The sequence below is a fragment of the Podarcis gaigeae genome, assembly GCF_964106915.1.
Source record: "Podarcis gaigeae genome assembly, chromosome: 1".
Lineage (NCBI taxonomy): Eukaryota > Metazoa > Chordata > Lepidosauria > Squamata > Lacertidae > Podarcis > Podarcis gaigeae.
Genome location: NC_139678.1, coordinates 43,558,279 through 43,619,434, shown reverse-complemented (window position 1 = coordinate 43,619,434; position 61,156 = coordinate 43,558,279). Strand labels below are relative to the sequence as shown.

General features: G+C 43.3%; 1 protein-coding gene across 1 annotated transcript; it reads right to left on the bottom strand.

The window, feature by feature from the left end:
- Positions 1-2,036: 2,036 nt before the first annotated feature.
- ITPKA (inositol-trisphosphate 3-kinase A) lies at positions 2,037-55,376 on the bottom strand. Its single transcript, XM_083744986.1, has 7 exons — positions 54,394-55,376; positions 12,627-12,723; positions 10,202-10,415; positions 9,181-9,385; positions 7,294-7,395; positions 6,178-6,249; positions 2,037-4,993 (listed from the first exon to the last, which is right to left on the bottom strand). Exons 1-7 carry the CDS (start codon positions 54,835-54,837, stop codon positions 4,790-4,792), a joined length of 1,338 nt encoding a protein of 445 aa, XP_083601112.1. The 5' UTR covers positions 54,838-55,376; the 3' UTR covers positions 2,037-4,789.
- Positions 55,377-61,156: the final 5,780 nt, after the last annotated feature.

Here is a 61,156-nt window from a genome sequence, read left to right as displayed (position 1 = left end):
TTAACCTTTACCTTCCCTGCTGTGTAGAGGAAAATCCCTCCTTTGAAGTTGTTATTTGATAGGAAGGATCAGACCTCTCTCCACAGACGCTATTTTTTATTTTATTTTTAACATCATGACAAGTTTGGCCCTTAGCTACCACCATTTAAGAAAGAACAGAAAAGATTAAATGAGTGGGCACCTGTTTTCAGTTAAATTTATTTGTTATAGCACATTTTGGAAGTATTAAAATCAACCTATACACAGTTAGGATTTCAGAATATTTTTTGCACTGTAGTGTTCAAAGCAACATCCTCTGTAGATGAGACAAGCTTATTTTTATTTTTTTTGTCTGGTTTGTAGTAGAAATGTAGCCCAAGTCAACCATTTAAAAACAAGATTCCCCATCGCTGTAGTCTATTCACAGAATCTAGGAGGAGGAAATTTCCTCATCAATGATGCTTCCAGGCAAGTGTTTATTGTAGGACTGGTGGTCCTCATGCAAGCTTTTCCCCAGCTTCCACACGGCATTTTGGCATAAAAATACCAACCTACGTCCTGCCGTAGGTTCTGGATTTATCATCCTTCCATGGAAAATTCGGTAACTTTTATTTAAACAAAAAAACCCCTATTGAAAACAACCCATTTGCCAATATTAAGCCTCCTTGTAGAAGCAGCTTTCCTGCAGAAATACCCACAGTATATAAAAGGTATACAGTGGTACCTCGCAAGACGAAATTAATTCGTTCTGCAAGTTTTTTCGTCTTGCGAAGCACGGATTTTGGAAAAGCTTCAAAAATCACCAAAGTCTTCAAAAACCTCTAAAAAGGCTACCACACCGCGTGCTATGAGTTGCTCCTCGAAGTCAAGTCGGAACTGCACCCCCTGAATGCACGGTTTTAAGAAACAGGAAACAAACTTGCAAGACAAAGGAAACAAACTTGCAGGACGTTTTCGTCTTGCAAAGCAAGCCCATAGGGAAATTTGTCTTGCAAAGCAACTCAAAAAACGAAAAACTCTTTCGTCTTGCGAGATTTTCGTCTTACGAGGCATTCGTCTTGCAAGGTACCACTGTACCTGCCTTTTCTGGACTGAAGTTTCCACAAATTTATATCCTCCAAGGGACTATGACAGTCCTTTCCATACCTATTCAAATTCCTTGCAGTTTTTTTATATTGCACTTTTCTTCCACAAATCAATATAAACGTATTAAAACAATTTACGGATCCTCACAACAACCCTGTGAGGTAGGCAAACTCCAGTTTGCATTTTAAAGAGGTGGGAGAAAACAGATCAGCAGACCTGGAGAAAAAGTTCACATCCTCCAGTGCAAAGTGCTACTTTATAGCACCTCCTCCTCTTCCTCCTCCTCCTCAAAACCAACCACATTTTTAAATAAGGAAAAAGCAATTGGAGTCCACAAGCTCTCTTGATCAGGGTGTTTTCACCCAAGCTGCAGCAGACTGAAGCAAGCATTTGCTGCTGCAACAGACGGAACTTTTCCGGTGTTCCTGCTGTGAGAACAGTTGGAGCAAAGGATGGAGAGTTTGATGCTACCAAGAGTGGGCAATGGGGCAGACAAAATAACCAGTGTGACCCTGTTTTGTGTATGTGCGTGTGCCTAAGCAGCAGCAGCTGGCTGGTTGGGTTGGTTGGTATGGACCAGGCGGTTACTATAAGGGTGAGAATGAGTAAAGGGAAGAACCACTGAAGTCCAATCAGCCATAGAGTTGGCAAAGATGGGTGGAGAGAGGCTGTGAGATATCCAATAGTGTCAAGTCCACATGCCCAATGGGACCTCCCCTCCCTCACATCCACCAGGCCACTGTGGAATATTGCCTTGACTATGCTGGATATTGACTGTATTTACAATACTGGGAAAGACAGTGCCCACATGCATTCTAAGGCCAGACGCCTCCAAATCTACATGAGAGCATCATCATAAATGTTTGCTGGCCCAGGGTAGAGTAGAATGGGTAGCAACCTGTTGGGACGTCTTCACCTTGCTGTGTTGCACTTCCAGTATTTTAAACATTGGTTTTTATACTGTGACCCACAAATAGAGCTACGTAAAAACTGACAAGCAGCAATATGCAAGCTTACCTCTAAATCCCCTCCCCTTTGAACCTCTTGTGCTACACAGAAACCCTTTTCAACCCACTACTCTAAAAGGCTAGCAGATCATGGAAGCCATTTGAAAACCACTTCTGCTACCCATGCTTCCTTCCCAACACACACCCCATCACCACCAGCAACATATAAAGGAGTAGTTTTCCATTATTAACACAAAAGGACTTTTAGAACACAAATTTCAAAGAACAATAACTGGTATTATTTTACAAATTGCTATTTTCAATTTTGATTTTCAGAACTGTGCACCCAACTAAATCCTTTATCGGCTCTGCTAGATGGACTTTCCAGCTAATCCTATATTTAAAACACTGTCCTGGGGATAATTAATTACAAGCTTAAGCCGAAGGAGCTTGTTTCGGAGTATCATCAGTACATCTCTCTTGGGTTGCTGGTTCCGAATTCCATAATGAATGTTAATGTGGGGTTTCCCCTCCACCACCTGTTGGGCAAGAATTTTCAATGATTTAATAAGCTTTTCTCGGCAGAAGCATGGAGCTTGATAGCTGAAGCAGCCCGTTTCTGCTGCGTGTTACAGACTCCTAAGGTTTTACTGTCCACCCATTTGCCTGGCCTCAGCAGGCCCTTCCACGGCCAGTGCAGATTAGGCTGTGGGGAGCAAAAGACCTGCTGTTGCTCCTCCTAAAATTAGCCTCATGCCAAAGTCTGGCAAAACTGACACCAAGCCAAGTGGCAGAGGGAAGGAAGCCCAAATATGTTACCTACTAAGAATGGTTGAGCAAAGGGTATTGTTAAAAAATTAACTTCACGGTAAATATTTGAAAAGCTGAAAGATATCTACTAGCTGCTCTGACTGCTAGTTTCATGTCTGGCTAAGTCATGACCATGCTGCCAGACTAGGGATCCCTTATACCTTTAGCTATGGAGCATGCCATGGGTGAATTCTGCATGATTTAGCCTAAGGCAGACTGCATGAGATAAGACCATGGGGCCATGACTACCCAGTCATCACACAATGGCCACTGGCTGCTTTCCTGTGCTTTCCTCTACAACTTAAGAGTGCCATGTCTGCCTGCATGGAGCTCTGGATCACAGCCAATAATCATGTGAATATATAACCAAGTATGGCATGATTATTGGAATTGTGTGGCTGGAATGTTGAACAGTGGAGATGCTTTCTGCAATACCGGTCCATGATGATGGGGGCAATCCATGTGACTTCAAGCGTCTCTCGAGGGAAAGGAGTTTTTATCACAGTATTTCCCTGTTATGCAGACTATCACCTTCACAGCAGTCCTAAAACAACCCTTTGCATGAGAGATACCACATTCACCTGACACACCAAGTGGATATACTTTGCCCAAATGAAGTGCTTAGCACCTAATGTTTCAAGTGCCCAGTACATCTCTATGGGGAGAATTGTTCTTTTTTAATTCTTGCAAAAATCTGCTGATCTCTGATTTCTGGATGTGAAACATTTCAATGTCACCTAAATTAGTTACGTTTTTGCTTTGTTTACTAAATAAACCAAGTCACTAAGATGTGATCCCACACATAGTCATATGCATTTCAGCTCACAAGTGGTCACTTCTGGGCCACCACCAACCTCGATGAAATTCAGTTGCCCTGAAATTGACTGCTTGCTCCCTGGAAGGCAAAGTCTCTTTAAAACCTGGACAGCTTTATGCACAGTCTCAGGTGAAGAAAAGGAGAGGCTAGCAATCATGAAGAAGCACTAACACAAAGCCTGGTGCAAATTGGAATTGTCTGGTTTCGACCTCTGCTTCCCTATTACCATGGCAGCTCCTCTAACAGGTAGATCCAGGTTCCTCTATAGCAGTGGGGAGTGGGCACATGGGCTCCAATCAAAGCATTAGACTGCAGTTCTGCCCATGATGAGTTTTGGATGGTTGATTAAAAATCAGTAGGACTTACCTGTTGCAGAGTTGTGGTCAGGGTTGCAGGGCAGATGTGTGCAAGATATATGGGGGAGGGGATTACTGGCAAGCTGCACATGTTTTGGCACAGATAAACTAATTTGTGGAAAGCAGTTGGCGACAAAATGGAATGGTAGAAAACGAGAAGGAACAGAGGGGTATGGAGAGTTGTGTAGGGCACAGAAACTCTTGCACTGGCTCCTGGAGCCCAAGGTGCCCTTTGGTTTCTGAAGCTTCAACAGCACTTTGTGCGCATCTTTAAACTTTTCTGCACCACCATTAAAACTAATATATATATGAGAATGAGAGTTTGTAAATTCTTCGCCAAGTTCCAAGCTGCCTGGCACACAAGTGAATGCATGGAATGGGAACATTCCTATCTAACAGTGTGAGCAGCAGCAGCAGCAGCAGCAGCAGCAGCATGAAGGTTAGGAAGTCTGCTTATTACTTTTGAAGACATTTCAGACGAGAATTCCAATATTTTCCGTCCCGTGTGCTCCAAGCAACTTTTCCTGCAAGAAGTAGTTGTCCTGATCAAACGTCCAAATGTTCAGAAATTATTCTGTGTTAGTTCAATAAAACTGAAGTTAGCCCTTTGCATTCATGGCTAACCCTGGATTTCCCAGGCTCCCAGAGTTTCCACCTCGTTTTTGCAGCAGGGTAATTCCCCCAGTCTGGCAAAAGTTTTAAAAGCTTTCCCTCTGACTGGAGAGGGGGGGTGTTGATTCTGGAAAAATTAAAAGCAACTGAGCAGTCCTATAGTGACTTTGTGCCAGTCTCTCTCATCTCTCAAATATATTTTCTAAGATGTCGATCAAATTGTCCAGTCCAAGTAAGTAGCCATCCTCTCGGTTCCCTTCCTGCCAAGGGATCCTATGATCCAAGATCTGCTCATCTGGAAGAAGGGTGGTCTTTCCAAAATCAATGAGCCATACATTGGCATGCCCACTATCATCATGCACAAACAGCAGTGAACTTCCAATTACCTGCAGAGGAGAGGGAGAGAGAGGCTACTAGATATTTTGTGGAAAACTGGTGTCTTGCTGCTCCTGGCTCCACCCACCATAAACTTAGGGCCAACGCATGCCTGTAGTTGAGGATTAAACAAATTCACTGAGGAATCCACTGGCCTGATCCAGCAGGCTCATTTAATGTTCTTAAGTTTTTATTTATTTACCAGGAGCATTTTAATACTGCTTTATATTTAAAATACCTCAAAGCAGTGCACAGATAATAAAATATACCACGAACAATAAAAGTCAGAACATTAAAAAAATCCAAATAGTGTTTAAAAAATAGTTAAAAATAGTGCTAATAAATCCAAATCCAGAGTTACCAGGCTGCCCCCACCCTGTTTAATGGTCAGTAAACCATTAAGATGTTTCTTAAGCGTCCACTGAAAGTCTCCTCCCCCATTATTCAGTCCAGACACTGAAGGCTCTGAGGGCCTTCTGGCGGTTCCCTCACTGCGAGAAATGAGGTTACAGGGAACCAGGCAGAGGGCCTTCACGGTAGTGGCGCCCGCCCTATGGAACGCCCTCCCATCGGATGTCAAGGAAATAAACAATTATCTGACTTTCAGAAGACAGCTGAAGGCAGCCCTGTATAAGGAAGTTTTTAATGTTTGGGTTTTTTTACTGTGGTTTTATAATTTTGTAGAAGCCTACCAGAGTGGCTGGGGCAACCCAGTCATATGGGCGGCATATAAATAAAAGAAGAATACTAATGATCATTGTCACCATCTAGCTGGCTGCCTTATTTCTGAGGGGAAAACTCTCCTTCAGTTGACTAAATGATGGATCTCTTGCAAAGAGCATTATCTGATGACCTCAGGGAGTGGGTAGGTTTCTATAGGAGGTGGTGGCATTCTCTCATTCTCTCCCAACTTGCTTAGGGCCTTCTAAACGAACAGCAGAACCTTAAACTCAGCTCAGTAGCTGAAGTGGCAAGCTAGTGCAGCTCCTTTCACGGGAGTGTTATGTGCTCATGGTAGGTTACCTCTCTGTGCAACCTAGTTCCTGCATTCTGCAACAGCTTCCAAACCAATCCCAAGGGCAGCTTCCCCCACTCCACACACACAGAGACAGAAGGCACTGGAGTAATCCAGTCTTGATGCTACACTGTTTTCTTCACATGCTGCCTCCTTGGCCTTCTCTCACCCACTGCTCACCTCATGCCGTTTAAAGAAATTAGAAGACTCAAGAACACCACGAATTTCATACAGACGCCTCAAGTATTTTTTCTGTGAAAAGAAGGGGTGGAGGGTTGAATTATGTAACATTTTACTGTCATACAAAATTTTTTAAAACCTGGTAAATGGAGGAAATTGCTTCAGAGACTGCTTTACCACAGAGTAATTTGAGATACTACCCACCAGAAACATAAACACAAATCTTCTGAGAATGGGAGTTTCGTGAGCCAATTTTTGGGGCACATTATGCTCTTTTGGTGTTTTAAGTTGCAATTCACCCATTGCACAAGTGTGTGGGTCCCAGAGCCGGCAATTAGTGACAGCTAAACATCTGTAATATTCTCTCTGAAGGCTTTCAGCTCATCTGTTCAGAGTGTGGGAAACGCAGCATGGAAAAATGAAACGGAGTTCCCCACGACCCATGATGCAATCTGAACAATGTTACTCTGTCAATGAAAAGAAACAGCATCCCACATCTGCTAATGAGGTCAGAGGTTTAAAGCCTACAAAGCAAAGGGGTTTTGTGCCTGATAGGAACCCATGTTCAGAGCTGATCTGTGTTCTTGGTACACAAAGGGCCTCACTGCAGAGATGCAGAATACAATGTGTTACCTTCCTTTCATATGCTTAAACTATGACCAACTATAATACCACAAAACCACAGGAAAAGTACTACTTATAGTGTGTTATTAATATTTATTGGCCACTGTTCAGCCAGATAAGCCTCCAAAATAGCATACAGCAATTATAAAATACAATAATTTTAAAACAAGAGAGGGAGATGAAGCAGCTAGCATCAATGATAGCAGATCTATTTCTAAGAAAACTGGGAGTTGGTCTACTATCACACATCCAACCTCTCCCCACCCAAGATGATGCATTGGGTCAACCTTTACCCAGGTTAAAGAAATCTGGCGAGAGCTTCTTAAAATAATGGGTCTTATTACCAGCTGCTCTGGAGGAAGTGGTGGCACCTTGGCCTCCTGTAAGGAAATGTCCACAGCTCCCTCTCCCTATTTGTCTACCACCAGCCCTCACAGATTTAATGAGCCAGGCCAGCAAAGGGCCAGTCTCAAACTTCCAAGTATAGCTTACCAATATACTTGTATCTCCCTTAATGAATTCCGCAAAAACCTGGAAGACTTGGTCCCGTGTCTTCGTTGTCTTGAAGTTGGTGTTACAAGTCCCATCAGCCTTCTGTAAGGAATAAAAAGAAGGGAGATGGAAGACGTCCTTCTGCACACAGAAGAAAGAAGAAAGGGAAGACACCAGCATGGAGACAAAGAGGAGAGGAATCCCCAAAAGGTGAAATTGGCTGGCTTCTCCTCAGAGGCAGCTGAACTAACTCCACCGGGATGGTTACCCCTACCCTGAATATTAGCTGAATTTACAGCAGTGTGGTCAGAGCAGGGGAGGGCAGAAGGTAGATCTTTGGGTGATTTGCAGTAGAACGGCAAGGATTTCCGGCTACCAATTGTATCAATAGCAGCAGCTATAAAATGAACCCGCTTCATCCCAAGTTATATAGCTGAAAGTTGTTCCTCTGAAAACCTAGGGTGACCAGGAATGGATTTTTGTGTGGAAGGAAGGAACTCCATTCAGTTCTGGTATTTAAAGCAAATTCATTGGGATTACAGTGGTACCTCGGGTTAAGTACTTAATTCGTTCTGGGGGTCCCTATTTAACCTGAAACTGTTCTTAATCTGAAGCACCACTTTAGCTAATGGGGCCTCCTGCTGCTGCTGCACCGCCAGAGCACGATTTCTGTTCTCATCCTGAAGCAAAGTTCTTAACCCAAGGTAATATTTCTGGGTTAGCGGAGTCTGTAACCTGAAGCGTATGTAACCCAAGGTACCACTGTATTTAATTCTAAATGGCTAGCTCTGGTCAGTGGATCTCAGGGTTCTAGGTTAGGCATAAAGTAGATCCCTTGAGCTTGAAGTCTGACAGCCCTGATACACAGTGCCAGATTACGACTGGAAAGACCCAGGTTCAAATTCCCACTCAGCCATGAAAGCTCATTAGGTAACCTGAGCTAGTCACTCTCAGTCTAACCACAAGCTCCTCAGGTGGCAAACAGGATAGAACTGTATTAAATACATTACATAAATAAATAAAGTATCACTGAGACTCTAATACAAACATGTATTTTAGGATATGGTGTACATTATAAACAAGGTGGGCAGGATAAAAGGAACGACTACTGACACTTAATGGAAAAAAAGCTATGCTATTAAGTCATGCTTCTGGATGCAATGCAAAAGAGCCCTAGAAAACTCATATAATTCTGCTCTGGGTTGTAGTACAAAACCTATCTGAGTCAGATTTGGCCTTGTGCATGTAACATTTGGCTGCAAAAGTGTGGGCCAGCCTAACACAACAAATGTATGTGTCTTGACAAGAGAAAGTTGTGAAACTGCAGTGCACATCGTGGGCAGAGATATCCAGCAGCACTCTGGAGTGATGTGCTACAGCAGGCCTGTGAGGGCAGCGAAAATATCCTTTCCGTCTGTTGCCAGATGGTACACTAGAAGCACCGCACATTCTGCAATGCCAGCATTGCACTCATTGATGGAGAAAATCTGACAGCATCCTCCACATTTCTCAACGGACACCAAAGCACGGCCTTCTTTCCAAAAGGTTACTTTATTTGCGTACCACACAAACACACATCATCCCGACCTCACAATGGCCAACCAGATGCCTATGGAAAACCCACAAGCAGGATTTGAGAACAAAACCACTCTCCCCTCCTGTGGTTTCAGCAACTGGTATTCAGGTGTGTTACATCAAGCACCAGCCATTAGTGTGAATGGGAAATACCAAGATAAAGTTCAGCTGAAGTGCTTGTGTGTGGATGACCCATGCACACAGGAAAAAAATGGATCTGTGCAGCTCATGTGAACATTAACTTTCTGGTGTATATACAGTCTAGGATGCTGCAGCTAGGGAAAGCTAGTTTAGGAATGGAAGATGTCCCACCTTAATCCCTTCGATCCTGAAACCCAAGTTAGCGCTGGAGCTAATTGTCTCCCTCCACTGCATATAGCGTGGTTTGGTCACTGCATGCTGTGAGTTCTCCTCCTCTGTGGGTGCCAGAGGATCTACATCGATCATTTTCTTATACATGTCCTTACGCAGCTTTGGTTTCTCTCGCGCTTTAGTCAATTCCTCCTCCAAATACGTCCTGCAAAAAGAATAGGAAACCGAGCACTTATTTGATACGCCCAATAATATTTCCATGCCATTTCCATTTACCGTATACGGAGCTCAGTGTTCGTTACATAGAGAAATAATTACCCTCTTCAAGATAGCATCACATTTCCAAGAAAACTCTGACCAATCAATATCAGGACTTTGAACCCCCAGCCACAATCCATTGCAAGGGTAAAGGAGAAGCACTGGTGTAGCTAAATGTGTGTGGTTTTTAAAAAACAAACAAACCACAATCTGTAGCCAAGGTTTGTTATTCGCTTACTGACTACAGTTTGTTAGCAGCAAAACAAAGTATTGTCACTAGTTCAAATGTAACACTAAGCCAGGAACCATGGTTTGTTTCCTTCAGGAGCAAGCAAATTTGGTTTTGCTCATGGGTGGTAAGTCATTGTTTAATGCTCACCATGACATTTAAATACAGTGGTACCTCGGGTTAAGAACTTAATTCATTCTGGAGGTCCGTTCTTAACCTGAAACTGTTCTTAACCTGAGGTACCACTTTGGCTAATGGGGCCTGCCACTGTGCCACCGCCACGCAATTTCTGTTCTCATCCTGAAGCAAAGTTCTTAACCCGAGGTACTATTTCTGGGTTAGCGGAGTCTGTTACCTGAAGCGTCTGTAACCCAAGGTACCATCTGTTCATCAGAAGGCAGAAGGGGCTCACAATCCACATGAAGTTGAGGGATGGATCGACCCAACATCAGACTGCCATCCCCTCAAAATCACAGCTATCAATAAGCCGCTCACAATGAGACAGCAGAGATATTGTTGTTTAATGCCTCCCACCTGATTCCCATCTTGCAGTCCATCACACAAGGCCCTTCAAAATTAGCTAGAAGGTCATCTAGTTGCATGTAGGACTCGCCATCTCTCTCCACCACGCCATGGAAGACAGGGACACAGGAGCGCAGTGGGTCATTCATCAGCAGCTCAAAGCACTTCTCCTCATTCTCAGAGTAGCGCTTCAGGATCGTTCCACCGTCAGCTGCCTTGAAACTCCCTGCAGTAAACAGAATCATGATAACTTGCAACTTTCAGTCTGGTAGGAGGGAAAGGTCTCTTCGCCTAGTTTGACTGCCGCACCTCTTTCTTCCAGCTGAAATACTTTCCTGGAACAGTAACATACGTGCCTTGTAAAAAGAACACCCAACGCAAACAGTGCCTGTCAAAACACACACACACACATACACACACACACACACACACACACACACACACACAGAGCCAGCATTCAGATGGAATCACAGAAAAAGTTGTCTCCACTAATCATATAAACATGTCCAAGTCTAAATGCACTAGACTACACAGGAGGTTAACAGGGCAAACCACATTATTACTTTGGTAGCCAGATTCAGTGATAAAATCTATGCAATGCTACCACTATGTCCTGAACTGAGCTTCATCCTGTACCTGCTCTTAGCACACAAGAGAGAAGCTATCAGTCACTGATCATTAACCAACAAGCCATGTCTAGAAGCCAAGTTGTGCACTTCAAGCACGCACACGCTCTTCCTCCAGCCCCCTCGGAATCCTGCAGCTCCAAAATCTCACTACTCTGAGGCTCCAAAGGAATCTAGTCTCAGCCACACAGCCAACAAAATGAAGCTGGCTGCGACAAGAGGTACAGAAAAAGCAGCTTCCACAACTGTCGAGGCGAGTGTAATGTCAGGATCTGTTTTTGTTTCACTCAAATATCTATCAATCCATAAATCTATTAATCCATTGCCTTCTGAAACGAATTTATACCCTAAAACACAGCCAACAAGATTGAACCTGAATCTTACATTGTCTTCCTGCACTGTAAGCTAGTTCACGTTAGCTCCTGCAACTGCAGAATTCTCTGTAGCCGGCATCAGAATTCACAGGGTTCTCTTGGAATCAGTGCAAAATGAGCTGTAATCAATTAATCCTATTCATTTTTATACAAGGAAATGCCTCCTGCTCCAGAGAACTCTGCACATAGCTTTGTTGACTTATGTTTTCCTTTAACCTCAGGCAGTTACTATAGGAGCACTAAAGCAACCATGCATAAATTACATCAAGTCAATTTTTAAAAAGAAAAAGAAAGAAAAAGCTTGGCCCAAGATATTCCAGCCATTTCTACAAACACTACATTAAACATAATCTGCTTAAGCAGCTCCTTACTGGCCACCTTGCCAAACTTTCCTTTCTGTTCTCCGTGACGTACACTTTCAGCACATTACAGAGGTGGCCTTGACAGTGTTTGCTTCTTCTTGAGAGTTTAGGCTCCAGAAACTTTCCTGTGTAAGGTTGGACCACAGACTTAGGTGTAGAAGCCTACATAGGTCTATGGACAGACACAGACAGACAGACAGACACACACACACACACACACACACACACACACCCCAAGCTGCACAGTCAAGACATGATTACTCTTTTTAAAATCACAAAACAGACTAGGTTCATATCTATTAGAAACTCTGTGCTAGCATTTCTTATCAATCTTCTGGTTACTGTCCTTGTCTGAAAAACTGACCCTGTGTATTATACATTTTTCTTCGCATTAGTGAAGTTAAGAAGATACCGGGCTATAGCCAACCATGTTGCTGAACAGTAAGGTTTCTCACAGGACAACAGGTGGGGAAACAATTGTTTAAAATGTCTCTCCTCCCCCTGCCCCACAGTGTCTCTGTGCCCCTCTAAATCTACTTTGGAGGGTTCCCCAAGGCTCTGGAGCAGATCTCGGGGGGGGGGGCATGGAAGAACTTCTGCGGATAACCCCCCCCCCCAAAAAAAAATGGCTATCCAACCCATTCTGCTGGGCAGCACAACTGGAGAAAACCCACTGTTTTATATCAAATGTGATTATTTTAACAAGATTTCTACAAGCTCAGAGGGCACACTGGAATGGCTCCAGAACCACAAACAGCTCATAATCTGTCTGCTAGACAAACAAGCAGACTTAGTCAATTAATATACTTCCTTTTCCCATCAATTTACTTATTTGAAAGTGCTTGTTGCTCATCCCCAAAGGTCCAGAGTGCATAGCATATTGACAATCAGATAGAAAAAGCAGTTCTCTTGCCAGAGATAATCTAGGCATATAGGGCTGATTGATTTTTGCAGTGTCCAGGTAAAGAAGGGGGGGGCATACTTCCCTCAAAATCCTTTCAATCCTTCCATTTTCATCAACCATTTTATTATAAGCTTCCTATTTGTACAGAGTCAAGCCAAGAAAAGTTTTCACCTGTGTGGCCAGCCAGCTGCACCCAGGAGTATCGCTTCTTGAAGGGACTGATGACTGGCAAATTGACAATTGTTTTTAACGTCTGCCATGCTTTTTTCTGAAACAAAGAAAGGAAAAATCATTAGTATCGTCACAAACCACATAATCGGGCATTTATGCACGGAGATGCAAGGTCTCCTGCTTGCACTTATGGCTCCCCACTGACCTCCAAGGCCAACCTGATGTGACATGAAAGTGGATTCCCATTAAAGACAGTCTCAGAAACTCACCTAATTGAACAGAGTGTTGATCAAAGGCTAACACAGGCATAGCTAATTCGTAATGCTCAAACTCAAGGAGAGGAACAGATTTTTAAAGAAATGCACAGGTCCAAAATAACAGCATGCTATCTAATCCTGGAGTTGGGTAACTTATTTTAAAAACCAAGTCAAAAAGCTGTATCTGCATTCTCTCTCTCTCTCTCTCTCTCTCTCTCTCCCCCCCCCCCCCCAAATTTGCCAAAAGTTATTTGAGCTTCTTGATAACTAAACATTATTCTTAAGTAAAGAGAGGTTTGGGGCAGGTGACCCAATCCAAACAACATGGAGTTACTGTCAGTTGATGCTTCAACCTAAGATGCCTGTGAAACACTTTCATTGGCTACCAGTCCAAAGTATAGGTGGTGCTCACCTTTAAAGCTCTTTAAAGACCTGGACACCCTAGGGACTGCATGACTGCCCACTGCCACATAATCAGTGTTAGAAGCCCCTCTCTGGTTGCCTTGAGGTGGGTTGCAGCAACTGAGAGTGCCATTTCGGCTGTGGTACCTCGCTTCTACAATGCTCTCTTCAGGGAGGCTCACTTGACATATACACTATAGTCCTGTTGGCACCAAGCAAATATCTTCTTCTTCTTTCCCCAATTCTTTTCAGATGCCAACTGAATGTGGTTTTAATCCGCTTGTCTTTTGCTGACTCTTGCCATTTTTAGCTCAGTTTTGATCAGTTTTATTGGGTGGCCCACCCTTGAAAGACCTACATTGGCTCCCAGTACGTTTCCAAGCAAAATTGAAAGTGTTGGTGCTGACCTTTAAAGCCCTAAACGGCCTCGGTCCAGTATATCTGAAGGAGCATCTCCATCCCCATCGTTCTGCCCGGACACTGAGGTCCAGTGCCAAGGGCCTTCTGGCGGTTCCCTCACTGCGAGATGCCAAGATACAGGGAACCAGGCAGAGGGCCTTCTCAGTAGTGGCACCCACCCTGTGGAATGTCCTCCCACCAGATGTCAAAGAGAAAAACAACTACCAGACTTTTAGAAGACATCTGAAGGCAGCCCTGTTTAGGGAAGCTTTTAATGTTTAATAGACTATTGTATTTTAATATTCTGTTGGAAGCCGCCCAGAGTGTCTGGGGAAACCCAGCCAGATAGGTGGGGTATAAATAATAAATTATTATTGTTAGCCAACCTAAAAAGCATTCATACTTCAGAGTGGGATATAACATTTCAAATAAATACATTCCTTTTCTACCTCCCCTCCCTGCTCTAGCATTTTAACAAGGCCAGAAAACGCTGCCACGCAGTGTCACCTTGCTAACACCTTTCTGTTTTAGTTGTGACATCTTTGGACATACTTCTGTTGGCCGAAGGGGAAAGTGAACAGCTGCCATATCAACAGAAGAAAATGACCTTGAATGCCACCACATGCAGAAACATACACGGAAAGACAAAATACCCTGCTCTCCGGAACTGAAACTGGGATTAGTTTAACTGTATTTTTTTTATATATAAAAGATTCCCAAAGCCCTTTTCCCCTCCCCAACTGATCAACTCCAAGGTTCCCTGAACAATTAATGTGCAAAAGCATTGTTTTGCAGTCAGGAAGGGCCAGGGAAGCAATTTGGCAAGCCTAGCAATTACTATACAAACATTTCACTAAGATAAGGAGCACTCCACACTGATTCTCTCTCTCACTCACACATAGCACCATATCCTCCAGCTACCTTAAAGAACAGGATAAGGGTCTTGGTGGAAGAAAACGACTAGTGTCTTAGTCCAGGGCTGCAGCATTTTGTTCCACAAATAAGACTGCTGCCATAGGAACATGAATCGGGGAATATATAAGTTTTCTGCACGGATTGCTCCATTGCTAAGCAGAGTGTTTCCACTCCACCCCCTGCAGAAGCCTATGAAACTCCCATCACAGCACTTGCAAGTGCTATATACTCTGTTTCTGTCCTGGGCTTTCTTCTTCCTCGTGCCCCTTTCTCATTCCACAAGCTAAAACATACTGTACAGCTCTTTAATCCCGTCTAGAAGGTCAAGCTAATAGTAAATATATTTGGGGGTGCAGAGGGATGGGGGGGAAAGACACGTGTTTTCCTGCCAAGATCTCACAGTTCTACTAATCACACATTTCACTTAAATGCAATTATAGGTTAAAAATGTGTAAGGAAATGTGGCGTGTATAGCTGATGGACTAGTTTCAAAAGGCTGGGGTTTTTTTTGTTTAATTAATTACCATTAGGAAAGGGGGAGGAATCCTACTGACGAGCCTGCCTACGCTGTTTTAATTTTCATGACCCCTGGATCCTTCTCAAAGAAAATCTCTGCTGGTGCTCGGAGCAAAAATGATGTTGGAATTTCCCCCCCCTTCCCTGAGCTCTCATGCTCAACGGTACAAGCCCACACAAGCCCACACAGTGCTATTATGATAGCAAGAAACAAAAGGGGAAAAGACTTTTTCTTTATAGACTGAATTAATTGCCAGTCATCCTCCTCTATTATTTCTTTTACTTTTATATGTCCTTTGAGCTGAGTTGATAATTCTAAGGCTCAATATATTACACCAAAATCTCTGCAGGCTAGAATGTCTCACGTTGTCTTAGGACAGCACTTTAGAATACTGTAATTGTGTTTGTTGGATCATCTTATCAAGCACTTCAACAGTGGCCACCCAGATTCCTCTGGGAAGTTCAAAGGAAGTCAGGATGGTGACAATTGTCTTCTGCTACTTTACTGGATACAAGCTCTGAAGGTAGAGATCCTATTTCTTGCCTATTATCTGGTAACAGCCAGACTTTTCCTTCACCTCTCAGTACAGTTCTAGGTGTGCAATGATCTGAATGTGCCAAAAACAACTGCATGCAAAATAACCATGCCAGGCATCTCCATTCAACAAGTTGGCATTATTTATTGATTTATTAAATTTGTATACTGCCCTTCATCCGAAGACCACACAGCGGTTCGCAACATAAATACAAACTGAAAACACAAAAAACAAATAAAGCAGAAACAAAAGCAAAACAAACGAATAATTCCCCCTCCCACAGATGCATTTAAAAGGCCATAGAATGTTAATTCGCCAAAGGCCTGATTGAAGAGAAGCATTTTCACCTGGTGCCTAAAGATATGCAATGAGGGGCCAGGCAAACCTCCTTGGGGAGAGCATTCCACAAACAGGGAGCCACCACAGAAAAGGCCCATTTCCATGTTGCCACCTTCTGGACCTCTCACAGGGGAGGCACACAATAAAGGGCCTCAGATAATGAGCGCAGGGTCCGAATCGGTTCATATGAGGAGAGGCAGTCCTTGAGGTATTGCAGTCCTGAGATGTTTAAGGCTTTATAGGTCAAAACAAGCACTTTGAATTGGACCCGGAAACTAATCGGCAGCCAATGCAGTTGCGCCAGGATCGGTGTAATATGCTCAGACCATCTTGCCCCTGTGAGCAACCTGGCCACTAACTTCTGTACCAGCTGAAGCTTCCAAACCATCTTCAGAAGCAGCCCTGCATTTAACCTGAACTGCTGTTTGTTGCGCTTGAACTGTAAAGAGCAGGTTTTCACAGAGAAAGCTCCGGGGCAAAAGAGAGAGACAGAGAGGCCTTGGACACAGGGCATTAAATCACGATGTGCCTGGAAAGAGCGGTGGAGAAAGCTAAGTGTGGATAAGCCCTTGATCCGCCATCCTAGACTGCTGCCCACAGCCCTCCCGATATTCCAACAACTCTCTCTCAGAAAGAGAGGGAGCTGGAAGTCATGTCTCCACACTGGAAACAGAAGGGATGGAGGGAGGAGAACGGTTTCCAACTGTTCCAGCCCCCTTTGTCCTCCTGGGACAAGGGACAAAGCCCAAAGGTGCCAAGTCATGACAGGATACAGAACACTGATGTACTTAACACTTTTACAGCTTTCGGATGCCACGGCAGAAATTAAGAACAGCTCCATTGGCATTGGAAAGAGGAACAGTATAGGTTCAGATGAGTAACTACAGCTACTTAGCAACAAAGTGGACATTGACTTGCTGCAAGGAAAGAGTAGAAACCCACAGGCTCCATTACTTTCATTACTTTTCTTTTTTTAAAAAAACACCACCACCTTGCATGCAATATGCTGTGTGATCGCTGCAGGAGGACCTTGTCGATTAGTGGAAAGCGTGTTTGAACTATGCTGCTGAATGGCTGGCTTGAGTGCGCCTTGGCTTCATCATGCTACATGAGTAGAGGGATGTGCTTTGTTTGCCTCAAGACAGGTACTGGCAGAAATGAAGAGGCATGTCAGATGCTGAGCTACTGCAAGGAATTTTCACAGCAGGGACAGATGGATCCACCCTTTCCCATCTAATGCTGGTTTAGCCCTTTCAGAAAACTGGCTCAGTTTCATCCCGTTTATCGGCAAATTATTTTTTTTTAAAGAAAATACTGGAAAAAACAAAAAAGCTGGCCCATTTTACAAACAAACAAAAAGGCACTTCTTTCTGTTTAGAGCAGCTAATAACTATGGTTTTTTGTTTTCTAAAAAACTGTTTTGAAATAGTCCCAGGAAGTGATTGCATGTCATAATGTGCGGTCCCTTCCTTGGGAATTGTACATATATAATGGCCTTGTAAAGCTACCAGGACATTGTACAGAAAAGAAATAAAAAATGGCTAGCATGATAAGTACATGAGGGCAGCCATATTTTTCTCTAGGGGGAATTTGCTGTTGGATGAGTTCCACCATTTTACAGCAGAGCTAATGTGATCATGTCATCTGTTTATTGCTCTTTTCTCCTCCCAGCCCTCATGTAGTCACCACAACACAGACACTGAAAATGTAGGTTCTTAACCATTGGCACGAACTTTCTGGTAATTTATCCTTAAGAAACCCAAACTGAATGAAATAATGTTTGGCTTTGGAGACCCCACTGCATTCAGTTTGGCTGAAAGATATAGGAAGCCTCTTAGTTGCTGCAGTACACATACATCTAAGGGTCAAACTAGGCATGAAGTTAATTGTGTGACTACTTACAGTAGTAGTTTTCAACCAGTGTGCCGTGGAACCCTGGGGTGCCTTGTATGATGGCCAGGGGTGCCGTGCGCAGCACTGGCCTCTGTCCCTCTTTCCTTGCCTCCCTCTTCTGATGCCCTCTCACATCTCTGCCTCCCCAAGGCTTGCACAGTTATTTGTTGCAGCAGCCCTGGCTACAAGCTCCACAGGAGAGTGGTGCCTCTGGGGATGGCCAGGGGGTTGCCAGAAGCTGAGGTGGCCTCAGAGTAAGCAAGCAAGTGGGGGAGGGAGCCCAGCCAGCCAGTTCACCAGTCCTTGCTTCTAGGAATGGACAACTCCCAGGCCCCTTTGGAGCAATGTGAGGAGACACCTATCTTTGGGGCTGGGGGTGTGTGTGTGGCAGCTCAGAGACCAGGGGTGGCAGCATCAGCTGCTTAAAGGACTCCCAAAAAGAGGGGAGAAGAGAGGAGACTGAGGGAACACTCCACAAAGGAGGGTGTTTGAAAAGAGGTGAGGGGCTGCTAGCTCTGCAGGCAAGGGGTGACATAAATGGGTTCCTGAGCCCCACAGGGGTGCCACAGAAAGAAGGTAGTTGGTCAACGGAGCTGTGGACTCAAAAAGGTTGAAAAGCTTACAGGCTCAAGGATCCCTCCTGCCCACTTAGGTAGACCTGAATATTGTGCTCACAGTATGTGTGGCATTTCAATCACACTTGCAATGAAGTCCACGCTCCCTGCCGATTGTCCAGCCACACATCTCACATGCAGTGCACGGATGAATTTAACAATACCAGGATGTTTTCCCATCAAAACATTTAAGACCAGCCTTTGTCTACTAGTACATCCCCCATTGTGTCGTGTTATTTGCCCTTCCTCCAATTCCTCTTCGGTGGGAAGTGCTGTGTCCTCCAGATGTTATTGTGACATGTTCTAATATGTGTGGGATTCCTTCCTCAACAAAGGAACCAGTGACCAGTCATGAGTAAACCAGGGGTGGAGGAAGCTCAGGTCAAAGGCAGGCCTCGTTATCTAACTCTCGAGAATTTCCTAAGGCCGCAACACGCCTCACCAGCTCCGTGCTCTCCTGAAGTGCTTTTGCCTAGCTGGGGTGTGTTCTTGAACTGTAAGGCAATCTCTCTTGCTTGTCTCGACGGAGAGCTGTGTCAGTGTGTGCATAGAAACCTCTGGTCTTTGCATGGCTGGAATGCAAAGGAAAGTGTCGCTTCTGCTGCTCTGGCCATTTTTGCCTCTGACCCTAGGCGGCAGCAGCAGCAGCACGTGTCCCACGCCCTCGGAGGTTGCTTCTGAGGAAATGCAGCCCTGGGCTTGAAAAAAGCTCCCCACCACTTAAACAAATAAATATTTCTGTGTCATTGCTCACTGCTGTTGGGATGAAGGCTGACTAGCGAGCGATAGGCATTCAGCCAATGGTGCACTACAGCATTCAACACAATCCAGACCTTTTCAATACCAAAAAATATGAGGCTGTGGCATTAGCCGGGTCTTTTCCACTATGACAATAATGGACAGCAGCAAGAGGTGTGGAACTCTGCTTTATATTTGCAGACAAGAACACAGTCACAGGTCAGAAAAAAACACTGTACCACTAAACTAAATATCTATCTTCATTTGCCTCTCAGGTTTGTGTACATTCTGGACACCTGTATGTTCACAGTACAAGGGAGGGATGTGCTAAGTTGGGACGGAAATTGCATCTGGGAAGTCTCAAATGTCTGGATTTTTAAGCCATTCTACATCTGCATTGTACAGGAGTATTGGACACATGCTTCATATTTCCTCTCTCCACTTTCACACCTTAAAATATCCTCATCCTATGTCTCCAAATCCTGGTTCTATACTATCACTATTCTTGCAAAACAGATTCATTTTTGAATCAGATTATGAAAACATATGGGCATTTCCTTAACATGCATGATAGATGCCAAGCACATAATCCAAGTTTCCTTTTCACAGAATTAGCATTTTGTTTTTGAACACACAGTCCCTGACAACCTCGCCATTAAAATGTTGCTTTTAAAACACGTGACTAGAATTTCAGAAATTATCCTCTAACGGTTCCATAAGGAGATTTCTCAGAGTGAAAAGCAGCATTTTAATGCAGAAAAAAGATGAGAATGGGTAATTCTCACATTCCTACCTTATAAAACTCTATCCGAAATTGAATTTACAAACAGTTTCTGAGAACAAAAACTCTCTATCCTGTCTAACCACAAGGAAAGCTAAATTCAAACTGACAATTTTCCATTTTCACCCCTGTGCAAAGTGGAAGAATGAACCAAGCCCTGTATAACCAACTCCCAACCACTATATTAAAGAATAGGACACAATTAGTGGCAAGGGGGCTTTAAAAATGGGATGTCATGATTGAGTGAAGGTGGCTCTGGAAGGAAATGCAGTCCAAATATGACATCATTCCTACCATCACCACCAAGCTAAAGCATCCATGACAGAAGTTTTTCCTGATGTTTCCTGATGTTGCTGGATTACGACTCCCATCATTTCTGAACACTGGCCATGCTGGCTGGAGCTGAGAACCAACATTATCTAAAGGACACCCACCCTGGCTACCCCTGACATAGACCATATGTGGGCTTCTCCCTGGCTTAAACTGGGAGGCATCTCTATGCTGCTGACTCTAACAGAGATCTGTGAACCCACAACACTTTGTCACATGAAGACTGCTGCTTGGGGGAAGAGCGAAGAAAGAAGCAGCTAGCAAAGCCAAAAGAGATTTGGCCCTCGCTGCTTCTCTTAAGCTAGGGGTGCCTCTGATTGGAAATATGTGAGCAGCTGTTCTTGAAGTCCATAAAACATCTACATGCACAAATCAGACACACATTTTGGTCTGAGACTCAGTCTATGCAAAACAGGTATTTCTGGTTCCAAGGTGGCAGAAGCAGTTTACAGCGGAGAAAAGATCCCTCGGGTTTTAGCCTATCTCATTCAGGAACCACTGGTAAACATTCTTCTTATGTAGATCAGGCATTAATTATAGGCTTGTCAAAAAGATTTACCCGGGTGAGATATGATAGAAGTAGGAAGGCTTTCAGGGCAAGCCGTGACAGGAGAACAATCACACATACTCGCTGAGATTTAGACCGTGAGCAAAGTGCCTGAGGCAAAATTAGAGCATGGCCCTTCCATCAGACCACTTGACACTGGTCAAGTGTCTATACCAGGCACTTCAGGACTGATGCTACTGATGGTAACCAACTCCCTCCTTATTGCTGGGAGAGTGAAAAGAACATTGCTAGTAGAGAAAATGTTAATGCCCCTCACTCCAAATAAGGTAACAGGACACTCCAAAATCAACTAGGAAGGACCATGAAAATAATAGGCCAGCAAGTTAAATATTTATTTATTAAATTGTTTATTAAGTTTATATCCAGCCCTTCCTCCTAGAGGAGCCCAAGGCAACCGTTATCAGCAAAACAAGCTTGCTAAGGACCTATTTGGGTAGCTGAGGCCTGCTAATAAAGCAAGAACGATCAAGCTGTGGTGCTTAGGAAAATAAAAATATGGAAGGTATGTAGCTGTTCTACAGAACTGAAACCATAACACACGTTAAAAATTCTTTTGAGCTTCTGTGCCTGCTATTATCCACCCACCTGCCATCTATATTGGCTTATGTTAAGGATGCACATCAACTGAACGAGGACATGGTTGTCTGGGTGTCTATCTGAACAATTTAAGAAGGATGTTGACAAGCTGGAACATGTTCAGAGGAGGGCAACCAAGATGATAAAGGGTATGGAAACTAAACCTTAGGAAGAGCGCTTGAAGGAGCTGGGTAAAAAAGGAGACTGAGAGGAGATATGATAGCCATCTTCAAATATCTTAACCACTGTCACATGGAAGAGAGAACATGTTTGTTTTCTCCTGCTCTGGAGGGTAGAACTCAAACCAATAGCTTCAAGATACAAGAAAGGAGATTCTGACTAAACATTTGGAAAAACTTTCTGACAGTAAGAGCTGTTTAGCAGTGGAACGGACTCCCATGAGAGGTGGTGGACTCTTCCTCCTTGGAGGTTTTTAAGCAGAGGTTGGATAGCCATCTGTCATGGATGCTTTAGTTAAGATTCCTGCATTGCAGGAGGTTGGACTCGGAGATTCTATCATTCTATGATCCTTGAAAAAAGGGTGAGATATAAACACACAGACCTCTTTGATTTCTACTCCGTGCTCATCTGAGAGTGGAAGCAAAGGCAGAGAGGCATGTACACCTTCATAAACCAAGTAGAGGAAGGGAAATACGTCTAAACGAACATTTGTCAGGGATTGGTTTGCTCCATCTAGAAAGCCAATTGTTGCATTGCTAACAACACAGGCCAAAATTTGTTCTAGTGAGGCAATGCAAAGGAGCAGCGGCAATCAGTTCAAATGGTGGGATCTGATCTGAACTGTGACGTTTGCAGGGGTTCTTGATTGCTATATTGGCTTCTTCTGCTGGAACTCCCTTCTCATAGTCATTATGTGTGCTCTGCAAATAAAGTTTAGTTATGCATGCCATCATGCTCAACAACATACTGCAAAAAAAAAAAAATCCTTCCAGTAGCACGTTAAGAGACCAACTAAGTTTGCTATTGGTACGAGCTTTCGTGTGCATGTACACGAAAGCTCATACCAATAACAAACTTAGTTGGTCTCTAACGTGCTACTGGAAGGATTTTTTTTATTTTGTTTTGACTACGGCAGACCAACACGGCTACTTACCAGTAACTAGAACATACTGCAAGTCATGGTGTAAAGAATAACATCTGGAGCAATGAGGTTTGCATCTTGCCACTTTACTTTTATTTCAATGAATACTTTCTCATCTCTCTGCAGGCCTAACTCAGCCAGTCCTGAGATACAAACAGGAAACGAGAACCCCAGAAAGGATACACCTGCTGAAGGATCAGTGAAGAGCAGCTGTGACCTTTAGCTACATCTTGAGTGCAGAAACCAGAATCACCCCAGGGTGATAACAGACAGAAGCATGTGCCCTATTGAAAAGTGGGTGAAGGGCAAGCACTGCACATTTCATTTCGGTTTTTTTGTCAATGATGTAGGGGTGCAGAACAAGGTGTTGCAAAGTGCACACAAATCTGGACCTATTTTGCCCCATGGTGATTAAAAACGTACAGCGAATTTCTCTCTAAAGAGTAGGGATATTTAAGAAAGCAGGCAGAATGGGTAACTGTGCCTGCTCTCCACTTTAACTTAACAGGTAAATGAGTATTCATTTATTCAGCTGAGGAATCTGTCAAAAGTACTTTGCAAATCATTTAACATCACAAAAACATTGTCAATAATATCACTGTTCTTTCCATGTCACAACAAAGAGCTGGTTAGACAAAGAAAAAAGCGGAGGAAATTCAAAAAGTGAGGGCCCTTTGACATTTCTCATCTTCACATAGCACCACACCCAGTGCCCAAGTTTGCCTTCAGTTGATTCCTTCTGGAGAACCGATGAGTCGCAATAATCCTTGAAATGTATGTTAAGCTTAGGCCTACTTATGCAATTAATGGTATTGGACTGCAAGATCCTTGTTCAGTTGTTTGCAGTATAATCTTGCTTGTTCTTTCTCTCTTATCATGGCTGTTATACAGCCCTTAGTGTACTTGAAAATGTCAATTGAAAACAAACAGCTTTAACACTGTTAAGAACCAAACAGTACCATGATGCTAAAGATCAATGAGTGGTATTCAATTAAGTAGTACTCAGAGTAGACCTATTTTCCCAGTCTAAACTCCATTCCCTCTCCTTCCCCACTGCTGCTCTATTAGCCCTCTGATGTTGTCCCAACCCAGTTCAACCCTTTCCCTGTTTTCAATGTTTCTTTAATATGCTAAATCTAATCACAGCTGGCCAAAAAAAGTGAAAGCAGCAAAGAACTTCTCGTTAGAACTGTAACCGATATATAATTTTGTCCCTGTATGAATTACTGTTCTTGGCAAGCAGCCTACTCTGAGGGCAGATAATTTTGTTAATTTGGTTGCCTGCATAAGGAATGATTGAATGCTCCAATTCAATGCAGTAATGTGACCGAACAACCTTTCCCTGCTGCAGTCAAATTGAAAGGAGGGTCAGGGTGCTCTGTGGACACTGAGGGGGTACATGAACGATTCACATAACAAAAAGTACCATAGAGATATCAAATTTTTCAAAAATAGGGGGTCCATGGCTTGGGTTTTGAGAATAGGGGGTCTGCAGGACTTAACTAATTGGGAACCACTGGGTTAGAGCAAGTAAGTTTGAAATGAGGGGGGGACCTGGCTCTTTCGACTACCTTGCAGACCGTGTGCAGATAACATTACACACTGGACATGGCAAATTAACATTATTCTCAACACTTGTTAACTTCCATTAAGTAAGGATTCTAGAAAATTACTGGGTTGTTTATTAAATTTCCTTCACATATTTCTATATTAAGTCTACACCCCCCCCCACAAAAGTCCTGGCTACATCTATGTTATAAACTCAACAGGAGTTATAACTTTACCAGCATTATGACTTTCTGATGATCAGATTTCTACGAACAAAGGATAAGAATAAACTGAAAGTTTTAGGAGAGGAAACTGTGAGGTTCCTGAAGAATCTGCAGTGAATTAGGGCTATTTAATTTCTTCATATGTCAAGTGTCAACAATGAGACAGCAAAGTTTACAGATGACACCATATTGTTCAGGATGGTAAAAGCCAGACTTGGTGTTTTGGGTAAGCAACATGTGCAAAATATCCAATTTAAGTGCATTTCCCTAAATGTATGCAGTGTGAGAAATGATCGCGCACTTTGGAAGAATAAATTCCTGACTCAGTTAGGGGTCTGAATAGTGATCCCCGCTATGCACACTTCAAACTTCATTGCTCTAGCCTGGCCTCCTTCCAGCAGAAGAAGGATTATCCTGCCACATGTCTATGTGAATAAGTGTATGTGTCAATCTTAACTTATTCTGTGGTTTATTACTTTACATCATGCCATAGGTAAGAAAACTGACATAACTCTAATATGACAGGAGACCCTCCATGATGAACTCTGGTGACCTTGGTGAAAGTCTGATTCCGGCTCCATCTCCTGGAGGGGATTCAGGTACCTTGCACCTTGTAAAGGTCAGTACATGTAAACCAAGTTGCTAGTAAAGTCTACTCAAACTCCTAAATGGAGGCCATCAAGATAATGATAGGATAACTGGAAGGCAGGGAGCAAACAAAGGATGACCAGTTTAGCCATTAATCACTAGGGAGATTTTCTTTCAGACAAATAATGGGCAAGATGGGCGAGGTGAAGCTGGGCAGGAACTCCAAGGAAAAGACAATAGAATTGCTCATCTCAATTCCACCTCTATTAATAAAAGGATATAAAGGATCTTAAAATTTGTAGTCAATGGCTCTCGGAGCTGCAATAAGGACTTCACTCAGTGCACTCAAGGACATACCACCAGTGGCGTAGGGAGCCCCAGTGACACCAGGGCATCCCAGGGGGATATTAGCTAGTGCAATATCCTGCTTCTCCACAGCAGCAGGACAGGGAGCCTCCCCAACATATGCCTTGCAGCATATTCCTCTAAACATGAGATGGTCTGTTGCTGTGGCTAAGACCCTTTCATAGATGGCCCTCTATTAATCTGTCAAAGCCTTTTTCCTGAAGCTACTGGTCATCACCATATCCCCTCCCTCTCCTCCCCATGTGCCCCCCCCCAGACAATTTGGCTCAGGGGCTGTCAGGAGAGCCCCCAGAATAGCAGGCAGGTGGAGGATAGGGCAACTGTTCCACCTGACCAGATGAAATGCTTGCACTGACATAACATTCGACAAAGCGCACCCCTGAATTCCTCCCAATGTTATCATTTGAGTGCCAAGTCAAAGCTAATTCACTGAGGTATTGTCACTGTTTTTACCTGAATGAGTGTGCAGTCTGCCCTGCTGTTTTCAGTAGTCTGTGTTTGTATGTATTCATTTTTATGTGCCTGGTGTAATGTTTTAGTGTTGCTTATGTATACAGCAGGTTGTGTACTTTATGAACACTGGCCCATTGAACTTTTAAATAAATAAAAATAATAATACATAAAACTAGTAATTATGGAGCTCCTTCAGACAGGCATTAGCTTTGCTGTGGTTTGTCAAACAAGATCTGACAGACTTTGCATGGCAGAAGCGGCCACTTTATTCTTCATCTAGGCAGGTGTCTTTTCTCTCTGGTTAACAGTAAGAATGCTTTGCATTATTATGCCATATGCCCACATACAATGAGCAGTCTTCATTGTAGCTGCAGGGCCAACTATGAAGCAGCAAGGGAGGTTCCTGGTTAGCAAGTGAAACAGTCATCTGCAGGTCTGGTCCATACGTCATTAGTTGTTAATCATAGGATTACCACACTATACAAAATGCATGCTATGCAGGCATGCACAAACAATAAATGAAGACCTTTTCCTAGGGTAATGGTTACCTGACTAGGGAGTCACCCTTATTATGTTAGCTGATGGTAGACGTGTCAGACAGAGGTCCTACTTTATGCATCTCCAACATTAACCCACCCAGAAAGCCAACTCTGCTGTACACATTACAATGAATCAATATGTGCTTGAGTAAACAAACCAAATCAAACTCCCAATAATGTGGAGATAAATGTCACAGCTTACTCATCACTGCAACTAACCCAAGTATATATCCCCACAAATCACAAGGACAAAGCTATCCTTAACAAGGCCTTTCCAAGCCTGTCAGTGGCTAGTTCTAGAAAGGAAGTTGTATTTCATTGCACCACATAATGCATGACAGTATTATAGGGGGCAGGCATATAAAATAGAAATTGGTGAGTAAGAACTGTATGCAAGATAGCTTTTAACCGTACTGTAGGGACCCTGGTTGTGGGCTTTGCAAGTAGTTGGATGTTCTGTGAGTGGTTTTCTATACATACATGCATGCATGCATGCATGCATAAAAAAGTAACATGAAGGTTCTGGCTGTGGGGGATACACTCTTATACAGTAGTACCTCGGGTTACGAACTTAATTCGTTCAGAAGGTCTGTTCTTAACCTGAAACAATTCTTAACCTGAGGTACCACTTTAGCTAATGGGGCCTCCCGCTAGCACCGCACAATTTCTGTTCTGATCCTGGGGCAAAGTTATTCACCCAAGGTACTACTTCCGGGTTAGCGGAGTCTGTAACCCAAAGTGTTTGTAACCTGAGGTGTTTGTAACCCAAGGTACCACTACAGTCTCAGTCGGTAAAGCATCCTAATCTCAGAGTCATGTGTACGAGCCCCACATTGGGCAAAAGACTCCTGCATTGCGGGGGTTAGACTAGATGACCCTCATGATCCCTTTCCAACTCCACAATTCTATGATTCTATGAACTGCCAATGCTTGGGCGGGTCATACACCAATTCAGTACCGCAGCTACCACAACGTAAAAACATACAGATAATGCTGCCGACTTCACAGGGTGGATCAAATGGTTTTGATTCACTGATGCCTGTAAAGTGTTGGGCGATTCTCACTTGAACTACAGTGTTAAAATATATCAAGACCTATAGTTTGGTATAAGAAAGAACATGTAGGCAGGAATAGGAGAGTTTTCGACTTGCTCTTCTAACCTTTGGAGAGCCACAGCTCAACAGCTCTCCCCTGACCCCTCATCCTAAGTCTCCTCCATTCTCATACCCAACAAGCCTCTGAAAGATTATGAATAGTTACTCATATAGTAAGTACTATGCATGTATTTACAAAATAAGAGCCAGACTCTGGTAAAGGAATGCAAAAGTCAATACTGTAATGCAGTGTGCTATCTAATAGGGAGTGGTGTTTACCTACAGGAAAAGCCACATCCTTCAGCAATTACTTTGCTTAATAATCCACCACTTGGATAGGGTTGTTCCCTGCAGGGTTGTTCCCAAATACTGAATCAAAGGAGAGGATTTAGTCATGCCGTAATTGTTGGTTTATAGTACAAAGTGGAGTTGAAGAAGCTCAAGCAATCCCTGGCAAAGGATGAGTTTCAAAGGGCCCAGACCTACAGGAACAATGTTAAAAGTGAATGGCTGCATGGAAATGCCCTGGAACAATCCAGAGCTTCTTTCTGATGGTGAAGTAGGTCAGATAGAAAGGTGAGGTGACCTGAGACATATTTTCCCTTCACAGAGAGTACAAATGTCAGCTTAATGGGAGGCACAGAAAGAGAGAGCTCTCTGGGAGCCATGAAATCCATGTTCCCTCCAAGCAGAGACTGGCAAAACAAAAGTACGATGAGAATGCCAAGGATTTATACGGCATATTTGGTGTGCATGGAACCTTAAAGAGCAACATAAGCAAGAACACAGGTCTCTGGCCAAAAAGGGCTTATGATCTAAACTTCATCAGACCAAGAGAAACCATATCCTTCACTTTGATTTCAAGAGGAGATGAGGGCATTAAAAACCACAGTCAAAATTCACTAATCCAGGAATATTTATGGTTTCTGTCACAATATTCAAAACTAAATAGCAACTTCAGCCAGTCCAGCAGTATACACATACACTCAGTCGCAATAGATCTGAAGCTGCTTTTCTGAGATGAAATTGAAATTGTTTCTCACCTCTGCCCTAGAAAGCCCAGGAAGACCATGCAGGGCAAACCAGGCCACCTGCTTATGGTCACCAGCATCTAACCCTCAAAAACCCACACCAGCCTTTTCCAGGGAAACACCGTGGAGAGGCATACACTCTTTAGCAAAGCTCTAAACCCATGTCTAAGTCTAATGTGTATGCTTAAAATGAATGTCTAGCCTTCAAAAAACCCATTGTCTACAAACCCCCATTATAGTATCCTTTCAATGTATCTTAGGCCAGCTAGCATATTATCTTACCTCATTGGGCTCAAAACTCATCTATGATATGAAATAACATTATTTTTCTTGCAGCGTAGCAAATGCTAAACTGCACTGATAACTACATTATTTTCCAGAACTACTCTTCACTCCCTCTGCAAACGGTAGAGGTAAAAGCATGCAGTGATTATGTGAAAGAAATTAATTTGTTTTTACTCTGATCCAGCTGCCAGAATGCAAGATTAAGGTCATGTGTGGCATACTTTCTCCTAATGTAGTGCCATTGTTCAGGCCCCTTTAGGGGTATTTTTTGTAACAGCCAATTTCCTAAAGGAAAGCAGGCACTGCTCCACATCCCACACACAGGTTTGCACCTTAGTTTCAAGAGAGCAAGCCACAGCTTGCACAGGTCCATAGGATGAAGCTGTTGGGTTGCTCCACAGGCTCTTTGACTCTGTGGGTTTCATTATAATATGCTGCTAGTGCACTGCGACTTTTGCAGTCTTAACGGATTATGGGAAAATGCTATTGTAACTCTTTGAGAAAACAAAGCAATGCTTGATAGCAATATATAAGTAGCTATGCTATACTATACGTTTGGCCCTGGTGATTCAAATATAAAGGGAACTCAAAAGCCAAACAAAGTAAGGCTTTGTTTTTATTAGTACACTAACAGTAAGCAGAATGGAATTAGAATGGTATTAGATTGGATGTTTTGAAAAATGGAAGATCACAGTATGAAAAGGGTGCTGATAGCATCATTTTATAGTTTAATCACTAGTTGGCCCGGGATTTAATTGTATCTGGGTAGACTCAGACGTTTCCTGTTGGTATTCTGTCCTTGTTTCAGATAAGACAATGAAGTTCTTGCTAAGCTTCCCGAGTGGTGAGCCCTCTAACCTTCCATGTCAAAAAGCAAGTCTGCATTTTAATTTTTATGAGAATTTGAAACCTGGGGAAATCAAAAACTTGTATAAACAAAAAAAAATCCTTCCAGTAGCACCTTAAAGACCAACTAAGTTAGTTCTTGGTATGAGCTTTCGTGGTATGAGGTATCTGAAGAAGTGTGCATGCACACGAAAGCTCATACCAAGAACTAACTTAGTTGGTCTTTAAGGTGCTACTCGAAGGAATTTTTTTTGTTTTGACTATGGCAGACCAACACGGCTACCTATCTGTAACTTGTATAAACAAAACACATGTACACTCCAAAACCACTTTGAGGGTTTTTCCTCATAATCAAGTGGTTAAACAGTATACATTTTATGAAATGAAAAAGGTTGGCTAGTATATTTCATAGCTGCATGTCACCATCCTCTGTACAGCACAACAGAGAGAAATTCAGTTGGGGAAAAGTTCATGCCTACACACCCCGCTCTTTTAAACTAGTTGTTCTCTAAACAATTTCCTATAATTCAGTCTATGCATTTGTTGTTCACTTCACTGTTAAATGCAATGTGGAACATGCTATATGTGTTCACCTGCAGTTTTCAAATCAATTATGGTGCTTTCCCCCCCATAAACTATGTAAACATTATGTTAATGCTAGATCTGGTGCTAAATTTAAAAATCCAAGACTTATTTGAGTTTGGAAGCAATTGCCTTTACTCATGCCAACTCTTGCATCTGATAATCCTTTGTCCTCCCTACAATATCTAAGCCTGCAAATAACACCAAAGTCACTGAGATGCTCCAGGACTTCAGGGAAGCAACGGATAAATAATGACCCTCATCACAGATTGAAGACTTTTTAAAAGGATAAAACAGACTAATACTTCCAATGATCAGTTGTAACAAGTGCTTTGCAAATGCTGACTGCAGTTTACATATCCAAGCAGGGTAGGCAAATTTGATTTTATAGTGCAGTGACATTTGGGTCATATTGCAAGGAGCCTTCTCTTTGCTTCCATTCAGTCCATGCAAAAGAAAGTTTATTCAATCAGCAACCAGTTCTCCAAGTAATTATACCGTAACAAAAACAAAACAACAACTCCTCTGCTCAGGAACCAGGTGGAAAATAGACTAATGTGGGTACACAACACCTTTTGTGCTATGAGAAAATGGTCAGATGTAGCCAGGGAACTCCACGTCAACTGTATACTAGTTCTGACCTTCTGCTAAGCTAGTGTAGAGAAGCCAGTCTGGGATTTCTCCAGACAAGTAACAATATTGGCCCTATTAATTACAGATGCAGCATAATTCACCCGTAGCAGCTGATTTGTATAAAGCAGAAAGATGGGTGGTTTCCTGGCTTCCCCAAATAGGACAAGCTCTCTCCTGAACAGAATCGGACCATTGTAACAGCAAAAAGTATTGCCTTCCAACATTAGTGTGCGACTTGGAAAGACAGTCAAGGTTGTGCTAGATCAGGAAGCAATGGCTCACTGTGAATACAAAATGAAGCAAAGCTATTCACCCCACGCAACATCCAGGAGGGGGAGGGGGGAAACCAAGGACTTCTGCAAGCAAAACAGCTAATTTGCATGCTGAGAACCTGTTTCCTCACACAAATGCTGTCCTTTCCAAGCAATCACCACAAGTACACAAATGCAAGAGCAAGGGTTTAGGCCAAGTTCGATCATCAGCCAAAGTTGCAGATCCACGGCTTTAATCACCTCATCTAAGATGCTCCACTTCAGGTTTGGTATAAAAACTGTTGCCAGTTGGTTCCCAGAAAAGCAAAAGTTATCTTCCCCCTCCTTTATTTTTGGGGACAAGTTTCACTGGAGTATGAGCAACAAGAACAACTGCCATGTTTTTTCCTGAAACACAGACAATTACGTCATTTATGAATGCAGGTATTTCTAATTACTCAACTTACATAGTCACCTTATTAGGAATTACATACTTTTTTTGTTTTACTTCAAACATACAAGACATGGTTTGCTGTTCGGAGAATAAGCAGTGGCAAATAGTTTGTGCTGTTTCCTCCTTTGTATGCAAGGGGAAGAAAACAGAAGCTTCCATTTGTGGTAGCACAGTGCAATTTACCACTTTGTCCAAACATGGTTCTCTTTGTATGAACCATATTTAGTTAACCAGTATCCTATTCGGGTGACTATGGTTTGTACAAACCAGTTTCCAACATTCAGATGAAACAGGCAGTTTGTCACAAACCATCAAGCAAATGTTCATATTTCCTTATCTCATACATAAGGGAGAAGGGAGGAAGCGTATGCATGCCTGAGTAGCAACCAAATGGTTTCCTCTGGTAGCAACCAAATGGTTTGGTGTTATGTCCGAGCGCAGCCAGTAAACTGAAGCACGAGAAAGCAATGATTCTCAATACAATGCAGGGCTTATTGAGTGCCGAGAGAATTACTCCCAGGTAAGCATGTACAGCAGGGATGGGCAAATTTTTACTGTTGAGGACTGCATTCCCTTTGAGGGTAGTAATCCACATGATGGCCTTGTGGGGGCCAAGGCCAGAGCCCAAAATGAGTGAGGTCATCCCCTTTTGGGTCTCTCTTTCTGTTATCCATTTTTCCTTGCTACCCAGCAGGCTACAAGGGAATGGACAGATTGCTGTTGCAGGAAATCTGACCTGCCTGCCTGCAGGCGGCTTTTGACAATTAGACCCAGGGCTGCAGATTGCCCACCTGTAGAGTACAGGATTGCCGCCTTAGTCAATGTGTTCTATTATCACGCCAGGAGGATCGTTGTTTTGCACTTCTTTGTTGTAGAACTGGCTCATGTTTAAAGATCTGCATTGGAATGGGTTAGGAAAGAACCGCTGAACTCAATAAGCTCAAATCTTCATACAGATCCTCCTGGGGCTTGCTGAGACTGCGCCTTTTCCAGGACTGTTGCCAAATGCCATAGAAAGAGCTAGCCCATAAAACTATGCATGGAATTAACATATTATTCAAAAAGCTGGTTATTTTACTAGACACAAACTTTCATTTCTACTTAGCTGCAAGAGGCACTTTCTCATTTCGCACTATATGCCTGTAAAGGGTTTAATTTTCCCTTTGCTTCAATTCCTGAGTGGGAGTTAGGTTTGGGTTTTTTTAGAACGTATGAAACAGTCTACATTCAGACTGAAGTCATAGCTTCAAGCTGAGCTGAGGAATCTTTCTATGCAATGCAAGCAAAAGTACATGCAGAATTTATAAGCTAACTACCATCATATACGAAATAAAAAATAAAATGCTGCCCTGCCATTATAATAGGATAAAAACTGCTGGGTGAGTAGTGTTATGTCATGGAATTTTTATTATGAGTGTTTTGGCGGCAGAGAGGGAAAGGGCAGCTTACATGAGAGAAATTTAAGGTCAGCCTATAAAACTCTCCAGAGGACCTTGGGACAAGAAGGGAAAAGTTTACTGATCGTAGCTAAGACACTGAGGGCTTGTCAGTGCATTAAGCATTACAGTGGTACCTTGGGTTAAGAACTTAATTCGTTCTGGAGGTCCATTCTTAATGTGAAACTGTTCTTAACCCGAGGTACCACTTTAGCTAATGGGGCCTCCCGCTGCCACCGCACGATTTCTGTTCTCATCCTGAATCAAAGTTCTTAACCTGATGTACTATTTCTGGGTTAGCAGAGTCTGTAACCTGAAGCATCTGTAACCTGAAGCGTATGTAACCCAAGGTACCACTGTACAAATGTTGCCTTCAGGTATGTCTCAGACAAGCCACTATTCTCTCAGCCTCAGTCTCCTATCTGCAATAAGAGTGTATTAATATTTACCTACCTTACAGGCATGTTATAAGGATTAGAACAAGATAATGCATGAGAAGCACTTTGAACTCTCAAGAGTATTATACAAAATGGTGAATACTGCTACTAGCGCTGCTGCTACTGGGGAGGCAAAGGGGGACAGATCCAAGAAACAAAGTAGAGAAAGGTCCAGAAAGGTATGGAAGCTAACAGGGAGCTCAGATGAAAGAGAAGGTGGCAAGGTCAGCACTGGACTTCACATAAGGGATTTATGAATAAAGAAGACAAGGGAGGGAACAAAGAATGAGTTAAGTGGTAATTATTAAGTCGGGGTGGGACTTTCCCATAGCCATGTGCCTCACCAGCCCTGCATTACACCCTTCCCTGAGTGTTTCTGCCTAACTGGAAAGTATCCTTGAACTCTGACAATGCCTCTTGCTTGCCTGCGTGGAGGGGGAAAGAAGGGAATGTGGAAACTAGCCTACTATACAAAGGTAAAATTCAAATCTGTTGCTCCACCCACTTTTGTCTCTGGCCCCACCCACCACTGGCATGTAGGCCTTGGAGAGAATACAGTCCCTGGGCTGTAAACAACAACAACAACAACAACAACAGGTTCCGCACCCCTGTGTTAAGGAAAGGATAGGGATGAGGAAAGTGGGGCAGGGTAAAATCCCCACTAAGGATAGGAGCTCCAGGAAGCCATTGCAGGGATAGGAGTTGAGAAGGCAGTCATTGTTAAGAGAACTGAGAACGCACAGGGACTGTGGGTCATGGAAGCAGCAGTCAACTACAGTATTTTTCACCCTATAGGACGCACCGGCCCATAGGACGCACCTAGATGGGGGGGGAATAAAGGGGGGAAATTATTTCACCCACCCACCCAGGCACGGGGCTGGGGCAGGGGAAGCCCGAGCTTCCCCCGACCCCAGCCCCCAGAACGGGTCCCAGAGCGATGCCGAAGCTGCGCGCAGATTCGGCATCGCTCTGGGAGCTTGCGCAACCTTCGGGAGCCCGACGCGGCTTCGCACCCGGCTCCGGGGGGTTGCGTGGAGCTGCGCCGAGCCCGGGAGTGTAGGCAGCTCTGCGCAACCTCCCTTCGCGCCGGGCTCCCTAGGGCTGCGCAGAGCTTTCTGAAGCCTGGAGAGGGAGAGGGGTCGGTGCGCACCGCGCCCTATCGCTCACCAGGCTTCAGCAAAAGCCTGTATTCGCCCCATAGGATGCACACACATTTCCCCTTCATTTTTGGAGGGGAAAAGGTGCGTCCTATAGGGCGAAAAATACGGTAAATTCTGTACATTTGTTTGAGACAACCAGCCAGATCTTTCCTGGAGAAACATTCAAAAGTCCTATGAAAGAGCATCCAATTTGCCACATGCCACACTTGATGAACACACCACAGGGGAACTGGAAGCTTTACTGGGGCAATGAACTATATAATATTTAGCATACTAAGAGAGGCACCATAAGCTAGTGACTAAGGAATTCTCCAACTGAGATGAAATCCCAGCTCAGGCATATCATGACTGTACAGCTTTGTACAAGTCAATGTAAAACTCCCTCAGTTAAAAAAAAAAATCTGTTCTCCCTCTGCAAAAATAAAAGTGGTTCCTCTCATTAGGGCTGCTACAAAGATGAACGAAACAATTAGGACTTCCAATAGAGCTGCTACATGAAATAGGGGTTTATACTGTAGATATGGAGAGAGGCAGATCTGAACTGCCCTGTGATCTTCAGATGAAGGGCAATTTTGAAATTTAATAAAAAATAAACTCCCCAATTGGCTTTGATGGTCATGTTACAATCAGTCTGGCAGAAATAAATCTGCCACAAATCTGAACCTGAAGCACAAACTTGAAAAATCTGAGTGTGTCTGGACTCTGTACCTTGGCTCATATCCATCTTTAGCCTTCGTATCCACAGTAAGGCACTTTTTGTCCAAACATCACAAAGCTCCTTAATTAATTAAACCTGACAACATCCTTCTGAAGTAACTAATAAACACTATTATTATGTGCTTCATTTTATTATGTGGCTTGCCTAAAAGCATAGAATGAGTCAGTGTAAATTATATACTTCTCTTTAGTTAATTGAAGGAGGTGGGGTTCTTTCATAGAAATGTGGTTTGCTTTTCTTCCTATATGTTGTGTAGTTTAGTAGTATCCATCCAGCTGGTAAAAATAATATTCTGGCATTCTCTGATATGTAGGGGGTGCAGAAAAAATAACACTGGATCGAGCACTCTGTATATTTATAGGAATTAATTTCCATGGCATTAAGTTGTGTCCATTCTAAGGATGTCAGCTGTCTACAAGAAGCAAATTGCTTTTTCTTACAAGAATTCATAGTTTATCCAACTCCTAAGGCTTAGGATGTGTCAATACGTGTCTCAATTGTTTCATAGCACTATGTCCCTAAGCTTACAGTCATTTACAACGTCTGATTCCTTCTGCACGTGAAAGTTCCAAAGACTTCAACAGCTTTTGTAATGACCAGCTTATTGTCAAATATATTATATATGACAAGCTATTTTCTGTATCACACTTCATAAAATACATCCCTTGGTGGTCTACAAGTAAATTCGTCATAAAAACAAGAGCATTTAAAAACATCAATAAAATAATTAACAGCAGAGTAGATCAATCAATTAGTGCTAAACTATTATTCTATTCATTCTCCTACACAGGCAAAGAGTGCATAACTCTCTTCAGTTACTGACACCATAGTAGGCAAAGCATGGCCAAACTTGGCCCTCCAGCTGTTTGGGGACTACAATTACCATCATCCCTAACCACTGGTCCTGTTAGCTAGGGAATGAAGGGAGTTGTAGTTCCAAAACAGCTGGACAGCCAAGTTTGGCCATGCCTGCCATAGGCAATGTTGGTTGAGAGGAAAGCATTTGGAGAGAGAAGGGTTTCAGGGAAGCCAGCCTTGAGAGTGAAGAGGATTCAGGTTCCCTGACCCAAACAGCCCATCAGCTTTTAAATCCAGATCTCCTGCCCCATTGATTGGGTCAGTTCTTCATTCAAACACAAGAAGAGCCTACCTGGACGAAACCAAAAGTCTATCTTTTTAAAATTTATTTGTTATTTATACATTTTCCGATACAAATTTTGCTTGCATTTTCCAACTTGTCAACAGTCTTAGAGAACTTCCCAACCAACCCTTCCCTGACTTACTACATCTTTTCTGTATTAGCTACATCTCTGTTGTCCTTCCACCCTTTTTTCATCCTAGGTTTCGCTTATCTAATCTACTGCTGGTCATAAATTTATCCCTGCTTCAACGTTTACCTCGACACCATCTACCAAAAGCCTATCTAGGCTAGCACCCTCTTTCCCACAGAAGCAAACCAGATGCCTCTGGAAAGCCCACAAGAGGAACATGAGGAAAGCAACTCTTTTTCACAGTTGCTCCCTAGTAAATGGTATTCAGAGGCACACTGCCCTGGAGATAGGCCATAACAACTATTTGCTCCAAAAGCTTTATCCCTCCACGAATTTGTCTAATACCCTTTGAAGGCCTTCCCAGTTGTAGCCATCACTCCATCTCGGAGTAGCGAATTCCCCCATTTGCTGATCTGAAGGTCGGCGGTTTGAATCCCTGTGACGGGGTGAGCTCCCGTTGTTCAGTCCCTGCTCCTGCCAACCTAGCAGTTCAAAAGCGCAATGTGCAAGTAGGTAAATAGGTACCAGCGGGAAGGTAAACGGCATTTCCGTGCGCTGCTCTGGTTCACCAGAAGCAGCTTAGTCATGCTGGCCACATGACCCGGAAGCAACCCTAAGCTAATAAAGAGATGAGCACCACAACCCCAGAGTTGTCCGCAACTGGACCTAATGGTCAGGGGTTCCTTTTCCTTTACCTATGTTTAAAAAATAAAATAAAATCCCTTGTTTTTCTCCTGAATCTCGCCATTCAGCTTCACTGAACCACTTTGGATGCTTTAGTGCAATTAAACGCAAAGAAAAATAAATAATTTCAAAGGATTACAACTGTAATCTTATGGGTAGAACAAAAGGCAGCAAGTCAGATCAATTCCAGATACACCTGGAGGGCAGCAGGCAAGTTTCATATTATACAGCCAAATGACTTAAGGCAAAAAAACTTACTTATTACAAGGAAAAGTAATAAATTTCTAAATTCAGCCAAACCTAGGAAGAAATGAGAATGAAAGACACCATGAGCATTTATTTGCCTGCCTCTTCCATGCCTATTTTCATGCTATCCAATTAATTCTTTATACTTCCCTAAACGCTAGTAATCAAGCCACTAGGCTATCCTCCGTTCAGGTCCCTCCTCAAAACCCACTTCTTAGCTAGGCCGATCCTGAACCATCCTCACCTTACCTGCTCCTCCATTACTGCCATCACTGCCTTTCTCTGACTCCATCCGTACATCTTGTGAATTACTGAACTCTTCTGCCCTGCCTTTTCTAGTATCTTCTGCGCAGGAACTATGTGGTCATATTTGCTTCTCAGAATTGCACTGGTTTAACAGAGAATCCTGATAACCAACGGTGAGCTCAGCTTTTAAGCTGTTGAGAGATGGACATGCTTTCTCCATGCGTCTGAAGCTGAGCATTATTTCAGATAGCATCCTCCATCCTTCTCCAAGCCTGAGATGCTTGCAGTGGGCTTCAGAGGGACTATGAGAACAGTAGAGAGAGCTCAGCATGATGTCAGGAATGAAACCCTGCCCTTTCCTCTATTTAGTGGCAACCACAAATTTTGGAAGGCCTGGTCATTATGCCTTGGAACAGCATAGCTCTACAATGGGGGCAAGAAATCTATTTACAGGTACACAGAAAGAGGAGCAGAGGGGAAGTCTCAGACCATCACTCTAAATTGGGGGGAAAACAAGGTGCTTTCAAGAGCAAGAGAACTTTGCTCCATATTGTAATAGTATCATCTTTTTTGGCAGATTTGAATCTCAGAATTCCTTTAGGATAAATAGCCATAATGGTAATGTTAATGTAAAACTGAAACATATTTTTAGTTTTCCTCCTATAATCTTCGTTCTCTTTTTCTTTACTCCATCCGCAAGCCTCATTTTCTGTAATCCCCTGCAGCTTCCTACTGACAGCACAGGGACAGATAACCAACCTGCATCAAAGTAAAAGATTATATGTAATATTACAGATGTACATCTTCACTGAGAGGCATTTGCGGCAAGGAGAAGAGTGATGGCAGCTACAAAAATGTGCACATCACAAATGGATGTGCAGGCAGAGGGCTGAAACAACAAGGGCACATGCACAGCACCCAAACAGAGGAAAAAGAGGAGGATTTGTGAAATGCAAGAGACTGGCACACATGCATGTGTGCAAATTTAGGGTGTTGACAATATACACTGGAATGTAAGCAATGTTACAGTTAGGTGGATTTTGTAGGTGGCTGATGCACCATACACAGAGAATGTGAATCAGTAGCTCATCTTCAATCTGGAGAGTCATGACAAGTGGGCAGGCCACAGCGTTCTGTCCTGGGATTGTTTAATAGCTTTATAAATGGCTTGAATGAAAGAGTGGGTGCTCATCAGATCACTCTGAATTGGGTTGGGTAGCTAAACAGGATTCAATAGCATTTGACAGGACAGAGAATCAGGCCACAACTAACAAACTCGCTTTCAACAGATATAAATGCGAAGTTCTGTATTTAGGTAGGACAAAAGCAAGTGCACACATACAAGATGAGTGACCTCCGGGCCTGATAGCAGTAAATGGGGAGGGGGAATTCAGGGGGCTGAACTGATTTCAACATAAGTCAGAAGTGTGATGCAGTGGCTGAAACAACTCATGCAATTCTAGTGCTCAAACGACAACCAGCAATGGTACAGGTTCACTCTATTCTGCTTTGGTCATGCTACATACGCTTCTCAGCTATGGACTAAATAGTTATCAGTGATTAGGTAGTGGTGGCTTCTCTTTGGAACCATTGCTTTCCTTGTTCCGACTTTCTCCAGTCATCCTCCCCACCAGCTGCTTCCCCTCTTAAATTCAGCTTCTGTGTAATCAGGAACAGGACTTTTTAATATGTCTGTTTCTACAGAGCCCGTGACAATAGAGCCCTGGCACCTAAGTGCTGCCACAATACCAAAAAAAAATATAATAATTACTTACGTTCCAAAAGCAAACAGTGTTTAGTGATCTTTAAATGTCATGTTAGCATACAAACAGACAGGTGGTTTCTCAGAAACCTCAGGCCTCTAAATAGCCAGGGTTATTAACAACAAACAGAACAGGGCCACCGTACAAAGAGTCTGTTCTTACTAGTGACGGCCGAGTTCCACCCAGATTAATCCTGAACTGTCTCCATCATTCCAAGCCTTCTTGGAGAGCTTTGGTAGAAAGCTCATGATTCCCCTCTGTCCCACCCTGCCACCAAGAGAGTTCAGGAAGTCTAGTCCTCTGTGACTGTCACCACCTCCTTCCAAACTTACCATATACTGTGGGAGGAGAGGCACAAGGTGCATGAAGAACTGGAGTCAGCAGAGCCCTCATCATTCTTCAGGCAGTTTCACATTGGAGTAATCTAAGCTACAGGATACCTGATTATAGACAAGAGATGGTAGGATATCCCTATCCGGAGAACCAAAGCTGATGGAAGGCGCTTCATATCACTGAAGCCACCCGGGCTTAAAGCAACAGTAGTGGGTTCAGAAGTACCCCCAAACTACACACTTGATCTTGCAGGGAAAGGGACTCTAGCATTCACCATTTCAAATCCTCAAATTGTAAGACTTAATACCATTCTGAGTTCCTACATCATTCTTCCACCAAGCCCCAACCTCAGTTCTCTCTTCCCAATCACAGAAGTAGCGACTTTGCTCTCAAATCTGCTTGGGTTTTGGTGTGCAATCAAAGGGCTTTGGAAGAAGTTGCTCTTTCTTTCAGTCTTCAGGCTGGTACAATTGAAGTGCAAAGTCAATAACCTATTGCTCAAAGCCCTTGGTAAGTGTTCCCTCTGTTCTACGGACCATGAAGTCATGTCAATTCAGTATCTAATTGTCATCATAAAATAAACAGAAACAATACATTCATTTATGCAGGACTTCTTCATCAAACAAGCTTTGAGGGCTTTGCAAACACGAACTGAAAGGCAGCAAGCTGCATAAAATAATTTCAAAAGAGAAATCAGTAGGAACTGCTTCACATGTTAAATTAGGTATACAGTACCTATTTCTGAACTGTACAAAGGCTGTCCCTTTTTTCACAATGGAAATACACTGCAAGAAGCCACTTACTTTATGGGTTAGAAGAAAAGATACACACTAAATGTTTAATGCCCACAGATTTTATTGTAACCTATGAAGAAAATGCCCCTAGTGAAATCATAAATGGCAGGCAAATCATAATCCATTGACAGCTCAACTGTTTACTTTTCAAGAAAATGCACTTGCATTTGAGCCCAAAAACACCTCCCTGAACCTCACCAAAATGAACGGGAGACAAGACTGCAATACCACTTCTTTCACTGAAGCATGTGGAAAAAGCATTTACAAAGGAATGGAAAGTTAGGCCATGCCAGCACTGCAAGTTGCCCCACAACTTCCATCAGAGGAAGTATTTGTCTGCATTGTTTACAGTACAGTGTGTTGTATCAATGCTGTCCACGCACAAGCAAAATGGAATTCTATCCATGCAATGGAACTTCACCTTCTTCTCTTCCCCACTGCAGCCCTCCACACAGAAGAAAAGTGGGGGATGCCCTGGAGCAAAGCTGATTTGCAGGGGGAGGAGCTGCAGAGGTGAGGAAGGGAAGAGGAAGTCCCACTGTATGTGGAGAAGTCCACTCACATAATGGAATCCACCCACTAGTAGTTGGTTATTAGGGATGCCAGGTCAGAAACATTCCAGGCCCTGAGATTTCAGGCCCAAATCTAAGACCTAGGGACAGCCCCTGTTAATGTCACAGGGGTGGCCCCTGATTGTTATTATTCTTTACTCCCTCCTTTCACCAAGTCCTGGAGATGGAAGCTAATTGGGAGAGTAGAGGAGGGAGTGGAGGGCAAACCCAGACATAACTGCAGTCCTGGCCAGGTTAATTCATGCAGAACATGTCTATAAAGGTAAAGGGACCCCTGACTGTTAGGGTCAAGTCATGCCTGACTCTGGGGTTGCGCCGCTCATCTCGCTTTACTGGCCAAGGGAGCCGGCGTACAGCTTCTGGGTCATGAGGCCAGCATGACTAAGCCGCTTCTGGCGAACCAGAGAAGCGCACGGAAACGCCATTTACCTTCCTGCTGGAACGGTACCTCTTTATCTACTTGCACTTTGACGTGCTTTCGAACTGCTAGGTTGGCAGGAGCAGGGACTGAGCAACGGGAGCTCACCCAGTCACGGGGATTTGAACTGCAAACCTTCTGATCGGCAAGTTCTAGGCTCTGTGGTTTAACCCGCAGCGCCACCTGCGTCCTGCCGAACATGTCTATAGATGAAGCTAAAATGAACATTCATGTTTGGTGGCAATATATTTCCTGAGTACCAAAGGCTGGGGTGAGGATACACAAATAATAGGAAACACTATCACCTATCCAGAAGCATCTGAATGGCCACTGGTGAACAGAGCTGCTTGAGATGATCTGGCAAGTCAATTACTGTATTTTCGATGACCAATTCTCAGGACACGCACATACATACAGCACCAAGTGAGACAAGTAGCACTCCTCAAACTAGTTCTTTTCCTGCAGTGATCTACAACAAACTTGAATGCAGAAGAGACTTCCGTTACTGGACAGGACTAACACCATTTCTCAGAACCAAAACACAGAACTTGTCCTCAAATATGGAGAGACTGTGATGCAAATAAACCCATCTGACACACATTTACAAACAGGTTTAACTGCATTATGCTCATCCAAAAGACCTGGGATGTATCTAATTCAACCTTTATACGAGTTACTTAGCAAAACCATACCAGTTCCTCCCAGTTAAACCTGTCTGGCAGCTGCCTCAAGTGAGCCTTGCTCTTTGAAGTATTTCTGACAACACCAACACACACACACACACACACACACACACTTGAGAAGCAGCATACTCTGCTTTGCTGTACAAGTGAATATGGGTAGGCTCTAACTGAACAACTGTTATAACGAAACCCCAGCAAAGGGGTGGACAACTAATTCAGCATTTAGGTCCACATAAGGACAGCGGAACAAAAACAAAAACCCTTTCGGTTTAACATCTTGTATTAAGGGCTTTCCATAACCATCTTCACTACTATTTTGGAGGTGAATGGCTGTCGGTGGCAGAGAGGTAGACCTAAGCCTCAGACTAGTCTGTTCAGTGGAATAGACACATGGAGTCTATGTAACTGAAACTATCATACAACCAAAGCTAGCATTCAGCATTACACGTGCCCGGCTGACGGTAAATACCATCCATGTAGAATAAAAAGGATGAAAAGGCACCATGAGGGTCACCAAAAGCTGGATGATCACAGTTAATTTGCAAAGATAGGTGAAGGCTTTTGTGTTTCATTTGCACCAACCTTTCAGAGATGTCAGACATTTCCCATACAATTCTTAATGTAATAAACTCTCTGCGTATTTGAACTGAAAACAATTTTGTTTTGAACATTTCCCCCAAAAAATTAGTTCTTTTAATCCCCTAACAATTTGCATCATGGCATTTTCAAAACTGATCATAATGAGAGCTAAACACTATTCTTTCTCATTCACCTCACTTTTCATTGTGGGATAGATCAAAATGCTTTTGGGCATATTTAAGGATTGAGGAAATTTACCCCCTATGCTGAGCTGAGTTGAGGGGAGCTGGAGATAGTATTGATCTGGAAGGTGACAGGTTCCCCATCTCTGGCTTAGAAGTTTGTTTCCCACACAATGTTGTGTTGTATGGAATAAGCTGGTAGTTCTTGTTCTGTCAGGAAGAGACCACACAAAGACCTAGAACCAGTATTACTAGAATCTCAGGGCCACTTTATTCCATGTAAGGAAAATGTGTTTTGTGAAGTAGCCGTTCAGCAGCTAGTAATAGCTTGAAAGTACATGGGGAATAAAAAAAGGAGATTCAGTATGAAGAGAACAACATACGATATTATTTGTACAATAAAGAGAGAATCGCAATGTCTAGGGATATGTCAATTCTTTCTTTATTACAGCAGTTAGGAACCACCCTTCTAGTTCAAATGTCAATCCAATAAGAAAAACCACCACTTAAAAACCCATTAGAAGCCTTTTCGCCAACTTTGAGTAATTTAAGAAAATTACATTCTACACCGTCGGATTATGTAACTTGTTTCTGAGCTGAAATAATGGGTATTTTTCATTCACAGTTAAGAAATGTGGGTGCTGTATTTTAAAATGGTTTATGACAAATGAAAACAGATGAAATAATAAAGCTGTTGACAATTAAGGCACAACCACACTCTCTAATGTCTCTACAGGCACAAAGAGGACAGTAAGACCAAGGCTAATGAAGAATCATTTGGATGAGTGCTCCTTCTCCCCCAAAATGTCAAATTTATCACCACAGAAACAAGACGACATCTAATTTTGCTGGGTACTTATTGACTGGTTTACAGGATTAGTATTCTAATTCATGCCACCCTTTATGCCCAAGGCTGTGTATACTCTGTCGTCTGCTACAACACATGTTGAGTACATAAGTTATTATTCTGAGAATCTCAGGTGTCTTTAAAAAAAAACAAAAAAAAACTTAACAGTCCTTAAATCTTTAAAAACAGACTTAAAATAAGTACCGTATTTTTCGCTCTATAAGATGCACTTTTCCCCTCCTAAAAAGTAAAGGGAAATGTATGTGCATCTTATGGAGCGAATGCAGACTCCATGGCTTCAGTGAAAGCAATGCGAAGCCTCCGGAGCGCAGCAGGAACGCTCCAGCTGTGCTCCGGAGGCTTCGGCCAGCTACCCCTCTCTGCACAGCGCCCCTTCAGCGAAGCAGGAGGAGAAATGGAAGGGGCTCCCTTTCTCCTGCCGCTTCGCTGAAGGGGTGCTGCGCAGAGAGGGAGAGAATATTTTTTTTCTTGTTCTCCTCCTCTAAAACTAGGTGCATCTTATGGTCGGGTGTGGCGAAAAATACAGTACATGACTCTCTGGTGAAGTCACAGAGCCAAAAGATAGGAATAATGGGCTGCGTAGTGTTTTGTTGCCCTTCAGTTTATTGCCTCATTTCCTCTCTTGGTGAGTTGCAGAAGCATCATAACACAAAATAAGGCCCATGTTCACATTTTCTAACTTCTACAGATGGCAGACATGATGGGTTGGGTGTTTCCAGCTACCCCACCCCTCCCCCTTGGAAGCCTTAAAAGCTGCTGCTGCTGGAAAGGAATTGTGAGCAACATAATGGGAAGGGTGTTTCCAGGGCTAAGGTGAAACTGTGAAGCTCCCTTGTTCTTTGGGCTATTGGATGCTGCATGTTGTTTAATCTTGTTATATTTATAGTCTTGAATGTGGGTTTATTATTATATTCATTTTGTTTTGCTTTTTTTTGTAGTGTTTGTTTGAAATGCATCCCTGTTTGTTGTAAGCCGCTTTGAGGATGATTTTTTTGTGTGTGTGGAGAAACAGCAGACAAATAAAATGAATGGAATGGAATTTTGTTTCTTCGTTTATACTGTTTATGCCTATTTGAAAGTCCAAGAGCACAGCCAAAACAATGACTCATTAATACAATTGTGACTGAGATAACAATCATGACACCCAGACAAAATGTTACATGCAACTATGGTTCGACTATTTATTTTGCCATGAGTATGTGCACTGGACAGCTGATCCTTGAACTGATTCTCTAACTGCAAATGACCCAAGGAAAATGCCTCTGAATGACAGTCACGGGGGAACAACAGCAGGAGAGGATTGTTCTCCTATCCTGCTTGTGGGCTACCTATCTAGCTATCCACTGTGAGAAACAAGATGCTGGACTAGATGGGCCTTTTGGTCTGATAAAGCTCTGGACTTAAAAGGGCCATGTACATATGAGGCCTTTGAAATGCACACACATTTTTTCCCCAAAGTGCACTTTTGTACATAGCAGTTTGCAACTGTACACACCTTTGCTTGTTAGTGTCATCTAAAGCAGCAGCTACAACTACCCTGTTTGCTCACACACACAGGTGGTGATGTTTTTCACACTACAGTGGTACCTCAGGTTAAGAACTTAATTCGTTCTGGAGGTCCGTTCTTAACCTGAAACTGTTCTTAACCTGAAGCACCACTTTAGCTAATGGGGCCTCCTGCTGCTGCCACCGTGCAATTTCTGTTCTCATTCTGAAGCAAGGTTCTTAGCCTGAGGTACTACTTCTGGGTTAGCGAAGTCCATAACCTGAAGCGTCTGTAACCCAAGGTACCACTGTACTGTGCAACAGACTTCTCTTTTCCCTTCCTCACAATAAATGTTTCACAATAAATGATATTTGGTTTTTAAAATATTTGCCCTGTCTTTCAGAACAGAGGTGTGTTGATATACTCATATACAAAAGAAATATATCAGTACACAGAGGCAAGTAAGTTACTGTACTGTTTCCTATTTCACTCATAGAGAAGTTAAACAGGGCGAGTGGAGTGGCACAGCCAGGCAACATCAGTAGCTCTGCTGCAGTAAGAAATGACCAGAGGAAGTGCTCTCTCTCTGTATACACATGTATGAAGCACTTTACAACTGTTCCAGCCGAAAGCACTGTAGGCTGACAAATAGTGTGGAACAGGAGCAACATGGGGATGACCCTGTGCATATAGCATCCCAAAAAGGTGTGTGCATCCCACACTGAATGCACATTATCACATCCATGGTTTGATGTTAAGTGAATGAGTCTTGTTCTTGTGCAGTCAAGCCTCCCCACTCCTTTGGTGTAACCTCAAGGAAAACAGAAGACCACTTAGATGTCTTTTGTTCTACTAGTGGTATATAAATTATGTTAAATGTATAAAAATAAAATATTTTTTCAGTTAACCATAGTTTAGCATTATGTACAAACCTTGAAAGGTGGTTCATCTTAACTATGATTTATTGAAACAAACGAGTTTCATAATCCATGGTTTGAAGTGGATTTGTTTTATGCTTTGAAAAAGCTAATGTGGCAAATGTCAAACCATTTATTCTGAACCCATTCATTGTTATCATAGGAATGAGGCATGGATTATATTAATATGCAAAAAAGGTAAAAATCCACCACTGACCTCACCGTATCATCCAATACCACTTTTAAACCAAGATTACAAAATTTAGCAGCTGTCTGTGCAAAGAGATTAAACAAGATTATTTCAGACTATATTCATATTTAGTCTCATCTGACTCGTTTTATAAAGGACATACTGTTTTATAAGGACAGCAGTTGATCTATATTATTGACACTTATTTATAGTGATAATTTTTAAATTGGTTGGTGAGGTCTCAAAATGGACCAGAAGTCATAACAAATGAGTCTTGTGTGTTAGAATATACAATATTACACATGCCAAGACAGGCCCCTTTGGCTACTATACCTGATTAAGCTCTTTTCAAATGGTTTTATCCTATTTAATCACAAGTGTGGAATAAAATGCTTGCACAGGGTTTGGCATACTCATCTTGTATCAATATCAGAGAAACTCATTATGAAGTATTATACCCTTTGACACTTCGCCAACTAAGTCATCTCTCTGGAAACCGATGACAGGCGCTGGTGATGGCTAATATAATAAAGCTAACTTTATGCATATTTTGTGGAATAGTCTTCCAATTAACTATTACTGAAAATTTATATGTGCCAAATTGTGATTGATATGTGTCTCCTTCCATATGGCTTGATAATTTTGCTGGATTATGAATCCACATGGTGTGGATTTTGCTGACTGGGTTCTAGGGTTCTAGCTGTTATACACTGCAGGAATAATGTGATTCCTACTTTGAGGGAGCAGTTGATTAAGTAGAATGAACACACACATACATACGTGTCTTGCATGCCTCTTTCAGGCTACTCTTGCAGTCAAGCTGATGCCAAATGTATTGCTCTGCTTTCCTTTGGACCATATCAGTAAGGCTGAGAGGGGGGTCTTGTCGTCTGGGCAGCTCAGAATCTCCATATACAACGCCAGGCCTGCAACTTGGGGAGGTCACTTCAGTGCTGCAAATGCAGTGGTTTGACTTCCACCCACAAAGGCACACTCCATTGTCTCTCAAGACAGACAAATGCCAATTATTTTATTATATATATATATATATACACACACACACACTACATATATATAATATATACATATATATTATATATACACACATACACACATATACATACACATATCTCACTATTAAAATATACAATGTTTTAAACTTAAATTAAACCGCTGAAAGTTAAAACCTCAAGAATCTAAACTCAACAACAACACAAAGTAAAACATATTCAGGGTGTAAAGCCCCCGCCCCCAAGAAAATGTCTTTGTGGGATAACCAGCCTCATATAACCAACATACTTAAGTCTAACACATGAAGGAGTTAAGACCATAAAGTAAGCTGTCCTGCTGGGTTTTGCTCACCCTGGGAGAAACTAGGTAATCAAGCCTTTGCTCCCCCTTCAGTCTACCTGAGAAGCTCAGTGTGTAAAAAGATATCAACATTTTCAAAAGTAGGGGGTCCATGGCTTGGTCCACAGTACTTAGCTGACTGTGAACCACTGCTGTAGAGCAGCCTTTCTCAACCTGTGGATCCCCAGATGTTGTTGAACTACAACTCCCATCACCCCTAGCTAACAAGGCCAGAGCTCAGGGATGATGGGAATTGTAGTCCAACAACATCTGGGGATCTACAAACACTTGTGAGTCATTTCCAGAAACTGAGGCAGGGGGCATCTCCCTCTCCTGTCTAGGGGTGAATATGGATGTATGCTTAAAAACAACAACCCTCAAACCCCATCCTGATTCTTGTATTGTAGGGGGGCTGGACTAGGGGACCCAGGGTCCCTCCCAACTCTACAATTCAATGCTAGAATCTCCCGTAGCATTTAAAGGATTAGAAGCAGCCACAGGAGGTGAATGCCATGCATACAATTTCTACAATGAAAATTGCTGCCCCATCCCTGCTGCTATTTGTGTCCATCCGTGCCGCCCCTACCTTCCCGGGGAAACCTATGGGTGCCTTAACACTGCTGTCTCAATTAGGTCTTGTTGCAGCTGTTGTTAGAAAATCCTATTCACAGACCTTCCACGACACATTTAGTTTGGCCCTCATGTACCATCCTGAACACACATCCCTAATGCTGATCAGACTGACAGCCTGAATGAAAACTCAATCCAGTTTTTTCAGTCCTGCTAAAAGAAAAGCTTGGAACCCTACAATTATCTGACACTGATCCAAGCCACATTTCTGTACATGTTTTGCCAATGGCCTAACAAGACACTTGAAATAGCATACAAAATCTCCACCTTTCTGTGGTCATAGGTAAACAAACAGCATGCAAAGTGGCTTTTTATAATAGCTTTGCTTCCTGTATGTATTCCAACAGCATTTGGGCTATATGTAAACTGATACTGCTTTACAGTCACTTCTTGTGGCCTGGGAGGGTGTGGGTGGGTGTGCTTGTTTTCATTAATTATATAATTGCTTTATTGATAGCCTCTTTGGAGGGGATCCCTGGATTGAGAAGTAGGATAAATACCGTATTTTTCGCTCTATAAGACGCACCAGACCACAAGACGCACCTAGTTTTTGGAGGAGGAAAACAAGAAAAAAAGTATTCTGAATCTCAGAAGCCAGAACAGCAAGAGGGATCGCTGCGTAGTGAAAGCAGCAATCCCTCTTGCTGTTCTGGCTTCTGGGATAGCTGCACAGCCTGCATTTGCTCCATAAGATGCACACACATTTCCCCTTACTTTTTAGGAGGGGGAAAGTGAGTCTTATAGAGCAAAAAATACGGTACATTTTAGTTATACATATGCCTAGCTCCCACTAAGGAACATAAAGCAAAAATATTAAGACAAAGTAATCTAGCATTGCAACATCCCTATTAAAAAAGAGAGTTGATTTCAGCTCATTTTATAGACCCAATTTAAAAAAGCACATAAAACTGCAAAACTAAACCCATGAGACTATGAGCATATGGATTTAAAGCAGCCCAAAGGTCGAATGACTCGTCTCCTCTAATCACTTGACTGTTATTGTTCTTATAATGCAGTGCCGAGAGTATTACTCCAGTTTGTGGTATCTACGCTTTATCAACATATTCCAATTCATCGTTCCAATTCCTTTTTTTAAAAAAAGTGTTGTTTTCCTTAGAAAAGATTCTGTGCCAATTGCTCAAATGACTGAGTTGTCTATTATTAACAGTGCTCTGTGTGCTCTCAATACGGTAGGAAAAGGAATTTGCAAAGGAAAACAGATTTCAGTTCGAGTTCCTCCAGAAAACCATGATAAAAGCTAAGGAAAATAGCTGCCATAAATGCCATGAAAAACAGCTTACTTTCCTTTTTTAAAAAAAGACTTTATGTTAATGAGCACCTGCCAAATTGCAGAACAGATTTACTGGAAAGAACGAATTATTGCCAAAGTGGACAGCGGTATGCTTGCTAATCATTCCAAACACCTCGCAATCCCCAGTCACACACACAGCAAGAAGCAGTTTTAAAAATGGTATCTAGTCAAAAAGTGGGTGGGAATGAAATGCCTGCTGGTTAACACCTTGAAAAATGTCATAAAAATCTAGTAATTATAATAATATTTAAAATATGTCCAGTTAAAAAAGCAAATAAATAGACAGTAAAGCTTCAAGAGAGGGAAAGCTATAATTACAAAGAAACTGTTGGCACCTGCTCCCTGAATATCCCATAAATATTTCTTTATATCTAGGACCACTAAACTGGCTGTAGTGTTGGTCAGAATTTTTTATGTATTATGGCATTATGTATAAACCAATCCACTCTCTCTCCTTGCCGCACTGACAAGATGACTTAGAATTATTTGATCAAAGCCAACCAATAGTTTACCCAAAACAGAAAATATGTTGGATCGACAATGCTTACATTAAAGTAAAAACCCTGCAACAATTCCAGTGAACATAAATCATAAAGTGACGGTGGATGAACCCGTTCACACACCTGCAGGGCAAATATCCTATATAGAAGGCATGATGTGCTTCAATTCGAACTGCCTCAAAAGTTAATTTAACAAAGGCATGAGAATTTAAGCTCACCTGGGCCTGTCTGTCTACTTTCACACAAACCTAAGCTATGAAGGGGTGGAAGGAAGGGGGTATCGAAGACTTCAGCTAGTAGCGCAATCCATATGCAGAAAATGCATATACCAGAAATCCATGGGTTTAGGTGTGCCTAAAAATTGTCACTCTAACAGTAATGATATTGGCTCACCTTATAAGAATGTAGTGAGGATCACAGGAATATTGCATGTGAAGCAGTGGAACACTTTAAAGCACTTTATAAAATGCTAGGCACTGCCCCCCTTTAAAAGCCTGTACAGCTGCTACAGCATAGGACACTTCTGAACCAAACCGACCATAGGACAGAATTAATCACTAACATGACCTGCCATCTAGCAGTGTCCTCATTCTTATCAGTTTGTACTTTTCTAGAAGCATTATCACTGCCAAATCTACATGCATTTACTGTGTAATCCAAATCCTGCCTATTCAGAAGTCTTACTGAATTCAACAGGCCTTACTCCCAAGGAAGCAGGGTAGCCTAGGATTGCAGTTTTGTTTTGGACCAATTTCTATTTATTTCAACAGAGTTTATCTCCAAGAAAATGCACTATAAGACTGCACTGTGGTATTTTAAACCTCAATGCACTCAACTTTCACTGAAAGAAATAGAATGTTCTCAGGCAGTTACACACAGGATAACAGTACCAGGCCTCCAACTTAAGCCAATATATTTGGGAATAAACTCCTCTGAACTCAATCCAGTGTTAGGGAGAATTCTAAGTATACTTGGGATCACAATGACCTGTTCACACAATAATGGTCGAGTTCACATGTACAGTAGTACCTCTGGTTACGAACTTAATTCGTTCCAGAGGTCCTTTCTTAACCTGAAACGGTTATACTTAGAATTCTCCCTAACACTGGATTGAGTTCTCCCTAACACTTTGGGTTACAGACTCCTCTAACCTGGAAGTAGTACCTTGGGTTACTTCCAGGTTAGAGGAGTCTATAACCCAAAGTGTTTGTAACCCGAGGTGTTTGTAACCCGAGGTACCACTATACCGAGGTACCACCTTTGGCAAACATGCAAGCTTGCAGGCTGCTCCCAGAGAGGAGACTGCAGTTGTTTTGCTCCTGTTTTGGTCTTCCTGCTGCTTCGCTGCTATAAACTCAGCCATGTCATTTCATCTGAACCTGGGATTGCCTCAGACAAACCCTGAGTCCTGGCTTGGACAACATGCTAAGCCTAACCATGGTTTCATTGCAGCCGTGCAGCAGCAGAAGAACCAGGGTCACCTCTGAGAACTTTCATGCTTGCACATTTGTGCTAAGCCATGGTTTGGCTGAACATTATATCCTCTGCAGCTTTCCCTGAATATACACTAGCATATCAAAACTTAGCTCCAGCTCATACATATATTTAACTGAGATACAGACCAACCTTGTGCCTGTATGCTCCGTCTATGAACTGCTCCTTCCCTCTTCCCTTCTTGGCATGCCATGATTGAAAATTCCCTGTGTTAATTAACTATAGTTTCCTGTTAAGATGTAACAAAACAACATTAATGAAGTTTGGAACAAGTCAAGATATGAAACCAACTTCAAACTGTGATTTCAAGCCATGGTTTGTTCCGAGTTTATTAGCCATAGTTTCCCAGTTCAGATGTTTAATAGGAAGCAATTGTAATGAAATAGTCAACTACGACAGAAGGAGGGAAGCTGCAGTGCAAAGACAAGGTGTATAAGCACAAAGGCTTGTTCATATCTTGGTTTCGTAAGCCAAAATATGTATTCCAAACAAGCAATCACTTCACTAATAAAGCTGGCAGCAATACCCAAGATTGTGGAACTCATGAAAAGTGCTGTAGTAATCGCTGGTATTGCTGCCAACATTATCCATAATTGCACCATTCACATGTCATGATATTCAAACGCAACCCTAGGATGCATATGGTGGCAGTGTGCAAGAAAAATATATTACATAAACTGAACCAATGGTTTACGACATACTTCATTCTATGTCTGCTAGTCATGGGAAGAGACAAAGTCATAGGGAAGGTACCGCAGCCACGAACAGTGGAAATCCTGCTTCCACCCCCCTCTGGTTGCTGGGATTTCACCAGCAACTGTCATACAACTTCAGGCTTATCTGTGAAGCTTTCCACCCACTCCTCCATTACTATTTCATTTTCTTTTCAATTTGATAACAAGGAAGTGCAAGGAGGAAGACCTCCACAGGACAACCTTTGCTAACAAAGCTAACAGAATTATATAGTATACGTATTTTCCGAATCTTTTACAGCCTTTAAAGCTAGAAATGCGCTCTCAGACACACAGAGGATCCCGATTTCACTCTCAGTTCAACACTCCATACTTGGAAACATGCAACTGCAAGTTGCATTATACACCCACCCCTGGCAAAGCACCGCAGAACTCAATAGACCCATCTATTCTAGTTCTCAGGTTTTCATGGAAACACTGGCAAGTAATCATACTGACTTGAAACATTCAAGAATCACCATCTGAATTATAACATTCCCATATCTGAAATATTACAATTTTTTACATGCTTGGCTTGAGAGTGATGAACCCCCTTGATTGGCATTAAACCATCCACTGCCTTAAAACATTCAGTTCTGTGAAGAAGCCACATGTGAGGCACCCACCATATTTGTCCACTGACAAATGCTCCCACACTAATACTTGTTACATACTACAGAAAGTCCTGGATTAACAGGTGCTCTGAACCAACATTGCTGGAAGGCAAGACAATGGGAGAGAGAGAGAGAGTCTTATCACTCCCAAATTGACCTGTTTGTTGTACACTTTCATTTTTAAAGATAGGATAGACCACTGGTCTGTTCACAGAACGGAAGACTTTGCTTTAGTATTATTCACAGTCTTAGCTGGATACAAAACAGAAGCAGTGAACAATTTCTGTTGGTGAAACATCACAATATAAACTTATGTGCCTCACAGAGTTATTCAGTCTGCAGTTAAGGACCAGATTGCACTGGTTAAATCTTAGCTTACACACAGTGATCCTAGCATCTCAAAAAAAGAAACAGAGTGGGAGGGGAGGCAATGCTATTATTGCAGAAATCCAGGATATTACATATACAGATGTACATGCATATGATCATACTGCTCATTATGCATTATTCACAGCAGAGGCTGTGCCTACAGGCCTACAAATCTATCACATACAGTGTTTTCCATCTGCTGGAGGTGTCTTTAACAAAAGTAAACAACACTGTACTCATATGGGATCAATGTCACTGCTGCTTTACAAGTTATTCCTGCCTAGAAGGCACCACTATAAAACCCATATGCACTTTCCTTATGGAATTTACCTTGCCTGCAGGTATGGAACTGCATGCGCACACAGAGAAAAAAGCCCACATGCGAAATTATCAAACTTCTACACAACAGGTAATCTTCATGTAGCCTTTTTCTTATGCACACAAAGCATTTATTTCACAGCAAAGCTGCAAGTGTACTGTATAAGGCAAGTACACTTAGCCGGAAGCCATCCACCACTCGACACAGACCAAAGAAGGGCTTACTCCAGAGTAAACATGCATAAGAGTTACACTGTGAGGCCGTAATCCTATGCACACATACCTAGGAGCAAGTCCCAGTGGGGCTTCCTTCTGAGTAGCCTAAGACCGCGCTGAGTGTCTAAGATTCCGCTGCCTGTCGGAATCGTGCAACCTGCGAAGGAACCTCGTTCCAGGCTGCAGAAGGCCCAGTGCCAAAGCGCGGCGCTACGGATTAACTCGTCGATTTGAGCTTTTCGAGGCAACTAAACTCTTGACGACGGGGCGCCGCTGCCAGGAAGGCAGCCGGTCCCGCACGTGCGCAGCGCCTGTGCCCGAAACCCGGGCAGCCTCTCTGCGCCTCCGCCACGGCGCCCCTTCCTCCGCCTCGTGCCGGGCTGCCCGTACCTGGTGCGTTTCCTCGCCGTGCTCCAGGTGGACGATGCCTTGGCTCCTGCTCTCCGTGTCGCTGAGCAGGTCATCCTCGGAGTCCTCGAAGAGCGACGACGACCCGGTGGAGGAGAGCGACGACGTGGACAGGCGGCGCGACGACGACAGCAGGTCCGCGCTGAGCCAGGCGCCGTCGGGCTCCGTCCGCGGGCGCCCGGCTGGGCTGCGCTGCGCCTCATCGGCGTCGTCCTCGGGGGTGACGGTCAGCTGCGGGATCACCGGCGGCAGCACCCCGTTGCGCGGCCGGCAGCTCTTCTTGGCCGGCTCGGGCAGCTGCTTGCTGGGGGCCGCGCAGCGCGCCTCGAAGAGCGAGCGCAGCTCGCCGACGCTCAGCCGCTTGCCCCGGCCCAGCTCCGGGCTGCCGTCGCCGCTACTGCCGTCGCGGGAGCCTCGGGGCTCCATGGAGGAGGAGAACAAGCTGGAGCTGCTGCTGCTGCTGCCGCCACAGCCGCCGCCCGCAGCCCAGCAACTGTGTGGGCGCGCCGCGAAGACGGCAAGCGGCGCGGCCGGGGAGCAGGAGAGCCCGCGCTGGCGGGCTTCTTCGCGGGGAAGGGCGCGCCGGAGGGCTCGAGCCGCCGCCGCACGCGGGCGAGCATGGCCAGCCCCCGCGCCCCGTCAGACCGACGCTCGCCTGCTCCGAGAGCCCGGTCGGCCCATATGGGTCGCTCCAGACTGTTGCTCCACGCTGCCGTCAGGCGCCTCAGGCAACCGCGGAGAAGGAGGAGCCGCCACCAGCGCCCCGCCTCGCCCAGGCCGGCCCGCCTCGCCCCGCTCCTGCTTCCCCTGTGTACTTTTAACTGACGCCGCCCCTGCCAGGCCCTCTTTGGTTTCTCTTTCAATGAAACTCCTCTCCCGACTGCGGCGAGAAAGGAGAAGCGCACAGCGCCCCCCCCCCCCCAGCCGCGCGGCTCGGCGGAAAGAAGCGCGCCTCAGGCTTGGCGGGGAACCGCTTCCCGCTTCCCCCGCCCGGAAAGCTCCCGACTCGGCTCCCAGGAAAGGGACAAAGTTCAGCGCGCTCCTCCTGTCTCCTCGCGTGGCATCAGGGGCGGGCAGTTACGCAAGGAAACAGCACCGTGAAATGCCTTTGCCCACTTGGGATGGGACGGTTGGCAAGCGCAAACATTTCTGATGATCAGAGCAGCTAACGTGGCTAGCACACCGCTAAATATAATAGAAATAGCATGGAACAGATAAGGTCAAGTTGAAACATTGATAGAAGGCGAGAAGAGGGTTCCTTCTCCTGCTCCTTCTTGGCTAGAGCCATTTTTATGGACGAGAGGCCCATTTTCCTTCTGCTTACTTACTTCAAATGCAAAGCACACAAATCCCACAGGGTCATTTTCAGAATTCAGCATCCTGAAGTTAAGTTTAGCCATGCAGCTGAATGAAGTAGCATAGCCTCTCTCTCTCTTTCCCAAATCTCTCTTAAATAGAAAAGTAGCATGTCAGTGAGAAGCCTAAATCGAATCCTTCTCCCCAGCATGGTGGTTTTCTATGTTCCTGAAAGTTCGTTTGAGAATAGGATGCTGGACCAGATGGGCCATTGGCCTGATCTAACAGGCTCTTACAGTTTATTTTTAAGATTAAAGAGCATTCAAAGACTTTCTTACCCCAACCTGCACCTAAAATGGTACAGCCAATAAAAGCTTTATTTTTTTCACACCCCTTCAATTAGTTGCATATATATATTACTTAGTAGAGTAGCCTCTCAAATCCTTGTTAATTCACAACTAGAAAACATGCCTAATGTTGCAATCTCAGCCCCCCTCACCTGGGAATAAGCCCCATATAACTCAAAAGGATTTACTTAGAGTAGACAAGGTTAGGCTTGTTATGTACAGCTGTAATTCTGTACCCATTTACTTGGGAGCAAACCCTATTGAAGTCAATGGGACAAGCTACAGAGTGGAAATGTATTGTTGGGTTGCACCATTAAGAAGAGAAACGTGAAAATGAAGCTGATCTAAAAGGCCAGAACTGTAACTCTGGGACAAAGGAAGTGAGGAAAAAAGAAGAGGTTGATTCAGAGGAGCAAAGGAACAGAAAAAAGAGGAAAAATGTGAAAGAAGTAGGAATGTAATCTCTTTCCCTGCCCCCATCAGGGCTACTCAACATGAGTAAAAAATAAAACACCCAGGGCAGGCATAATGCAAGTCCAGCATTTTTCTGCCTTCAGCCTCTAGCCCTCCTCATCACAAAAAAATATATACCAGAATAATATTCTGCCAAATTTCCACTCACAGAGCTGCTACTGCTACTCAGTCTGGCTGTGCAAAGAGGAAAAAACCTCTGCAAGCCCAGAAAAAGATCCATACCCCAACCCCCACAGAAGAAAACACACCTGTGATTGGTCAGGATGATTGAAATGGAATATCAGATGCAACCTTTAGGCAGGCAGGTGATTCAGAACAGCAGCCCAAACCCTAAGTTACTTCTTGGACCCTGAGGGGTTTCTCTGATTGGGTAGTGCTGCTGATGAGGGAACAGAATGACAAGAGTGGAAGCCCAAAGGAGTTCTTCAGGTGAGAGTTGTTGCTTTTTTTAAAAAAAAAAAGTTTCCACCCCCTAGAGACAGATGTGGGAATTGCTTCCCACAGGTTTTATGATTGGCTGGGGTGGACAGAGAGCTGATTGGCCACCACAGGAAATGGAATGACAGGGAGTCTCTCACACTTCTCAGTTAAGTGGAAATTTAAGTATCAGAAGCGAGTAAAAGGTTGAGCTATAGTTTTAGAGTGTTATTCTGATCATTTGTGGGGCAAGATACCTGGGAGGGCTGTGATCCCTGAGTCTTAATTATGTATCCTCTATTGGTTCACTCCACTTCTACTACTATACTTATAAAATTGTTTGCGATGGCAATGAGTATTGGCTCTGCCAGCTGGGGATGATAGAAGTCTACACTCCCCCCTGTATTAAACCAGTTTTGCTATCGGTTTTGGTACAAGCGATGGAGACAGTTAGGTGCAGCATGTTCTTCCTTCATTGATGACAACCAGTATTCCCTTTTTGGAAATGTTACCAGTTGGTTGAGAGCTGTTGAAGGACATGCATGTGACCCATGGAAATATTCCTCAAAAATATGACATCCAAGGTCCTTTGCATTATTTCCTTTCTCAAAAGACAAACAGCACAATCCTATGCATGTCTGCTCAGAGTTAAGCACCACTGAGTTTAATGGAGTGTAACTCTCAAAAATGTGGGTATAAGATTGCAGCCTAAACTTTGTCAGCAAGTGGCTAGATTCTAAAGCATCAATAAAAAAGGGGGGGCCTAAAACACTCCAATGTAAATAGCAATTTAAAGTGTTTTTCCTTTTTCACACTGCTTCCACTGCTTCCGTGAAAAAGTATGAAAGTACCTATGAAAAAGTATCCTTTTGTGTCATGGATTGATTAACTTCAAATTTCTATGCTTAGTAGGATACTAACTAATATCCTTTAATTAATATAATTTACCATCATACCACTCTCCAAACACACACTGAAAGGACATAAACAACAATCAAATCTCAGTTTAAAAAGCCAAGATAATAAGCACAAAGCCACCTCACAGCTCCCTTTGTTCAAGCAAAAAAACAACTGCACAGTTAGCCTCAGCTTCTTGTTAAGCACCAACCAGAGATTATGATTAATGGTTTTCAAACAATCCAGAAAATGTATACAAAGTTTAAAGTTGGTTCATGCATCCTAGTTTGCTCAAAAGCCATTAACCATAGTTCCTGTTTTGGGATGTAACAGGAAACAATGGTTAACTGCATCTCCCTGGTTTGTTCAGTCGCTCACACTAAGGAAAGAATTAAGCAACTACATGTGCAAGGTCGCACACATATCGACTTATTAAGTCTAGGTTTGCTCATCTGAATGTGACCAGAAAGTCCGCCTTTGAAAGAAGGGGTAGGGAACTTGCATCCTAGGAAGCACATGTGGCCCTCAAGTTAATTATATGTGGGTGAGGAAAGCGGGGGGAAGGGGGAGATAGGAATGGTTGGCTAAAATAAATGGAGAAGTGAGAAGATGGGGGGGAAGAACTGAGTTCAGACTTGTAGCTAGAGCAGGGGTCAGGAACCTTCAGCCCAGGAGCCAAATGCAGGCCTCAGTCAGGTCACACATGCCGTCTTCCCAGGCCACCTCCATGACAGCTCTGCTCTGCACTCTTTTTGAGTTTTTGCCTGGCTAGAGTTTGTCCTTGAACTCTCATAATGCCTCTTGCTTTCCTGGATAGAAATAGGTATGTGAGTGTGTAGCAACTGTCCACCATACAGAAGTAAAATTTACATTCCCATTGCTCTGCCTCCTTTTGCCTCTGGCCCGACCCACCTAAGTTGCCAGAAAGGAATGCAGGGCAGGGCAGCTGTCTCAGATGTTGGGAAAGAAGCCGAGAAAGAAAATGGAATGGCCAAAAGAGGAACGGATGGCCCTGAAAGATTCTGGCTCCAGCTCCCTACAGATCGTCCTTATGGGAATGCAGCCTTCGACAGAGGAAAGGTTCCCTAAAAACAGGATTTGGTACATGCATTCTTACACAACCTACGACCTATTAAACAGTAGAGGAGGCAGAACCCCCCCCCCCCGCAGAACACCCACACACATTTTTATTAAATCAGTTTGTCTCCAGATTCACTTCTGCAAGTTTCGACAACGTCTGTGTCCAAACAACATGCATGATTCTCTTAAGATTACAAGGAAACTCATGAGGGCCAAGTGACAGTTCCATTTGGCTTGCATTCTTCCTAGCCCTCTGATGATGATTGCATGGTATGGTTAATGGAGAAAGCTGTCCCTGAAGAAGTTGAAGAAAGAATGAGGTGGTGTTATGTACAGTGGTACCTTGGGTTAAGAACTTAATTCATTCTGGAGGTCCATTCTTAACCTGAAAATGTTCTTAACCTGAAGCACCACTTTAGCTAATGGGGCCTCCTGCTGCCGCCGCACCAACAGAGCACGATTTCTGTTCTCATCCTGAAGCAAAGTTCTTAACCTGAGGTACTATTTCTGGGTTAGCAGAGTCTGTAACCCAAGGTACCACTGTATTGAGCTGAATCCTAGAACAATAGGATCCAGAATGCAGCAGTCTGATTGGTCTGCAGGAGCCACCCAATCCAGCTCCAAGTTGAAGTGAATCAGTGACCTGATTGGCCTGCAGGAGCAGCCAATCAGGCTTCTGGAGGAGGTAAATCCGCAACCTGATTGGCCTACAGGAGCACCCCGGAATTAGCCAATCACGCGGGGCCCATTGTGTAAATAATGTATGTATAGCTAGATGTTTTGGGAAAAGTTTCATTCATTGCTACTATGAGCTAAATAAAGAGCATGAAATTCACACTCAACTCTGAGTATATTTCAAAGACAAAATGAGACAAAAATATCTGTCCAGGTATGCACTTCCCCATGTTTTGTGGGCACTGCCATTTGTACTGAGAATTCCTTTTCTGTGATCTCAAGCAGGCAGGCATGGCCCTTGGTCTTTCTGTGGGGACAGCAAGCCTACATGTAGGGTACATTCTCCAATTGCTCCAGAGAAAAGGGAACAAGGAGGAAAGGAAGCCTGCCTCATCCTTCCCCAGTCTAATGCCCTCAGTATGTTATGGACTGCATCTCCCATCAGTCCTGACTATTGGCCATGCTGGCTGATGGAACTTGGAGTCCAACAGCATGCGAAGGACACCAGGTTAGTGACGTCTGGCATAGATAATGATCTGTCCTCAGATCACAGTGATGTGTAATTGTGCCATGAATGCGAGCGTGCAACTAGGGGCTCATGCAGTTCACAGGAATCATCACTCCCATGGTACCTGTATGGCTGCACGTGCTGAATAATGAACAGGCATTTAATCAGGCTCTTTGAAGTGTTGTTAAATCAGCACCTGAATTGTTTCCATAGCTCTGCTGCACATTTCAGCAAAATGGAGTGCAATGGCATCCCCACCCTCTCCCACCAGCAGTCAAAGTGGAACTAGAGCTGGATTTCCAAGTACTTTGGTGATCATGCACATGTCTTTTGCAAAGCATCTTCATCGCTCTTCATTAATTTACATATATAATTGAGCATCATTCACTTGCTGCTGAAATATCCTTAAGTCTGATGTGATGTCTGTTTGGTAAGCAGACTTTATACACGGAAAGCTTCTATCTTTTGCTATAAGTTATCTCTTGCCCTAAACTGTGTCCTGCAATCGTTGCTGAGTTGTTCATTTTACAAATCCCCATATTGACACACAAATCTTTGTCCTGGCTGGCACAGAGGACAACAGATGGATGAGAGAGAAGCTAGCACTGAGCTAGTTATGGGCTTGGGGACAGAGTAACAAAGAGGGAACAAATTAAGTTGCAATGTTTTGGAAGTTGCCTGGGCGATTCAGCTGCCATACAAATGCTAGCTTTGTTTTTCATGTGAATATAGCATAACCAGTTTGCCCTAGCTAACAGTAGGACAGCAGAGAGCTCGTAGTATCTTGCAACTCAACATTACACCCAAGGTAGGTTTTTAAAGAAATAGGGAAACATCCCATGAATGCAAGAGGAAGTGTTAAGAACTTTCACCTTGAAGGTTTTTGTTCATATTTATGAATGAAGCCTCCAAAATGGCCTTTCTCTAAATTTCTCTGAAATCATAGATGAAGGTGAATTATATCTTACTGGAATCTGTCACAGAAGGACTGCGGGCCCTCATGCACGATTAAGCAACTGAACAAGCACTTCTGCTATTTTTCTGAAGTGTC

Coding starts and splice junctions, on each gene's coding strand:
- ITPKA (XM_083744986.1), bottom strand. CDS start 54,837: ATGGAGCCCCGAGGCTCCCGCGACGGCAGTAGCGGCGACGGCAGCCCG. Junction 9,386..10,201: donor GACTGCAAGATGGGAATCAG/GTGGGAGGCATT, acceptor TTCTTTTTGCAG/GACGTATTTGGAGGAGGAAT. Junction 7,396..9,180: donor TCAGGATCGAAGGGATTAAG/GTGGGACATCTT, acceptor TATTCCTTACAG/AAGGCTGATGGGACTTGTAA.